This window comes from Megalobrama amblycephala, linkage group LG18 (assembly GCF_018812025.1).
Source record: "Megalobrama amblycephala isolate DHTTF-2021 linkage group LG18, ASM1881202v1, whole genome shotgun sequence".
Classification (NCBI taxonomy): domain Eukaryota; kingdom Metazoa; phylum Chordata; class Actinopteri; order Cypriniformes; family Xenocyprididae; genus Megalobrama; species Megalobrama amblycephala.
The window spans coordinates 38134850-38206938 of NC_063061.1; the positions used below are offsets into that span (position 1 = coordinate 38134850).

General features: G+C 36.7%; 6 protein-coding genes across 7 annotated transcripts in view; 5 read left to right on the forward strand and 1 right to left on the reverse strand.

The window, feature by feature from the left end:
- The window catches only part of LOC125252148 (E3 ubiquitin-protein ligase TRIM35-like), a 22748-nt gene extending 10213 nt beyond the window's left edge, over nt 1–12535 (forward strand). Inside the window, exons 1-6 of one of the 2 annotated variants that reach the window (XM_048165218.1) lie at nt 4895–5329; nt 8052–8147; nt 8231–8461; nt 8571–8593; nt 11596–11711; nt 11801–12535. In XM_048165218.1, coding sequence (XP_048021175.1) covers nt 4928–5329; nt 8052–8147; nt 8231–8461; nt 8571–8593; nt 11596–11711; nt 11801–12408 — 1476 coding nt within the window. In that variant the 5' untranslated portion in view covers nt 4895–4927 and the 3' untranslated portion in view covers nt 12409–12535. Of the gene's footprint in view, nt 1–4894; nt 5330–8051; nt 8148–8230; nt 8462–8570; nt 8594–11595; nt 11712–11800 lie in introns of those variants that run through there. The other variant, XM_048165219.1, reaches the window with a different exon arrangement.
- Nucleotides 12536–14606: 2071 nt separating this feature from the next.
- On the forward strand, nt 14607–23352 carry LOC125252150 (tripartite motif-containing protein 12A-like). Its single transcript, XM_048165221.1, has 6 exons — nt 14607–15763; nt 22015–22110; nt 22199–22429; nt 22537–22559; nt 22659–22777; nt 22853–23352. Exons 1-6 carry the CDS (start codon nt 15362–15364, stop codon nt 23221–23223), a joined length of 1242 nt encoding a protein of 413 aa, XP_048021178.1. The 5' UTR covers nt 14607–15361; the 3' UTR covers nt 23224–23352.
- Nucleotides 23353–27667: 4315 nt separating this feature from the next.
- LOC125252149 (tripartite motif-containing protein 12A-like) lies at nt 27668–37950 on the forward strand. Its single transcript, XM_048165220.1, has 6 exons — nt 27668–28137; nt 33462–33557; nt 33642–33872; nt 33976–33998; nt 37133–37251; nt 37339–37950. Exons 1-6 carry the CDS (start codon nt 27736–27738, stop codon nt 37818–37820), a joined length of 1353 nt encoding a protein of 450 aa, XP_048021177.1. The 5' UTR covers nt 27668–27735; the 3' UTR covers nt 37821–37950.
- A 4691-nt stretch (nt 37951–42641) lies between these two features.
- LOC125252324 (E3 ubiquitin-protein ligase TRIM17-like) lies at nt 42642–44980 on the forward strand. Its single transcript, XM_048165506.1, has 5 exons — nt 42642–43231; nt 44056–44151; nt 44236–44466; nt 44575–44597; nt 44677–44980. The coding sequence occupies exons 1-5, from the start codon at nt 42830–42832 to the stop codon at nt 44978–44980; spliced, it is 1056 nt and encodes a 351-aa protein (XP_048021463.1). The 5' UTR covers nt 42642–42829.
- Nucleotides 44981–49604: 4624 nt separating this feature from the next.
- Nucleotides 49605–53304, forward strand: LOC125252153 (E3 ubiquitin-protein ligase TRIM17-like). The gene is made up of 2 exons (XM_048165224.1): nt 49605–50192; nt 52429–53304. Exons 1-2 carry the CDS (start codon nt 49791–49793, stop codon nt 52528–52530), a joined length of 504 nt encoding a protein of 167 aa, XP_048021181.1. The 5' UTR covers nt 49605–49790; the 3' UTR covers nt 52531–53304.
- Nucleotides 53305–57364: 4060 nt separating this feature from the next.
- Nucleotides 57365–68376, reverse strand: wdr91 (WD repeat domain 91). The gene is made up of 16 exons (XM_048166534.1): nt 68293–68376; nt 67895–68036; nt 67487–67666; nt 66094–66301; nt 65822–65904; nt 64399–64505; nt 63744–63909; nt 62603–62758; nt 61646–61824; nt 61263–61413; nt 61018–61112; nt 59946–60105; nt 59751–59859; nt 59389–59501; nt 58795–58992; nt 57365–58048 (listed from the first exon to the last, which is right to left on the reverse strand). The coding sequence occupies exons 2-16, from the start codon at nt 68015–68017 to the stop codon at nt 57884–57886; spliced, it is 2193 nt and encodes a 730-aa protein (XP_048022491.1). The 5' UTR covers nt 68018–68036; nt 68293–68376; the 3' UTR covers nt 57365–57883.
- Nucleotides 68377–72089: the final 3713 nt, after the last annotated feature.

The following is a 72089-nucleotide window of genomic DNA, read 5'->3' on the forward strand; positions in this document are numbered from 1 at the left end:
CGCTGTGTGAAAGCTATAGTAACAAAATTATCCAAATTATCAAAAAATATGAGATAATAATAAAAATATCTATATGGCAGTTTTCCCCGTGGTACCAAAATGGTATCAAATATCGATATTTTTTTTAAGGTATTGTACCTACCTTGTCCAGTCCTTTGAGACAGCCTATAAGTGTGCATGGCTTACATGTTCCCGACCTCACGGTCATGGCAAGAAAATACTATTATTTTGGAAAAATACTTTGTATCAAAAATCTTTTTATTAACTGTCTTCTTTTAACTATGGTCTCTCAGTGTAAGTGTAATTTACACCATAACAGAAGATAACATGTATGCCTTCATCTCTTACGCAAAGGATACACTTGATGCATCCTTAAAAATGAGCTGAATGAAGGACATGAAACGGCTGCCTTTCAAGGATCCTTCAAGTCAGCCTTCGGCGGCGCGTGATGACGTAGCAGCCGTGATATGTAGCCTTACTCACAACCTTCCCTTTAAGCATCCTGTGGACTGAGTTGTTGCACTCCATTGCGATAACTGACAGTGATAACCGTGAAAAAAAAATCTAAATAGATCAGCTGAATATGTTTAGCAGCATTAAGAATTTACGCTTTGATACTAAAACTTTTTTCTGTTACTTGCAATGTGTTTCTTTGTTCTTCATTTTATTTGGGCTACTGAATTTTCTCTTAAATGTCTGTTGATGTGAAAAACAATAACTTGTTTTTTTTTATGATTTATTGTTTGTATAATACATGCAGCAATATATAAAACTGGAAATTTTGAATTGATTTGCCCTTTTAGTTATCTGTACATATAAGTTAATTCAATGTGAAGACCACATTAGGTGAACTATAAACAAATTTAGTTTGGCACCATAAGCAAGCCATAGAGATATTGGATTATAATACCTATACTTAGAATTTTAGAAATGTCTTTACAAAAACATATTCTATTCCATTCATGTAGTAGGAGGCTTTTTTGTCTTCACGAGGCTTCCCGCCTTTCTTATGATAGTCCAGCCGTTCTGTGAGCGCCGCCGCGGGAAGAAAACGCTATAGTGCGGTTTAAATGACTCAAACGTAGTTATACCTTGCAAATAACATTTGTATAAAACAAATATGGCGACTTCATGTGTTTTAAACAACCCGATCTCACGGCAATTCGTATGTATCTTACGAGTTGACAAATTCGTATACGAATTAGAGGTTTGCGCGGGACTGTTTTCTATTTTCTATGGGACAAATTTCTATTCCGCAAGCATCCGCTCCCGCCTTAAATTCACGTGTTCACCCGCTATCCGCATATAATGATTTTCTTCCCGACCCGACGGGTCCCGCTAAATTTAAATCGTTTCCAGAATCTCGCATTTAAACTTCCACTAAAGAAAGAGAGTGATTGGGAATAACAAATATAAAATGTTGCGGTCGTACGAATTCTACGAATTAGCCACCTCGTAAAATACGTACGAATTGGTCGTGAGATAGCGTTGGTTTTAATACCTACCAGTTTAACATAGTCCTCTCATCTTCATGACAATGCGGGAGGAAGGCCAGAAAATGAACGCTTGCTCAGATATTTTTACGGAAACGTATTAACTAAAACGTAGCTTTGTATCTTGCAAATAACATCAGAATAAAACATAATAAATAAATAAATAAATAAATTAAATAAATAAATAAATGTTAACCTACCATACTCTTGTGGGCTTTCATCTTCATGTTGAGTCGCGATCATTTTTTAGTACTGTATTTAGATTTACATAGGCTAATATTTTTTGCATTGAAAATCTACATTAACCAGACATGGGGACTTGTGACTTGGTGACTTGGACTCGAGTCGACTCGAGTCGCTATTTTTATGACTTGTGACTTGACTTGACAAAAAATAAAATACTTGAGACTTGACTCGGACTTGGAAGTTAAAGACTCGAGACTTGACTTGACTTGAGACACGATGACTTGAATGACTTGAGTGTTAAATCACATCATGTTTTCAGTTTGAATATAAAATATATAAATTATTTAAAAAAATAAAGTCTCAGCTGGAGCGCATCCATACACCGGCAGCGCTTTCTCTCTCTTCTCTCCAACAGCGAGTTCACGCACACCGCAGCTGAACACAGACACGCCTCCTGTCACTCACTCAGCGCAGCGGCAGGCCTCGAGACTCTCGTTCTGTCCGGTTGAAGGGTTTTTGTTATGATATGATATGTTAATATTATAACACGCAGTGACGCAATGACATCTCTGCATCGGGACCCCTCTCTCGTTACGCTGTTTATGCTTTTGCCGCCGCATTCAAACTGGCGCAGCGCTTACTTACATTAAAATGCCTAATTCCCCTACTTAGTGTCAGTGCGCCTCTGCAGCTGATGTTACAACTTTAGCACATTTGTCAGCTAAACATTCATTCAGTGTTTCCCAATGACCCTGTGCCACCACCACGGTTTCATCATAAACCGAAAATTTAAAACATAGGCCTACAAAGCTTAAATGGTCTCTAAGTTGTATTTTAACAACGAACTAAAATCGAAACCGCGATATGCCAAATACAGTGCCAAATAATGTACATTTTCTGAACAACTACAACAAAAGCTCCTTTCATGTCAGTAAAGCTGTTGTGAGAGAGAGAGAGGAGAAATGTGTTTAATGTTGTATGTAAACTGTGTTTGAGAGAGAGAGAGGGAGGTGTTCAGAGAGGAGTCTGTTGGATGTTAAGCTGTTATTTGTTTTATGGACTCAATGTTGAAAATTTAAAACATTTCAAACACTGTTGGCAGAAGTGAAAAATAAATAATTTTATGAAGTTACAATTTTGTTTGATTCCATGATGTATTTTACTGAACATGAGTATTTACAATGCAAATCCAAATTATTTTAATTTACTGACAGTTACTTATATCTTGTCTTTTCACTTTATTAAGATCAGATTCTGCAGGTAAAATTACAATAATAAGGTGACTTGACTTGGACTCGACTTGACCTACTACAGGACTTGACTTGACTTGACTTGACATAGCTTGTGACTTGACTTGACTTGCCCAAGAAAAAAATACTTGGGACTTACTTGAGACTTGAAGGTTAAGACTTGAGACTTACTTGAGACTTGCACATGTGTGACTTGGTCCCATCTCTGACATTAACATACTGTACTTAGATTCTACATTAGGGAATTCATAAGACAGTAGCTTATAATACTGTGAAAACAACAGAAATCATTTACAGTGCAGAGATATTGAATTTATGATCCATGTTGTTTTTTTTTGTTTTTTTGTTTTTTTTTAATTATTACTTAATGCGTAAACATACCCAGTCACCAAAAATATTTCAGACTTTATACCAATTTTCCTTTTAACACAAATGGCTCAGATGCTGTTCCTTTTGGCTAAACTTGGCCTTCATAAACATAATTGTTTTTACATAAATGTACAGACACACTGTAACTCTAAACTCATTTGTGTATTTCAGGTGCTGTCACATACCATAACCCCATCATCAGCAGAGAGAAACTGCCACTCAGAATACACACTTGGTCTTCATTACATCTATATGTTCAGTATCTTGCTATTTTCTTAATGTATTCAGCTAACAACTGTTGTTAGATCTCGGTGTAACCCAGTTTAGGAAACTGAGCCTTGTGATTAATATTCCAAAATAAACCCTAAAAGTCTGAATAATGAATAAATTACTAGAAATCAAGTACATATGTTTTTGCCAAAAGATTATATGCAGGCTTAACTGATTAAGAATATGGAAAATTGGTAAAATTGGTTTTGTTTCTCTCCTTAAAAAGATAAGGATAAAGATACATATATTGAAAACTGTATGGACATTATCATTATTTTTGTCAGTGGGTATTGAGTATATATGTTTATTAGTTCAATCTTTTCCCCACTAAATCATCTGTTCACTACGGAGCCCCAGACATGGCATGCAGGAAAAAATAGTAGGCTAAATCGATTGCACGATTTACTATTTCGTTCCCTCGATTTATAAACCATGCGCATGATTTATAAATCGAGGGAACGAATTAATAAATCTTGCGCACGATTTTTTTTTTTTTCTTTTCTTGCATGTCATGTCAAGTCTCGCAGTCTCTCTACTAATGAGGCTCGCTGAATCAGGTGTGCTAGATGAAGGTGATACCCTAACTTTAACTGAAAGTGAAAATTTAAAGATGGACTTTGAGATTCATTTCTAAGTTTAAAAAAAAAAAAAAAACGAAAACGAAAAGGCGTCTAGATCTTTTTCTGAGGAGGATTTCTCTTGTCCGGTGTGCTGGGACATTTTTACAATTCCTGTTCTCCTGTCAGTGTTTGCTCAGCCTGTATTCAGAGGTTTTGGAAAAATAAAACATTTAAATAATGTCCGGTTTGCCGAAGAACATCTTCAAATGATCGTCCTCCGTTAAATCTGGCATTGAAGTACCTTTGCGAGAGTTTTCAAAAGGAGAGAAGACGGAGACCTTCATCTGAAGATGAAATGTTTGATGTGTCGAGACTCCAGAAAACACTCCAACCACAGATTCTGTCCTGTAGATGAAGCTGCGATGGACAATGAGGTCCGATAAATGATGTTCAAAACATATTAAACAGGATTTCAGTAAGTTGGCTTTCTCAAGAGACTGAAAGAAGGATTCTAATACAAAATCTAGCAAACCAATTTAGACTAGGATATATTCTACAAAATAACGCAGGAAATTAATGTAATATAGTTTTCTTTTTCAGTAGACTATCTTAAAATAGGCCTAAATAATTTGTGGGAGAGGATATAAAAAGGGACGGGAAATATATCATTCTGATATACACTTCACCAGTCGGTGGCGGTAATACCAATTTATTGTTTGTCAACCACCATCTCAAAAGAAGGAGGAAACGATTATTATAACTGAAAGTGAAACTTTGGAGATGTAGACTACTCAGAAAAATGGCGTCTATATCTTTTGCTGAGGAGGATTTATCTTGTCCAGTGTGCTGTGATATTTATATAAATCCTGTTCTTCTGTCGTGTAGCCACAGTGTTTGTTCAGCCTGTATTCAGAAGGTTTGGGAAAATAAGATATTTAAAACATGTCCGGTTTGCCGAAGAACATCTTCAAATGATCATCCTCCGTTAAATTTGGCTTTGAGGAACCTGTGTGAGAGTTTTCAACAGGAGAAAAGTCAGAGATCTTCATCTGAAGATGAAACGGTCTGCAGTGATCACAAAGAGAAGCTCAAACTCTTCTGTCTGGATGATCAACAGCTCGTGTGTTTGGTGTGTCGAGACTCCAGAAAACACTCCAACCACAGATTCTGTCCTGTAGATGAAGCTGCGATGGACAATAAGGTCAGATAAATGTTCAAAACATATTAAATCATCAAATATATATAATTATTGACAGACATTTACACAAACCAATAAGCCCTACTGAAAAAAAATTTCATACATGTTTATTTACATGAACAATCCAGACGTGTGTTGTTGTTGTTTGTTAAATGATTTGAGATGATCAGATAAACCAAAGAGCAATTTAGAAACAACTGAATTTGCTTTATGTCTTTAATTAATCATTTTATTCTGACTTAAAGCCAGATTGTAAACGTTGTAGACCTGCTAATTTTATGCTAATAAATAAAATATTTAACATTTAAATTGTATCCGTGAAATATAATTCTTAGCATACTCAGAATAAATAAGATATTAAAAGTTTTTTGTTTTTTTTTCTAAAAATGTACATTTATTCACGGACAAGCCACGCAAAATCGCGTTCAGTATCGAAGATGAATCGACTTCGATAATGAACCCGATTTTGCGTGGCTTATCAGTGATCTACGGCTCTGTCTATTAAAAGGCGCTCCATTTGAAAGCAGGTGATGGCGATCAGGGAACCGGCTTTACTGACGAAATGCGCGTGAGAATCGCATGCGATATATCGCCCAGCCCTAGTGTTCAGTAAAGGAGCTAAGTGTAAAAATACATGTTGACAAATACTGACGGATTTGACAAACACTGTCTGACTGATTTGACAATTACTGACAGTCAGGGGCGTAGTTTGCGGGGGGGATGAGGGGGAGGTAACCCCCCCCAATATTCAAGTCCATCAGTTACAACCCCCCCAATATTTCAACATGAAAATCACAGTAGATCTATACTAACATATGTATAATTCATTTATTTTGTAACAATAATTTTGTTTCTAATCGAATATGAGTTTGTCATAATAAATTAGTCAAAAAAATACCCCCCCTTCCATTGAACCGATTGGTAACGCCCAACCAATGCGCGTCGCACCAAAACAAGCACGGGAAGCACCAAAAAAAGAAGAGAACCGCTGCCCAGCCGACTATATTAAACTTCTGTTCAAAGAGGGACGTTAAAAAGAATTAAGCATGTACTGAGAAGGAGGTATGAAAACATTGTAATAGCTAAGTAGGCTACACTCCACATATTTTAGCATTATTTTAGCTAGCTATTCCATTGCAATTTAGCCATAACTATCAGTGTAACTGTAACCAGTAACCAAAACAGCCGTCTGTTTTGTTACTTAATTTTTCAATAGTGTCTTATCAATGACAAAAGTATTCACATCGGTGTTTGTTTTCTTCCTTAATCTGACTTTTGAACGAATTGGCTTGAATGAACGATTTAAGTAGCTCACTCACTAAAACGTCGAATCGCTGCCACCTACTGGCAGTTTCAATATTTAACATAATTTCTTTCTTTTTAGAATAACTCCATTATGTTAGAATTTGATGAATGGTTATAGATAAATTCCATAAAGTTATGATAGATAGATAGATAGATAGATAGATAGATAGATAGATAGATAGATAGATAGATAGATAGGAAATAAATTATCCAATAACGCTACACATAAAAACAGATTTTTTTTTTAATTAAAAAAAAAAAAATAACAGGCAGCATACCAACGTTCAACCCCCCCAATGTTGAAACCAAATCTACGCCCTTGCTGACAGTGTTGACAAATACTGACTGTGTTGAAAAATACTGACAAATACTGACAGTGTTGACAAATATTGATGGTGTTGACAAATACTGACAAATACTGACCGAGTTGACAAATACTGATGGTGTTGACAAATACTGACAAATTCTGACGTGTTGACAAATATTGATGGTTTTGACAAATACTGACAAATACTGACCGTATTGACACATACTGACCGTGTTGACAAATGCAGACAAGTACTGACGGTTGACAAATACGGACTGTGTTGACAAATACTGACGGCTGACAAATAATGACCGTGTTGACAAATACTGACCGTTGACAAATACTGACAAATACTGATGGTTGAAAAATTTCAATGGTCGATTGTTCTCCCGTGGTTGAAATCACGTTCCGCGGGGGCACCGCGATGTGACCGCATACTTTCACTTTCGCGATCAAAGGGGCAGGGGCTCAAGCCCCCCCGACCTCAAGATGATGTTAGTGTGCACGGTGTTGAAAAGCTTTGAGTAATGAACCACTTTACAATACAGTTGATGGGAAAGCCACGGTGCTTCACAAAACTTATTTTCACCATCACTAAAATAAATGTGACTGGTTTAAGATAATGCCTTGATCCTGGCCTGTGTTCCCCTGGTCTTATGTTGATTTTATGTAATTTCCTGCTCTGCACCATGTTTTGTAGTCCTTTGCAGTTCTTGTTGTATTTCCAGGTGTGTCTTGTTTGCCTGTTACCGCTTCTGTATTTAAACCCCAGTGTTTCTTGTTACTTGTCAAGTCTTGTCATTCTTGGATGTAATGTTTGGTGAGCTCAATCTGTTCCTGGTTCTCTCTCTTTGTGTTTAATTTGTTTTTGTTTATTCTCTTAATAAAAATCACTGCTTTTGGATACAGCTCTCCAGCATTTTTGAGGTCCCCCTACATTACAGAAAATGAATGCATTTTTTCTGCATTACAGCAATAAGAATTTAGAGAGAAATCGACTGACATGAAAAAAACGTTATGTAAGAGTTATGTATGGTTTGCATTTAATATTTCAGTTTTAGTGCATCATCAGAAAATCATCAAAAAATGATTAATGTTTATGTTTTCTTTCAGGATATACTCAATACTTCACTGGAACATTTACGGGAGGAACTGAGAATATCTGTGAATCGTGGACAAAATCTGTGTAAAACTGCTGAAGATATAAAGGTTTGAAATAAACAATGTTGTTTAATGCAATTCTGGATCTAGTGTAGATCTAGTTTGGCCAATATTGTTGTCTTTGATTTCAGTTTCAAGCTCAACACACAGTGACGGTGATTAAACAGGAGTTTGAGGAACTTCACCAGTTTCTACGCAGTGAAGAAGCATCCAGAATAACAGCACTGAGAGAGGAAGAAGAGCAGAGGAATCAGATGATGGAGGAGAAGATGGAGGAGACGACCAAACAGATTTCATCTCTCACAAGCATAATCGAAGACATAGAGAAGCAGATGAAGACTGAAGATGTTTCATTCCTGCAGGTGTTCAATGTATCTTCATTATTCTCCAATTCTCTGAATTGTCAATTTCAGAGATTTAAGCCAAAATCAGATTTGCTGAATCTTTTTTTTTTCTTTTTTTTCTTTACAGAACTTTAAGGCCACATTGCAAAGGTTTGTGTTTGTGTCATGTCTGTTTCTCTGTCCTTCTGAACTCAAGTCATCATATTTTAAAAGAAAATGTTCTGTATAGAAGCTTAAAGGGTTCCATCAGACGCTTCATATATAGAACCTTTTAGAAGTTCCCATCATTTTATGGGTTCATTCATCCATTCATTCAAATTTTATTAATTTGCAAAGCTTGTAAACTTTTACACTAAAAATTGAAATAACCGATTCAACATGAAAGTAAAAATTTAAAGGGGTCCTTGATTATTTCACTTTTTTAGTGTGTAATGTTGCTGTTTGAGCATAAAAACATCTGCAAAGTTACGACACTCAAAGTTCAATGCAAAGGGAGATACTTTATTTCACAGACATCACTTTTTAAGGACTACAACAAATGGCTTGGTGACATCACAAACCCCGACATAAAGACATAAGCCCCGCCCTGAGAACACACAACAAAGGGGGCGGGGCCATGTTGGGCTGCTTTAGAGAAGTTGTTGTAGTAGAGTGTTGTTGACATGCCATCATTTAACACTGGACTGCTTCACAAACAAGGGTCAATTCAACACTGGATTTGCACAAAAGATTAACATGACAGCACATGCTAGTCGAACTGCACAGCAACTACATAAATGTATCCACTAGCCATTCAGAAATGTCTAAAAGTTGTAACTTCTTCCTGAGTCTCTCCATCAGTGTCGACACCGGTTTGAACAGTGTAAGGCTGAACACAGTTACTGACAATCCTCATTTTGGCTGCGTGAGATTCTCCAGCTTTGTTGTTGTTGTGAAACCGAAGCGCGAGCTGTTAAAGCTCCGCCCTCTTCTGGAAAGGGGGCTGGGAGCAGCAGCTCATTTGCATTTAAAGGGACACACACAAAAACAGCGTGTTTTTGCTCACACCCAAATAGGGGCAAATTTGACAAGCTATAATAAATGATCTGTGGGGTATTTTTAGTGGAAACTTCACAGACACATTCTGGAGACACCAGAGACTTATATTACATCTGGTAAAAGGGGCATTATAGGTGTCACCATCATGTTCTGTTTGTTTTGGTTTTCATTCATCACATGTGCTCCTTTTTCTAAGTTCCCACCACTCATCAGTCACCATAGACACTAACTTACCATCACAGCTGCGCACCCTTAGTTAATCAACTCTTGTATCAGTTCCTCTTCATCTTTTCCTGTCTGCCTACACACCACGTGTTACAGAAAACCAGACCCAGAATGGATTATGCAGTGAAGTTTACTGTGGTGGTTCAAATAAAACGAGATTTTTTTTTGTTTTTTCTAAACAGTTCTTTCATCTTGCCATCACCTGCCCCTCTGACAGCGAGACCTTCATTGAAAAGTCGTTGTTCTTGATCAGGGCAAACTTTCACCATCCCTTTGACCTTCCAGACACCACCGGATTAAACTGGAGAAAAGCCATCATCTGGTGTCTGGAAAGCGTCAATCACCAGTCCAGAACACAGCCAGACCCAGAGCTTATTTCACCACCTGTGACCATGGAGAAATTGCGTGAGACCCCCACAGACGGAGAGCTACCACCTGCCGCGACGCATCAGCCATAGCCCAAGGACATGTGGCCAGCACTGACCCTCGCCCTGAAAAAGGAGCCTCACAGTGAGTCTGACCAGGGATGTGAGCCCGCGACATCGGTGGCCGAGTGGATATTAGTGGAATTAGTGACTGAGGACTGGCTGATGGATTTCCATACGGAGGTGTCGTCGCTCACCCTATCCCACCCCATTTCTCTCTCTTCACCACAGTTTCTTAACAGCACAGAAACTTGTTCAGACCTTACATTCCAGTCCCGCCTCTGCTGGAGGTTCGCAGTCCTTCACCATCTACGGAATCACCATGCCGTGACGTCGAGCCTCAAGTGCAGCAACCTCCATCAGCGCCTGACCAAGTGGATCCTGTGACTCTGCTTCCGAACTCTGAGCACCTCGCTCCGTCTTGGCTCATCAACCTGGCGGCTCCTCCCTGGCTCCTTCCACCTTCTGTTCCATCAGACCCCCTCAGCCTTTCGACTCAACCGGGTTCCCTCGTCCCAGTGGCTCCCCCTTGGTCAGTCGTTAGACCACCATCGCCACAGACTTGCGGATCTTCCGCAATGCTCCATAACTCCACCCCTGCAGCTGCAGCGGGCTCCTCCTTCCCTGTGGATTCGCTTTGGTCCACTGTCACTCTGGCATCTTCTCAGTCCTCTGGAACTCTGGCTCCTCCTCTGACGGTCATAAACATGACGACGCCCAGGCCTCTGATGCCAGCAATGTCACTCTACTCAATTGGCTCTCCATCTAAGCCCAGAGATCCATCAGCTCCGCCTCCGTCAGTTGACCCCCAGATGTCGACAGTCCCGTCTACACCTTGGCATCTCCCTCCCTTGTCTCCACTGTGGACTGTCATCACTGCCAGGCTCTAGATCTGTGCCATCGGCTGTGCCGCCAGGGGATCGTCATCCTCCTTTCACCACTCCTCCAGCACTATCACCTCGTCCACCTCCAGAACCCCCTCCAGCCCTCCCTCTGATGTTCTGTTATGGCACGAGGATGTGCCTTGCCGGAGGGGGATGTACTGTCATCATCATGTTCTGTTTGTTTTGGTTTTCATTTATCACATGTGCTTCTTTGTTCTAAGTTCCCACCACTCATCAGTCACCGTGGACACTAACTCACCATCACAGCTGCACACCCTTAGTTAATCAACTCTGCACTCTGTTCAGTTCGGTGTCCGGTTTAGTTTGTTTGATGTGTGTGTGTGTGTGTGTGTGTGTGTGTATCCCTGCCTGTTGGAACTTTATTATTAAACCTTGTATTGGAAAGTTACTCTTCGTCGTCTTCGTCTGCCAGCCTACACATCACGCATTACAATAGGTCCCCTTTAAGACATTTCTCTTTAGAAACTCTTTTGGCATAAAGGTTTCTTAAAATTGAGTCAAGAACCCTCGAGTTCTATATAGAAACACAGTTTCAGAGTTGTTTTCAATGTTGTTTCAGAGCCCAGTATGTCCTTCCGGATCTAGACCTCAGTCCAAGTGTGATCACTTTCCCAAATCACCTGACCAACCTGAAGCTCAATGTCTTACAGAAGATGCAGGACAATTTTGGTAAAAGTGAGTATGACAGAATGCAACAATGATTTCAGTGTTGTTTGTCTTAATTGATATGTGTATGAGTGTGTATCTGTTCTCTCTCTCTTCAGCTTCAGACTTCAACACCAGTCATTCTCATGTCCTATTTGATGATTCAGTGAAATATAATGAAAACAAGCACTTTCAGAGTAGCAGAGGGAACAGTCCACATATGTTGTCCATAGAACCACTGCAAGTAAAAGAAAATGAAATGAGAACAGCAACTAATTCCTGGAGGGCAAAATCCGTAAATGATTCACAGCAAGTAAAAGAAAAAGAAACGAGAACAGCAATGAATTCCTGGAGGGCAAGATCCGTAAGTGATTCACAGCAAGTAAAAGAAAATGAATTGAGAACAGCAACTAATTCCTGGAGGGCAAGATCCGTAAATGATTCAAAGCAAGTAAAAGAAAATGAAATGAGAACAGTAACTAATTCCTGGAGGGCAAGATCCATAAATGATTCACAGCAAGTAAAAGAAAATGATCCAAGAACAGCAAGTAATTCCTGGAGGGCAAGATCTGTAAATGATTCACAGCAAGTAAAAGAAAATGATCCAAGAACAGCAAGTAATTCCTGGAGGGCAAGATCTGAAAATGATTCACAGCAAGTAAAAGAAAATGAACCAAGAACAGCAAGTAATTCCTGGAGGGCAAGATCCTTAAATGATTCACAGTAAGTAAAAGAAAATGAAATGAGAACAGGAACTCATTTCTGGGGGGCAAGGCCCGTAAATGCCCCCCTTGGTGCCATCTCGCAATGTGAAAAATTATTAGATCCAGTTCCGAATTGTCAGAAAATAAATGTGAAGAAAAGTGCAAGATCTGTTGGTATGTCATCAAATCAATGTTACACTGTAATGTTGATTCAACATGACATTTCTCTTCTTTTATTTCAAAACAATAAATGGAAATTACTACTTTCCAAAAAAAAAGATAATTCTTACAAAAGTAAAAGGTGTGGTTTTGTCATAAATTGTTCCTTCAATTTAGCTTTGAATTTTTAAATTTTATAAATTATTATCTAAATTAAACTACATGTATCATCTAAATTACCATCAGAATTTGGGTGTTTTGTACAATGTACAACATTGTTCTCTGTAATTTATGAAACAATAAAATATTTTATTATTCTTAATTATGAATTTGGGGTTAGGGTTCTGTAATAAATTGAAATTTGTAATTTGGCTTTTATCCATCATATTATATGTTAACAATAAAGAAACAACAAACAAGCACATTTTTGTTAGTTTTTTGGGGGGGTATTTGATGAACAAAAGGCAGATAAGTTGAGTACAAATTACACAGTTTTTATTTTAGGAAAGCTGGCAAAGCTGAGGGAGTGAAACGTGAAATGAAGGTGAGATCTTGTATTGTGCTGGAAGGTTTAGGGGATAGGTGACTTTCTTGAGCTGCCTCTGTACGGTGAAATGACCTATATAGCGGAGACTCTGCTTAGGCAGGGTAGGCGAAGAAATATGTCCTGGTGGATAACCACACCTTTTGTCAGGGCTGGTAACATGGAGTGTCTGCTCAATGGGCATTAGCTTGGGTCTTGTCTTTGCACTACCCGATTGTAGATTTGCATGAGCTGAGTCCTATACCCTCTCGCTCTGCTGGAACCAGTGGTTAACAGCTGGAACCTCCGATGGCTCGCCGGACCATGGGAATAAGGGTGGTTGGAATCTAAGCACACACTGAAATGGAGTAAGCCCAGTGGGGGATTCGAGGAGAGAATTCTGGCTTCTTTTAACTGTGGTCTCTCAGTGTAAGTGCACGGACTGACTGTTGCACTCTATTACGCTAACTGACAGAGATAACCGTAAAAAAATCTAAATCAGCTGAATACCTTTAGCAGCTTTAAGAATTTACACTTCAATACTAAAAATGTTTCTGTTACTTGCAATGAGTTTCTTTGTTCTTCATTTTATTTGGGCTACTGAATTTTCTCTTCAATGTCTGTTGATGGGAAAAACAATAACTTGTTTTTTTTTTTTAATGATTTATTGTTTGTATAATACATGCAACAATACATAAAACTGGAAATTTTGAATTGATTTGCCCTTTTAGTTATCTACTTATTTAAGTTAATTCAATGGGAAGACCACATTAGGTGAACTTGATAAAAAAAAAAAAAAAATTAGTTTGGCACCATAAGCAAGCCATAGAGATATTGGATTATAATACCTATACTTAGAATTTCAGAAATGTATTTACAAAAACAAATTCTATTCCATTCATGTAGTAGTAGTAGGCTTTTTTGTCTTCACGAGTCTTCCCGCCTTTCTCATGATGGTTCAGCCGTCTGTGAGCGAGAAGAAAATGCTAGTTAGTGCGGCTTAAATGGGAAATGAGCACCCACTTCTGATATTTATTCCTTGCGAACAACATTTGTATAAAACAAATACGGCGACTTCATGCGTTTTAAACAACCCGATCTCACGGCAATTCATACGTATTAAAGTTAATACGAATGACCTACCCCAAACCCCACCCCTAAACCTACCGTCACTGGGGCAAATTTTAGACAAATCGCACGAATTCGTACGAATTAGCCACCTAGTAAAATAAGTTCTAATTGGTCGTGAGATAGCGTTGGTTTTAAAGTACCTACCAGTTTAAAGTACATATATTTTTGCCCAAACTATTAAAAGATCATATGTATTAAAATAATCGATACTTAACTGATTCAGAATATGGAAAATTGGTAAAACTGGTTTTGTTTCTCTCCTAAAATATATATATATATATATATATATATATATATATATATATATATATATATATATATATATATTTGATTTTTTTTGTTGTTGTTTTTGTGTTTGGTTGGATACAAGGTTTATGTAATTTTGTTTATCTGATTATAAGAAAAGGGTATACTTCCTGATTGGGAGGGAGGAAAATACATAAATGTATTTCTGAATTAAAAAAAAAAAAAAAAAGTAGTTTATTATCAGTTCAATTACAAATTAAACACACCCAAACTGAACAGGAACGTTATAATACTCTAAGATAAACCAAAACTAGGTTGAGTAAACAGTCAAAGTAAAAGAAGCTTAAGAACTCAAACTATATATATAAAATAAAAATAAAAAATCCTCTTTGTTTCATTTGGGAATTTTATTTATTTGGTTACTAGTAAGGATTTTTTCTTGTCATACTTGAATACATCATTGTTTATGTTGAGTATTGTTTATTAAATATCAGTTCAATCTTTTTCCCACTAAATCATCTGTTCACTACGGAGCCCCAGACATGACATGCAGGGAAAAAAATAGTAGGCTAAATGGATTGCACGATTTACTATTTCGTTCCCTCGATTTATCGGAACGAATAAATAAATCGTACGCACAATTAATTTTTTTTATTGCATGTCATGTGTGGGGCTCCGTAGTACTCCTTCCAAATCTAGGAAATCTAAATAATTTATAATTTATCATTATTTATTTTATTATCATTATTTATTTATCATTTTGTTATTTGCCACACCCACTTCAGGTCTTGCAGTCTCTCTCTACTAATGAGCTGATGAGTTGAATCAGGTGTTTTAGATGAAACTGATACCCTAACTTTAACTGAAAGCAAAACTTTAAAGATGGACTTTGAGATTCATTCCTAAGTCAAATATAAATGGCATCTGGATCTTTTTCTGAGGAGGATTTCTCTTGTCCGGTGTGTTGTGACATTTTTATAAATCCTGTTCTTCTGCCATGTAGCCACAGTGTTTGTTCAGCCTGTATTCAGAAGGTTTGGGAAAATAAGACATTAAAAGAGTGTCCGGTTTGCCGAACAACATCTTCAAATGATCGTCCTCCATTAAATCTGGCTTTGAGGAACCTGTGCGAGAGTTTCCTACAGGAGAGAAGTCAGAGATCTTCATCTGAAGATGAAATGGTCTGTAGTGATCACAAAGAGAAGCTCAAACTCTTCTGTCTGGATGATAAACAGCTCGTGTGTTTGGTGTGTCGAGACTCCAGAAAACACTCCAACCACAGATTCTGTCCTCTAGATGAAGCTGCGATGGACAATAAGGTCAGATAAATGTTCAAAACATGATGGTTAAATGGTTAAACATGACATAATTCGTCTTGTGTATATCTAACGGGCGATCTTGGGTCTCGTCAATCTATAATTTGTTTACTGGCGAATCGTTTTGGCTGATGGCAAAGTGACGTTTTATAACTTTTAGCCTATTTAAATGTATTGTTGTAAGTAACCTATAAAGCACTGACTTGTGCGTTTGACTGAATCGTTTGCTTTATTTGCTTCTTATACCTTTTACTTATACTTTTATAATGGCTATTAACATTTAAAATTGACATTTAACAAAAGAGACAGGGTTATGTTTTGTTAATTTTGTTACAGTAAAGATAGGCTAATCAGAGTATGCATATATTGCCTGAACCACATATTAATGTTTAATATTTTGTAAACAGGCAGGGTTGCAGTGTTTTATATTTCGTTTTGTTAAAAATAATATACATGCAGTAAAGATAATCATGAACGTGTTGCCTAAACCACATTTGTGAGGCTATTAATATTTAAGATTTTTAGCCTAAATGGCTAGTCTTTTAAAAGCCTTATTCACGATACAGCACTAGCCTCGAGTACGTCATTACTTTTATAAAACGGTTACCACACAATACAAATATTAAAGCCAAAAATATGTATCAATGCAACTTTTATTAATTAAACCTTTCACCAAAAGCCTTCCTTCCGCCCGAAAAAATAGTCCCTGACCGTGAACAGCAACAAAAGTTACATTATTACTCCATTAGATGGCGGCAAAGACTGTTTATGAGTGTGTCAGTCAGTTTTACATTGAAAAGACTGCATTGTTGTAAACACGGAACAAGACGCAACTGAAAAAATGCTTTCCCTGCATCCCAATGTGCATACTACCCATCCTATCCACCCTAAATAGTATTGAATATTACGTATTAGGCTACAGTTTACGTTGCTAAGAGTGGTTGCTAAGGGTGTTGCGTAGTGATGCACAGAAAACATTGGGTGAAGCGGTCATAGCCGTGTTTTATCGTGAATAAAACGGTTATTGACCAATCAGAATCAAAGAAAGGAACTAACCGTTTTATGACATAATGTATTCAAACTGCAAAAATATACAACCTACCCAACTTTACTGCAAAAATATCTTCCTTTTTATTCTGCCAAGTGTTCATGCTGTGACAAATCGATCTTCTACTGGTCTCATGTCTTCACGTGATTCGAAGGGCAAAGTTCACCAAGCTTGAACTTTAGAACGCAGCAAAATGCGAAACTTTTCGCACGAGCTTGCATGTCCGGTCTGAAGCATTCGGATGCATATGAATCAGGGATGGGCAACTGGCCGCATACGGCCCTCTGGATCACTCGGATGATCAATTTTAAATTGAAAAGCAAGCAATGTAAAGATTGCGCTCAGATTATAGTGTTAAAGGGAACCCCTGGTGTTAAGACTTGTAACGTAAATGATGTCTCTTACTGAAATAAGTAGTAGAAAACCCATGAATGTCGATGACGTCAAATGGTTCCACTCGCTGATCTAATGACACTGTCCTATTGTTATTTTTACCGCAACACAACTCGGAATATATGTATGATGCAACATTGTGCAGCTTTTCTGTCAATTATATTCTGAGTTGTCTTGTGGTAAAAGGGTCATTCTACAGAAACGTCCACTTTTGGTATGACAAAATGTCTTAAAATGTATTTCTTTTTTTAACATTTAAACTTAGAACACATTATTATATTACACTTGGACTTTATGAATACACATAAATGACAGCTTAATGATTTTTTTATTTTTTTTTGTACATTTATTTAAAGACTGCATGTCCCCTCTTTTTGTCACTGGTGTTACCTTACTTCTCTGGCATTTTTAAACATTTTTATGAAATATTATTTCTCATTTTTTTCAGCACATGCAGTCAGAGTTACAGAATAATAATGATAATGCAAAAAATAAGGAGATTATGTGTTATTTATTTTAATCAGGTTAGTTAAAAGTGTGATTGAATGATGTTAATTCAATTGCGCAACCATGTATTTGCTATAACAATAAAAATATTTGAAAAACCTATATAAACAAGTAATGATACAATCCTTTACATCTTAATTCTTGAGTGTAGCAGAATTCAATGAATGTAAAATTATCATGTCACATATGACATTTTATTTAATGTAACAGACAAAAAACAGTAACACCAGTGACACAATGAATCACCAGTGACGTATACATGGGACCAAAGATCCTTAATTTTTCAACTATAATTAAGTAGTTTGGACTAAATTTTACATTTGGTGTACAATAAAAGACTATCATTGACACTTAGTGAAAGCAGTCAGTAAAAGATCATAAACAACATTTTAAAACTGTCTGTAAAGTCGCTGCACTGAATTTAGCCAAATCCCCTTAATTTAGCCATATCTGCCCAAAGGAGGATTAACAATGAGAAAGTAAAGTTAGAATCATGTAATCTTAGTGCTTTTTTATGCAAAATAACTAAATGAATAGCTTTAAATAAAGTTTATCTATAAACAGGTAACACCAGTGACGGTAACACCAGTGACGGTAACACCAGTGACGGTAACACCAGTGACGGTAACACCAGTGACGGTAACACCAGTGACGGTAACACCAGTGACGGTAACACCAGTGACGGTAACACCAGTGATATTTTCATAAAAAGGTAACACCAGTGACAGTAACACCAGTGACATTTTTCATGAAAAATGCATTTTACAAAATGGCTGCTGCAAGGAATCAATCCACATGTTGTACATTATGATATATTCACTAAATCAAGTAATTTAATCCATTTGTATTCTAGTTTTTTAAAATTCCCTAGCGATAAAGTAGGTCACACCAGTGACTTCAACTAAAAGCTTCATATGAAAATATGATTTTATAATTAAAATTTCTGATAACTGAAAAGAGATAGAGGACTTTCCATTGGCCTTTCTTCATTGATCTTCAGGAAATAGGAAGAAGGAAGTCAAGTGATGCCATCAGTGTGATTTTTTTTTTTTTTTTTTTTTTTTTTTTTTTTTTTTTTTCTTTCAAAATAAGATATTTTTGTTAAAGGTAACACCAGTGACACAACACCAGGGGACAACTACATTCATTAAAAATTTTATAATATTTATTTAGCATTTGTTTTTTTTGTCATTTATATTATATATTTGATAGTTATGCATATATTATTGTATTTGAAATGGTAGAAAAACCTGTTTGTGAGCTCAAAATAAAGCACGTTCCCTCTGTACATGACTGTGGGGACGAGCACTTCTGTGGCGCTTAGAATTTTTATAATTAATTAAAAAACAAATATTGCCACATTGATGGCTCAACAAGGTTTCATTGTTCAAATAACATATTGTTTCATATTAAAATATAAAAAAAATTGTAATCCTAAAGTGTTTTTTAAGTGTAATATTTCTGTAAAGTCTAGGGACAGAAAAGTGGACGTTTCTGTAGAATGACCCAAAAATAGCAATAGACCATGTCAGTAACTCAGTGAGCGCAACCATTTGACGTCATCGTCATAGAAGGCACTGTGTACCTAAACAAAATGGCGCTGCCACCCATTGTCCAAATCTGTCATGGATTTATTTATTTTTTTTAAATAATATAAATCTTTCATGGGTTGTCTATTACATATTTCAGTAGGAGACATAATACAAGTATTAACACCAGGGGTTCCCTTTAATACTAAATCAATGCAGGAGAGGTCGCTATTTCCAGCTGATCCCCGTATTAAAGGATTAGTTCACTTTCAAATAAAATTTTCCTGATAATTTACTCATCCTCATGTCATCCAAGATGTTCATGTCTTTCTTTCTTCAGTCAAAAAGAAATGAAGGTTTTTGATAAACATTCCAGGATTTTTCTCCATATAGTGGACTTCAATGGAGCCCAAGGGTGCTTCTCAATTCTTATTTGTGCATCCTCGTTTCCTTTCCTCGCTTCTTTTCCTTGCGTCTTAGCTTCACCCTTTCAGGATGCGAGGGAAGGACACAAGGAAAAGATGTGAGGATGGAGGAATTGAATCAAGTGAAATGATATATCGCACCCTTTAGCGTCACTTCAAAGCGTCATTAGCTGCACTCAAGGGATCTACCCATATGTTGTTAAAGTTGATTATTTAAAAAAATATTAATAAAGCAAAATGCTTCGTTGAAATATGTAAGATGTAAACTTTATTTAAACTGCATACATTAAAGCATACATTTAACAGATATGAAGGGGGAGGAGAATTTATGCATGCGTCAGGTTTCTCGATGAGAAAGACTTCCGCAAAGGATGCACCTGTGTATCCTCGCTCATGACTCCTCAGGAAGCTTCCTCACTCCTCGATCCTCGACTCCTCGCGGTGCAGTTAGAGAATTGAGATGTCCTTCAAGATGGCTGAGCTCGATCGGTATCCGGGTCATAGAATGGAGGACGGAGGAGCGAGGAAACGAGGAGGGATATTGAGAAGCACCCCAAATGGTTGAAGGTCAAAATTAGTTTACAGCGATCCCAGACGAGAAATAAGGGTCTTATCTAGAGAAACCATCGCTCATTTTCTAAAAATGCATTTAAATTTTTATACATTTTAACCATAAATGCTCATCTTGCACTAGCTCTCTTCTTCTCTATTTGAATTCTAGCAGTGTAGACACTGCTAAGTGTATTACTGCCCTCCACAGGTCAAAGTTTGAACTAATTGTTATATACAATATGCTTGTGCAAGTATATAACAATTAGTTCAAACTTTGACCTGAGGAGGGCAGTAATACACTTAGCAGCGTCTACACTGCTGGAATTCAAATAGAGAAGAGAGCTAGTTCAAGATGAGTATTTGTTATATATTGCAATGAAACTTTGTAATTGAGTCATTTTGACCTTCAGCTGTTTGGGCTCCATTGAAGTCCACTATATGGAGAAAAATCCTGGAATGTTTTCATCAAAAACCTTCATTTCTTTTTGACTGAAGAAAGAAAGACATGAACATCTTGGATGACATGGAGGTGAGTAAATTATCAGGAAATTTTAATTTGAAAGTGAACTAGTCCTTTAATAAGGATGTAGGATGTGCACGCTAATATGAAAGTTTACTAAAATTAGCAAAAATAAATGAAAAATTGGCAATAAGAATCATGTTTTCACCATCCGATCAGGATGGTTAACTGATTATCTTTTTACCAAGTTCAAGGGGTCACCCATATGTTTGGTTTGTTTAGAAAGAAATCTGAAATGAAAGATTTTATTGTAAATTGCCATTTTTACCACTGCGCTGCTTACTAAATCTGCTGCAGAGCTTTAGTGTTTACGATCAAACGCGGGCTCAGTATTGGCTAATATTGAGCCCACGTTTGGTCGTAAACACTAAAGCTCGGGATACACTGCACGATTTTTGGCTGTCCCAGACAAAAGATTGCCATTGTGAAACAATCTTGGCAATTTCTGTGTTCGTGGCTCTTTATCGGTGGTCCTATGTCGTACAGTGAGAGAGGTTCAAAGATGGCCGTTTTCCCGGTCTTGCGACCAAAGATGGCTCAAGATCATTTTCTGACAGTGTCAGAAAATCAGCATGATCAATGCACCGTGTGTTTGCTGCAACGACCTACATACTGTCCAGCCAATGAAAATACGACATAAAATCAATGTGACATGGCGTTAAAACTTCTTAACTTGAAACTGCTTATGTCAAGCTTTTTTCCCTTCTTCTTTCGCTGCTTCCTTTTTATTTTCAGCACACATAAAAACTACAACTGCCAAAGTGTGATTCAACATGGTGTTTTGTTTACCACTAGCGCATGCTGATGACATTTTATTCTTCTAATGAAACTTGCATCGTAGCCTACGAGTCAATGTGTCATTATCGTATAGTCTACATGCGTGTCGTACGAAGTTTTGTAGATCCATGACGGGACAGATGAATTTGTTGAATAAAGTTATTTTTGTTTTGGTTTTGGCGCACAAAAAGTATTCTCGTCGCCTCATAACATTAAGGTTGAACCACTGCAGTCATCATGTGATCTACTCATACTGTGAGAGTTGGTAACCTGGCTGAAAGCACACAGAAATCGCACGGTGCATGCACAGTTTAACACTAAATTTTCAAATGTTTTCTTTTAATATTTCAGTTTAGTGCATCAGATTAAGTTGTAAAAAGTGTTTGGAGTTGTGGTGCGTCCGTCAGCACAAATCCATTCCCTCCACTGTCTGCACTATATCAAATAAGAGGCAAAAACCCAAAAATAAAAACAAATTCAACACTCTTTTTGTTCTCTTTCAGGAGATACTCAAAGCTTCATTGGAACGCTTACAGGAAGAACTGGGAATATCTGTGAATCGTGAACAAAATCTGTGTAAAACTGCTGAAGATATTAAGGTTTGAAATAAACAATGTGACTAATGCAATTCTGGAAGAGACTGATGAAGATCTAGATTGGCCAATAGTGTTGTATCTTTTATTTCAGTTTCAAGCTCAACTCACAGTGACGCAGATTAAAGAGGAGTTTGAGAAACTTCACCAGTTTCTACACAATGAAGAAGTGTTGAGAATAACAGCACTGAGAGAGGAAGAAGAGCAGAGGAGTCAGATGATGGAGGAGAAGATGGAGGAGACGACCAAACAGATTTCATCTCTCACAAGCATAATTGAAGATATAGAGAAGCAGATGAAGGCTGAAGATGTTTCATTCCTGCAGGTGTCAATGAATCTTCATTCTCCAATTACATGAATGTCGATTTCATAGATTTAAGCCAAACTCAGTTTTGCTGAATAATTAACATCTTGTTGTTTTTTTCTTTACAGAACATTAAGGCCACATTGCAAAGGTTTGTGTTTGTGTGTCATGTCTGTTTCTCTCTGTCCTTCTGAACTCAATCCATCATCATCATCATCATCATCTCTGACTCTTGAATGTTGTTTTTTAGAGCCCAGTACAGCCTTCCAGATCCAGACCTCAGTCCAAGTGTTATGATCACTTTCACAGATCACCTGACCAACCTGAAGCTCAATATCTTACAGAAGATGCAGGACAATTTTGGTAAAAGTGAGTATGACCGAATGCAACAATGTCTTCAGTGTTATTTGTCTTAATGTATTTGTATCTGTTCTCTCTCTTCAGCTTCAGCCTTCAGCATCAATCATTCTCATTTCCTAATTGAAATCAAATATAATGAAGACAAGCATGTTCAGAGTGCTGGAGGAAATATGATTGGAGGCCAACAGTCCAAAAAAGGACCACTGCAAGAAGTAAAACTAATGAAACACCGGTCTGAGTTCTCCTTTAAAGATTCACAGCATGAAGAAGGAAAAGAAGGGAGAACCCGGTCCAAACTGAGGAAAGGGAGAACCCGGTTTAAGTTGAGAAAAGACGGGACAACCCAGTCCAAGTACTCCTTAAAACACTCACCACCTCTCATAAGGAAGACAAGCAAGCAGAACTTGAAAATCATGAGATCCAGTTGTCAGAAAATAAAAGAACGAAGAACATGAAAAGTGAAAAATCTGTTGGAATGTCATCAAATCAATACACTAATGTTGGTTCAATAGGAAAAATAGGAAAGAGAAACAGGTAGCCGATATAGACATAAAAATATGCTAAAATAAATATTTTGACAGAAAGTTCAGTCTTGTGTCTTTTTTTTTTTTTTTTTTTTTTTTTTTTTTTTTTTTGCGTTTTGAAGCTCTAAAACATTTTTACAAATTCGCATAGTAATATATTTAAGGTGGGCTTTTTTTCTTTTTTTTCATTTACAAGTATGGATATGATATTTAATTTAATAAAACAAAATTTATAACAGAAGGGTGAATTTAAATGACACTTGGGGTTATAGGAGGAATTGTCTCCATTTTTACTGGCAACCAGCTGTATGTATATCACACCAAGATTTAGAAATAACCTCACAGTAAAAGAACAGGTGATAAAGTGTTTCAGGAAAAAAACAACAAAAGCCACAAGAATTCACCTAGAAATTAGTGTTTTTTTTTTTTTTTTTTTTTTTTTTTTTTTTTTTTTAACAGACGCTAGGACACATTTCTCAATACTTAGGTCACTTTTGCAAAACTCTTCACACAGTTCTCCTAACCAACTTTCAGCTTGGCAGAGCGGTTCATTTCACATTCAAAATGCACTACAACTACCAAAACACTTTATTCAGGTCTCAAATCAATTCATTCTTCCAGAACACTAGCAAAGGTTGACAGCCGACAAACACACTTTGTCACCCACAAAACAATGACCTAAAAAACACTAACAACATGTAGCATTATACAATGTTTTCTTGTGTAAAACAAGGACATATCTCTGTTTATAATTCACTGCAATATATGTTACTGGAATGAATCAGACATGATGCAGAATTCGTCAATATTTTATGTTGTCTCCTTTTGTAATGAAATTGAAAGCGTAACACCTGTGTAGATGTTCATCTACAATGAGAATCAGCTGTGGCTGGTCCAACTGTCCAATTGTTTTTATAGCATTTAATTTTAAGATTTAAATATATATTTCATTTAAATATTACTGTAGGAATGTAGCAAATTTCTGTCTTATTCAGTTTTGTATTATGTTATTGTTTTGAACATAAGTTTAACAGTTTTGAAAACAGTATGTAAGCATGTGCAAACTGGCCTGTACGTACAGAGAGTTTTGGGAGTTGTTGTGTCTGAGTGAGAAAAGAATTCATGAAATTTGAGAGATGTAGTCATTGAATGCATTTTGTGCCAAAGCAATGATAATTGATCCTCAGTTTAGCCCACATAGACTTCTGTTGTGCTCACTGTGTGAAGAGTTTTGCAAAAGTGACCTAAGAATTGAGAAATGTGTCCTAGCGTCTGTAAAAAAACTGTAAATCACTTCTGTATAAAGTCACTAACTGGGTAAATCTTAAACATAGTTTCCCAGAAAATAACACTGATAATCACCAGTGATAATGTGTTTAAGTTCTTTGTAAATAAGTTTATCATACTTACTGTCTAAGAGGTGTAAATTACTTATTTTTAAAGAGGGAAGAGAAACTACAGGTCTAGATTGGATCAGAAAAACTGCTTTTGATTATTCTTAACAATCCAGTTAAAAAAAGATGGTTCTTTAAAGGTTATATGTATTAATATGAATTTGATGTTTCCCCATTCAAAGAGATAGGAGCTGCACTTGGAGAGGCGTTTCAAAGATGGCCACCGAGTGAAATGACTTGTCTTAAAGGGACTTTGTTTATATGCTGAAATGGTTCTTTGTGTTAGAGTTTAGGGTTCTTTTTTCCCGCCTTTTTGTTTTTAAAATCTGTAACTCTCAAAGCCGCCTCATTACTGGTTTTCTGGAGCTCAGCTATACAACTGCATGGACTATCAACACATTCTCAACAGGTAAATCATTTCTTTATTAAAATGTCTATACATTTTAACTTTAAATATTGTAACTGGTTTCCTACCAATCATGTCTTTTTCGCTTTTTAGTTTAAGAGAACATGTGAGCAGTAGGGCTGGGCGATATATCGCATGAGATTGTCACGCGCATTTCGTCAGTAAAGCCGGTTCCCCGATTGCCGCTAAATCGCCATCACCTGCTTTCAAATGGAGCGGCATTTAATAGACAGAGCCGTAGATCACTGACAAGCGACACAATATCGCGTTCATTATCGAAGGCGATTCATCTGCGATAATGAACGCGATATTGCGTAGCTTATCAGTGAACTATGGCTCTGTTTATTAAATGCCGCTCCATTTGAAAGCAGGTGATGGCGATTTAGCGGCAATCGGGGAACCGGCTTTACTGAAGAAATGCGCGTGACAATCTCATGCGATATATCGCCCAGCCCTAGCAGCTGTTCAGTTAAGGCGAGCATACACTGTGCGATATCTGTGCGATTTCAGCAAGGTTACCAACTCACACTGTACGAGTAGATCGCGTGCGATGGAAAACCAAAACGCACGATTTATGTGCTCACACTATGCGGTCCGATGGTCGAGACGTGACTCGACTGCTCACACTATGCGTTTGAAATATGCACGATAAACCCACGTAATGGGATGCGCCGATTGACAATATGTTTCCAGAGATATCAAAAGCATCAGCTATATGGATATCAAGAGGATTTAGCATTTCCAATTCATATATTAAATAAAAATAATAATAATTAGCCTATTATTATTATTATTAGTAGTAGTAGTAGTATAGGGTAGGCCTATTTAATATTAAATTGATATTACAATTCATTTGGCCCGCAATATTTCATAGCGCATCACGCATAACTGACGCACTGCGAGGATAATAAAAGATTTGATTAGCTTATAATTACTCCTCACTGAAAATTATTTAAAGACATTTATACAATGAATTAAAGGCATATAATTAAAATTATTAACAGTGTGTTCGAAGACTGCAATAATCAGTCAATGAAAAGCAGCTTCACTTCAAAAACAACCTGTTTAATACGAAATACTTCTCTTCTCATTTTTTCACCCACTACATACAGTTTATGGGCCACAAGAGAAATATTAAGAAAATAAATTAAGATATATAGCCTACCGTTATCAGGTTGAAGTAGGATTTATCTCTCGTTGTCTCTGAGAGAATATGCACCGAAAGCTCGTCGGTTTTACTTTTTTTTTTTTTTTTAAAGGCTGGTGAATAATTGACAGGGGATTGAGACGTCTTCATCGGCATAACTCTCGCGCAAAGTTTGCACATTGCTTGTGTGATATAAAGTAGACATTGACTCGCCTTCCTGGTTTAAAATGGAAAAAAATTCCTATATTGCGACGTGACATTTTTCTTTATCACCAATTGCCAAATGATGGACAACAGTTCACATTTCCGCATTTAATAAAATTAAGTAGGCCTAAATATTAAATAGCCTGCATGAGTAAATAGAAAGTGAAAAGCGAAACATGTAAATTAATGATCAAGTAAATTAATACAAGAGGCACCGGTTATGTACACCCAGGTGGCTTGAAAGACGTGGGTTTATCATGCAACACGAACTGGAGGTAAGCAACAGTTTGCTAAATTGCAGCTAGTTTGATAGCTACAGAACTTAAAGATCTCCCTCTTTTCGTTTTCTTTCTTGCTGCATTGAAGATTGGTTTAATTTCTTTTTTCGCGCAGGCGCAGTGAGGGGAAAAAACACAGAGTTTAGGCAAGTCGGTTCATAGCTCTGCTTCAACTGTGCGATATCCTCACGAGGGCCGACCAAAATTTCTGACATGCCAGAAATTCATCCGACCATGCGATTGCCAGTCGGGAGAGGTTTATCGCCACTCGTTTCCCCGTGTATACTGCACGATCACTGCATGATCACTGCACGGCAAACGACACACGACAAAGCTGAAAATCGGCCCGACTCAAAAAAGAGTCGCACGAGTCAGAATTTGGCTCAAAATCGGACGAAAATCGCACAGTGTATGTCTGCCTTTAAGGATACTCATCTTCTCTTCTCCACATAGCCTAACAGAGATATTTTTGAGAATTTATGATCCATATGTTTGATTTATTTTCTTTTAATTATTACTTTGTGTAAACATACCCAGTCACAAAAAAACCCATTAAAACTATCCCATGAGTTTATATCACTTTTTATATTTATGATTATAAGTCGGAACAGTCTGAAGGTCTGAGCCGAGTTTGGTGGTTGTATAGAGTTAAAGTAGGAGAAGTTAGAGTCAAAAAATGTATTCTTGGAAGATTCATAATTTTAAACAGTATTTCAGTAAGTTCCTCAAAAAAATCCTGAAAGAAGGATTCTAATACAAAATCTAGCCAATATAAATCAGTTTAGACTAGGAGATATTCTACAAAATAACGCAGGAAATGAATGTAATAGTTTTCTTTTTCAGTAACTTAAAATAACTAATTTGTGAGAGAGGGTATAAAAAGGGAGTAAAATAAACACTTCACCAGTCGGTGGCGGTAATACCAATTTGTTGTTTGTCAACCACCAATAAAATCTCAAAAGAAGGAGGAAACGATTATTACTGAACTGAAAGTGAAACTTATGTTCTTGAAAAATGGCGTCACAATCTTTTGCTGAAGAGGATTTATCTTGTCCAGTGTGCTGTGATATTTATATAAATCCTGTTCTTCTGCCATGTAGCCACAGTGTTTGTTCAAGCTGTATTCAGAAGGTTTGGGAAAATAAAACATTAAAAGAATGTCCGGTTTGCCGAACAACATCTTCAAATGATCGTCCTCCGTTAAATCTGGCATTGAAGAACCTGTGTGAGAGTTTTCAAAAGGAGAGAAGACAGAGATCTTCATCTGAAGATGAAACGGTCTGCAGCTTTCACAAAGAGAAGCTCAAACTCTTCTGTCTGGATGATCAACAGCTCGTGTGTTTGGTGTGTCGAGACTCCAGAAAACACTCCAACCACAGATTCTGTCCCATCGATGAAGCTGCGATGGACAATAAGGTCAGATAAATGATGTTCAAAACATTTTATTAAATCATCAAATATATAATTATTGACAGACATTTTCACAAACCAGTAAGCCCTACTGATAAAAAATACTTGTGTGGGTTTCACATGAACAATGCAGACATGTTTTTTGTTTTGTTTTGTTTTTGTTTTTGTTTTGTTTTGTTTTTTTGTTAAATGATTGAGAGCAATTTAGAAACAAAACCGAATTTGCTTAATTTGTCTTTACGTCTTTAATTAATAATTTTATTCTGACTTCAAGCCAAAATCAGATTATAAAAGTTGTAATGCTGTTAATATGCTAATAAATGAAATGTTTAAAATTTTAATTGTATCGGTGAAATATAATTCTAAGAATATTCCGAATAAATCAAATTTACAGTACAACACTACCATACAATACTACAGTACACTGATTCTTGAGATAAGGGACAAAACATGTTTTAGAAGTTAGTTTTTATTATTTAATATTACAATATTTTAAAATTGATATATTTGTAGACAAAGGTCTTGGCTGATGAACCATGTAAGGGAACAGGTTTTTCTGAATTTTTTTTTTTTTTTTCTTCTTCTTTTTCATTTCTTTCAAAATTAACAAAAAACCTTCACCTGACAATACTGATGGTGTTGACGAAGGTCCAGCTAGGACCAAATATGTAAAGAGAATCATGGAACAACATTAGAAGAATTCCCCATATGCAAAAAAACATATTAAATCATATATATAGACTTTTTGAGAGCACTTGTCAATCATCAGACATAAAACCTGACGAAGTTGACGTCTGACGGAGTTGACAAAACAGAATATTTTCCACCTTAACCACATGTTGTACAGTGGAGCATTTTTTTCTCTCTCAGTTGTAGCTGCCTTAATAAACATATCAAAAATGCCAAGATTTATTCTACAAATATTTACAGAAACTAATACACCGGGATGATGGAGTTGACATGTTAAGGCTCTGACTGCAGAGACTTAAACATTGTTTGTATAAAATATATATTTTTAAAAAGTTTCCTACTGTGAGATCCACAATGAGCAGGAAATAGAAAAGGGGTCCTCAGAGTTGAAGATTACCATGACATTGCCTGATTTATTATTCAGAATTATAAAAAATTGATGCAAAGTGAGGACACAACTTTGATAGGCTTTTTTTAAAGGAAAATATAATTCAAGGCTTACTTTTAATGTTTAATATATTACAGGTCTCTGCCTTTTAATTTAAATGTATATTTTTTAATTTGTTGCATGCTGAGGACAGGCTAAATTACATGTTGCCTATTTTATTTAAGTATAGAGCATGTATTTAAATAATACTAACAAAATTATTTAAAAATAAAAGCAATGAATGTCCTGAGTATCCAGTGGAGTATCCATTTCCTTTAGATGTAACTTTTTAAGTATTTTTATTTTGGTGAATTTATTTGTTTATTTTTTACATAAAGGCAAAGATGTAACATTAAGGAAGATGACACAGCAGAATAAATTCAAACATAATATTTATTAACCAAAATAACAATCAAAAAGTCAGTAACAGTAGAGTCAATCAGTATCAATTGCGTGTGAATGGATGCACCAAATGAAATGTTGTCAGTGCAAGTGAATGGATGTAAAACAAAACACAAATAGCACAACATTAGAGCGCGGTCCTGGCAAGCTGCCCCCAAGCAAGACCTCCATGTTTAAATCAGATCTGTGACTAGCAACAGATAGCTCAATTCACGTCCCAATCACAAGACCTGCAACAAAGGGGGGAAAAAAAACAAACACCCAAACCAACACAACTCAACCTTAATGGTGTGTAGAACATGTTTTGTCCTTATCTCAAGAATCTGTGAGTACCTTTCATAAATTCATTCACAGTCTCATTTAATGATACATTGAGTAAGTACAATGGCACTTGAAAGAGTATTTATATAGGTTAATTATTTTTATTGCCTTTGTTTTTTAAGGCATTAACTGAATTAGCCTATTATATATGAAACAATCAAAAAATGGATGGGTCGTGTGGGACACAAATGCATCTTTTCCACCTTTTGACCACAAGATGTTAGTGTGCATGGTGTTGAAAAGCTTTGAGTAATGAACCATTTTACAATACAGCTGATGGGAAAGCCTTCATGATGCTGATGCTTCACAAAACTTATTTTTACCATCACTAAAATAAATGTGTCTGGTTTTAAGATAATGCCTTGATCCCAGCCTGTGTTCCCCTGATCTTTAGGGCTGGTCCAAATACCATTTTTTTTTTTTTTTTTTTTTTTGAGCTTCGAAGCTTCGGTAGTAATCAACTGAATATTCAAAGCCTCGGAGGGAGGGGGCTGAACATATTCTTCTCTCTAATAAAGGCAGTGTAATGAGTAGAAATATGGTGTGGCCCCTTTAAGAGCTGTGCAACTCGAGCACTGCATGTATGTGGGTTATTTCTGTTTTTCTGTTGCTCATTTAAAGTTATTTTCTTTATTAAGTAATGCTGTAGATGGCTTAACATTTGTGACGGACAGTTACACGAGTTTCATGGGGAATAATGTGCCAGTTGTGAAATGTCAATCGCCCTTGTGAAGTCTGTCTGGTATCAGTAACTTCATCCAATCGACTTCACACATGGCGGGTGTGTTGCTGCGGACCCAAGGGAGTGCAGTGTCGCATTTGGTGCAATATGGACACGCGACATGTTCAGAATTAATAAACTACAGAACAGCAAAATAAACTAGCTGAAAGCAAGGCAATTTTATTTGTATAGCACATTTCATACACAATGGTAATTCAAAGTGCTTTACATAAAGAAGAAGAATAAAAATAGAACATAAGGAATAGAAATAACAGTAAAAACAGAGAATTTTGCTATCTGGATGGAAGAGCTAGGAAGTCTTAGGGAGTTTTTTGTTGTTGTCGTCCGTCAGAGTGGATCTAAACGGATCTTCCTCACACGACAGGACTGCTACCTGTTAAGGCACTTCAAACTGATAAACACAGTTTCAATCTCCCCTTTTGCCAAGACACCTCAAACTGCACCACACAGCCCTAATCCCCCCTTCCGGAGATATCTTATCTATGCAACGCAGTTCAAATTTCCCCTTTGGAAATTTCCCCCTTTGGAAAGTGTCCTGACTGTAATCCAGAGATATCTTAACCATGCACTACAGCTCAAATTTCCCCATGGTTTGTCCCCTTATCCAAATTTACCAAATTTATCCTAATCACAAATGCTTTCTTCCTAATTTCAACCAGACAGCAATATTTAAAATGCATTAAAAGTCAGAATAACAAGATGATGCATAAAAGATATAAAATACACTAAAAATTAAATAAAAACAGGAAAAGGAATTAAAAGAATAAAAAGATAATATGTATAAAATAGAGTGCAAACAGTTCGGACATAGCACAGTGCTCAATCAGCAAATGCATAGATAAAAAGATGTGTTTTGAGTCTGGATTTGAATGTGGCTACTGTTGGAGCACACCTGATCTCTTCTGGAAGCTGGTTCCAGCTGCGGCTGGCGTAACAGCTAAAAGCAGACTCTCCTTGCTTTGAGTGAACCCTTGGTATTTCTAAATGATTTGATCCTGATGATCTGAGTGATCTGTTAGGTTTATATTGTATGAGCATGAGTCAAAGTTTGAACTAAGTTTGAACTAAATTGTTATATATAATATGCTAGTGCAAGTATATAACAATTAGTTCAAACTTTGACCTGTGGAGGGCAGTAATACAGTTAGCAGTGTCTACACTGCTGGAATTCTACTAGAGAAGAAGAAGAGAGCTAGTTCAAGACAAGTGTTTATGGTTAAAACGTATGTATAAGTCTTGTTTCTCTAGATAAGACTTTGAAGCTTTGCAGCTCTTGCTGCAGCTCAACCGTTTGGGGCTGTGGTAGATTTTCCAAGACGCACCTGACTTAAGTTGCCTTCCTGGGGCGTCTCCTAATCGACACCCGAGCATCTCCTAATCGACACTCAATAAATTTCCTGATCTTTCGGAGCGTTTACTAATCGACAATCATTAAATACATGGGAGCGTCTCCAAATCGACACTCAATAATATTTCGGGTCAACGTCTTGACCCCCTTAAACCTTGTTCCCTTATCTGACTTGCTGCAGCAATAACCAGAGACTCCAGATGTTGTCCTTTTAAAGCTTTAATCACGGCCGGGGGAGTTCTCATCAATTCCAGAGAATCTCTCTCCGAACAAAAGAATACAGCAGGTTTTATAGGATTTCAGGTACACTTCGCAGTCAGTATGGCATGATCTATCACTCATTATCATCAGTCTCAATACGATTGGTTTAGACTTAAGAAAAACATCTCAGTTCCTCTGTCCCGCTTACTGGTGAAGTAAATTTAGATTAGAACAACTGAATCACAAGATCATCAAAAAATATCACCGGGTTAATAGTTAAGATTACTCAATAGGTTAAAACAATTTCTCAAAAACTATTTTTTATCCTTAGAAGGATGCTGTCTAGCCAGCACAGCAGAGTTTTTCCACTTGTTACAACACTCAGTCCTAGTGACTATTTCTCTCTTTTCAAAGTTAGCTTATTAGGCCTGTAGAAGAAAAGAAATGTTAGTTCATTATTAATTAGTTCAAAAATTCCATCACAGGGCCAATTTAAGTCCACTATAAGGAGAATAATCCTGGAATGTTTTCATCAAAAACCTTAATTTATTTTCGACTGAAGAAAGAAGGACATGGACATCTTGGATGACATGGGAGTGAGTAAATTATCAGATAATTTTTATTTGAAAGTGAACTAATCCTTTAAGTATAACAAGGTTGGGGTCCTTTTAACTGTCCATCTTATTAAAAATTGCTAGGCTATATAAGATAATTGTAAAAAAAGAGTATTGTATTTCACCAGTGTAAACATATTCAAGTATGAATGAGAACCGTTTTGCGAGGGGGATGCCAGGTGTGCGGGAAAAAACGCATGAATATTCGAATCCCAAAATTGAAAATCGAATACCAACCCACCTATTCGAATAATCGAATTTCCGGGTCCAGATAATGAGTAAAATATTTTTTCTGCATTACAGCAATAAGAATTTGAGAGAGAAATAAGATTAACTGACATGGAAAAAAAGAGGGCCGTTGTCCTGCAGAGTTTAGCTTCAACCCTAATTAAATATTTCTGAAGCTAATCAAGGTCTACAGGTTTACTAAAGTTACAGCCAGGTGAGTGTTTCTTTCAGGGTTGGAGCTAAACTTTGCAGGACAGTTGCCCTGCTGGATCAACGTTCCCCACCCCTGGTTTAGTGCATCATCAGAAAATCATCAAAAAATAAAAAAAAATACACTATGTTTATGTTCTCTTTCAGGAGATACTCAGTACTTCATTGGAACGCTTACAGGAGGAACTGAGAATATCTGTGAATCATGAACAAAATCTGTGTAAATCTGCTGAAGATATTAAGGTTTGAAATAATGTGATTAATGCAATTCTGGAAGATACTAACGTAGATGTAGTTTGGCTAATATTGTTGCATCTTTAATTTCAGTTTCAAGCTCACCTCACAGTGACGCAGATTAAACAGGAGTTTGAGGAGCTTCACCAGTTTCTACGCAATGAAGAAGTGTTGAGAATAACAGCACTGAGAAAGGAAGAAGAGCAGAGGAATCAGATGATGGAGGAGAAGATGCAGGAGATGACCAAACAGATTTCATCTCTCACAAACATAATCAGAGACATAGAGCAGCAGATGAAGGCTGAAGATGTTTCATTCCTGCAGGTGTTCAATGAATCTTTATTATTCTCCATATGAATGTCAATTTCAGAGATTTAAGCCAAAATCAATTTTGCTGAATAATTCACATCTTGTTGTTTCTTTACAGAACTTTAAGGCCACATTGCAAAGGTTTGTGTTTATGTCATGTCTGTTTATTTTAGGTCATCACATTCTTAAAAGAAAATGTTCTGTATAGAAGCTTAAAGGATTCCATCAGATGCCTCATACATAGAACCTTTTAGAAGTTACCAACATTTTATGGATTCATTCTTTCAAATTTTATGAATTAAACAGCTTGTAAACTTTATCATTAAAAATTGAAATAACCATTTCAAACATGAAAGTAAAAATTTAAAGGGGTCCTTGATTATGAATTCACTTTTTTAACTTTAGTTAGTGTGTAATGTTGCTGTTTGAGCATAAAAACATCTGCAAAGTTACGACGCTCAAAGTTCAATGCAAAGGAAGATATGTTCTTTCTCAGAAATCACTTTTTAAGGACTACAACAAATGGCTTGGTGACATCACAAACCCCAAAATTTACATAAACCCCGCTCCCGAAAACACTCAACAAAGGGGGCGGGGCCATTTTGAGCTGCTTTAGAGAAGAGGAAGAGTTGTTGTAGTAGAGTGCTGTTGTCATGCCGTCATTTTACGCTGGACTGCTTCACAAACGAGGGTCAATTCAACACAAAAGATGAACATGACCAGTGGCGTACGGGACACCCCCGCAGACCCCGCAATGTGTGGGGGCCCCCACCCTATGATGGGCCCATCGCAGATTCACCTATTTAGGCTAGACTACTTTATAGCCTTTTTTTTTAGAACTGAACTCAATTGACTAAAGATGAAAATAAAGCATCCAACTGAAGCCCAAAAATGCAAGCAGAAGATCATAGAAAATAGTGCCAAATTACCACAAAAGGGGGGAAAATTCATCACTGTTGTTTCCATCGCCGTTTGTAAGGTAGCCAAGACAACAGCAAGCTTTGATGCGCTGTGTTACTGTTAGCGGATGTGTGCCGAGACAAATAAATAGGCCTATGTTCGGTCTTTGCTGAGACATTATTATTGTTATTTATATTATTATATATTGCCCAAACGTATTTACCCCATCGCCAGCTCTGCTAATGGTCAGCTACCGGAATGTCTGAAGTTCTTTTGATGCACCGATCGAAATTACTGAAGATTTGCGGCCGAAACAGCATTTTACGCGCTTGTCTAGAAGGGAACCTTATATACGCCTATACGCAAATTTGTGTCTAACTTAGAATTTAGACCAGCTAAAATGTATTGTTAGACCAAAAATATCTTATCAATTAATTAAGTAATAAAGACATGTAATAAAGTAATAAAGAAATTTAATAAAAACAGAAAGACATCTATTGCGTCAGCCTTATTCAAATGCCGACGTTCTTGGTTTTCTTCCTGTTTATTAAATATAGGCAAGTGGTTGATGAAACATTGATTGAAATTAAGATACAATTTCTACAAAACGACATTCATTTTAAAGAAAGACTTACTATAAAACAAAACTTAATGAAGTGGTCTAACTCATGTCTGACCCGCTGCCTATGTCCCGACATTGCGCATACGTCATGCTATTCACTTTTCATAATCAACATAGGTGACATTTAAAAAAAAAAATTAAAAATAGGCTATAGCCCAATATTTAAATATAAATATGAAACTAAATTGGCTAAATTTTTATCCCTCTGGCCGACGAATGCGCCGGCGCGTTCTGATGGATTTTCTCCTCATGACAGCTGAAACAACTTAAAACAGGCCTTCCGTCATTTTTGGCGATATTAGTGCAAGACTACAAATGGTCTACTTTTTTCTCTCTGCGAGAATTTTTCTGAAACGTCTCAAAAATGCTTTTAAACTCGCTGAATAACTACCTAAAAGAAAGAAACATCTCCATTTGATAAAAAATTTGTAGGTCTGTGTTAAATAAGAGGCGATCTCTCCGCTGGAATGTGTTGTTTCTGAAATCATGGCCAGTGCTCGTTGCGGCTCGTTGCGGCTGTTATCTGTTCTCTTGGCGCTCCTTTGGTTTTAATGAATAAATTAGCCTAAATATTTATTCCTGCCGGTATTTTAGTCTGCAATATCAAAATCACTAAACATTTTATAGGCCTATCATATAGGCTAGGCTATAATATTATTCGATAATAACATCAAATGGATCAATGCAATGATAATTCACCACATGATTCACTGTTAAATCAGTTTTTGTAAACTGTGGGGGAGATGGACTCAGGTGTACAACAAATTTTAACACATGACATCACTGCTTGTGGGAGGGGCCCCATCTCATTCTTTGCGGGGGGGCCTCACAGACTTGCAGTACGCCACTGAACATGACGGCACATGCTAGTGGATGAGTTGAATCAACTCCACAGCAACTACATAAATTTATCCACTAACCATTCAGAAACGTCCAGTTTCATTCTAAAAGTTGTAACTTCTTCCTGAGTCTCTCCATCAGTGTCGACTCCGGTTTGAACAATGTAAGGCTGAACACCGTTACTGACAATCCTCATTTTGGCTGCGTGAGATTCTCCAGCTTTGTTGTTGTTGAGCTGTTAAAGCTCCGCCCTCTTCTGGAAAGGGGGCAGGAGCAGCAGCTCATTTGCATTTAAAGGGACACACACATAAACGGCGTGTTTTTGCTCACACCCAAATAGGGGCAAATTTGACAAGCTATAATAAATGATCTGTGGGGGATTTTGAGCTGAAACTTCACACACACATTCTGGAGACACCAGAGACTGATATTACATCTTGTATAAGGGGCATTATAGGTCCTCTCTAATACATTTCTCCTTAGAATCTCTTTTGGCATAAAAGGTTCTTAAAATTGAGTCAAAACCCCTCAAGTTCTATATCCTTTTTTTCAGTGAGCATCGCATAATCTGATTTTGCTGAGTTCAACATGTTCCTGGGTTTGTTGATCCTGGGACAACATTCAAATCAACCAATCAGAATTGAGGGACAAGTTTACAGATTATGTCAAGTTTAGGCTTAAAATCATGAATTGGTGCTTCTACATCAGTGTTATTCATCTATCATTTCCCGCTGATTTTTGGGATAAGTTATGGGTAGGGTTAGGTTTAGGGGTAGGAATAGGGTTAAGACTAAATTTTCAGACTGGAATATTGTTCCAGGATCAACAAAATATGTTGACCCAGGAACACATCTAACTCAGCAATATCAGGACGTGCGTGAGCATCATCTCTGACTCTTGAATGTTGTTTCAGAGCCCAGTACAGCCTTCCAGATCCAGACCCCAGTCCAAGTGTGACGATCACTTTCACAGATCACCTGACCAACCTGAAGCTCAATGTCTTACAGAAGATGCAGGACAATGTTGGTGAAAGTGAGTTAAAACAGAACGCAACAATGATTTCAGTGTTTTTTTGTCTTAATGCATTTGTATGAGTGTGTATCTGTTCTCTCTCTTCAGCTTCAGACTTAACTAATGACTGGGGGGCATGGCCCGAAAAAGATTCACAGCAAGTAAAAGAAAAGAAAACGAGAACATTAACTAATGACTGGGGGGCATGGCCCGGAAATGATTGGCAGAAAGTAAAAGAAAAGAAAACAAAAACATTAACTAATGACTGGGGGGCATGGCCCGGAAATTATTGTCAGAAAGTAAAAGAAAACAAAACAAAAACATTAACTAATGACTGGGGGGCATGGCCCGGAAATTATTGGCAGAAAGTAAAAGAAAACAAAACAAAAACATTAACTAATGACTGGGGGGCATGGCCCGGAAATGATTGGCAGAAAGTAAAAGAAAAGAAAACGAGAAAAGTAACTAATGACTGGGGGGCATGGCCCGCAAAAGATTCACAACAAGTAAAAGAAAATGAAATGAAAACAGTAACTAATGACTGGGAGTCATGGTCCTATAAACGGTTCCCCACAAGTAAAAGAAAATGAAACGAGAAAACTAAACTGTTAAAATAATCAGTGTTGCAATCTGATGTACTTATGCTGAAACACCATTAACATTCCAGTTACACTTCAATTGCACATCATCAAATTCCTGACCATTACAAAGCTTCTAATACTACAGTAAAACACAGTGTAAAAAAATCAAAGAGAAGTTTGATGAAAACCATGTACACTTTGAACATTTGAGCTTTTCTTTTCTTTTATTTCAAAACAATCAATAGATATTACTACTTTTCAAAAAAGATCATTCTTACAAAAGTAAAAGGCGTGGTTTTGTCATTAATTGATCTTTTTCAGTTTAGCTGTAAGTTTTCATTTTATAAATTATCATTAACAATAATCAAGTTCAGATGTAATTTGGGTGTTTTGTACAATTTACAACATTGTTCTCTGTAACTTATGAAACAATAATCAATTTTATTGTTAATTATGAATTTGGGGTTAATCTGTAATGATTCTATAATGCCATATTTGTTCATGCAATTTTCTATGTATTATTTTTTTTAATTCATTAATTTGCAAAGATATTCTTAATATAGATAAACATCTCAATAGCAAATGTATAGACTAGATGTGTATTCTGATGTAAATATATTAGAATATTTACTGTAGTATGATGAACATCATATCAGGTATGTCAGTGAAAATGTGTTGTTTATCTAGTAGAGACACAGTCATTTCATTGTTTCTCACATTGTTTCTCACAATGAAGTCGTCATCTCTCTATTACCATATATTGTACTGATCAACACTGAGTTTTCATGCACATTAAAATCATTTCTGCTCTGTCAAACTTGCATTGTCTTTCGCTCCCGACAAGAACCGCCCACTGAGGCTAGTAGAAACTGGCCAACCATCGATAAGAAGTTATATTCGATTCAGCCAATGAGATTAGATCTTTTGAATTTAATTATCTTGATTTCCTGACTTTGTTGGTACTTGACTAGATCAATTCATTTGAAAATTGAAATGGACTTTTCTAAATTCTTCAAGAAAAAAAAAAAAAAGTAAGATGCAGCTACTATACAGTTATATATAACTTGCTGTATAACTTATGGGTTGCTCTATAATTTACAACCAGCCATGTTGTAACTTTCCAGGATTGAAGGTCCCAATGAACACAGGACTCTTCCTAGAGTGGGCAGCCTAGAGAGAGCATCAATTGTTCTCATTCCTTATCTGATCTCTTTTCTGATGGTTCATGTGATTTTTATGATGCTCCAGAAGGAAACAGGATGCATTAAGAGTCGGGGGGTAAAAACTTTTGAACAGAATGAAGAAGTCCAAATGTTTTTTTATTTTATTGAAATATCATTGTGTTTCATTTAGTACTGCCCTTCAGAAGCAACAGAAGATACTTGATTGTTTCCCGGAAGAAAAAATAAGTACAATTTACCTTGATATTCAAATTCAAAAGTTTTCACCCCCCGACTCTTAATGCATCGTGTTTCCTTCTGGAGCATCAGTGAATGTTTGAACCTTTTTTAATAGTTGAGTTTGAGTCCCTCAGTCGTCCTCAGTGTGAAAAGATGAATCTCAAAATCATTCAGTCACTGCTGGAAAGGGTTCAAATATGCAAAAAATGCTTAAAAACTGATGAATCTGCAGCAGCTGGAGGATTTTTCTGAAGAACAGAGCTCAGTTTAACTGCTCAGGACAAACAAGAGACTCATGAACAACCATCACAAAACACAAAAACAGTCGTGGATCATCAGGTGACCACACACAGTATTGAGAATCAAGGGTTCACAAACTTTTGAATGGGGTTATTTTAATAAATTCAGCTTTTTTTTCTTGTGGACTATATGTAAACATCTTTTATGTAAAATATCTTACTCAGGACAGTACTAAATAAAAAATAACATGCATTTTGTATGATCTCTCTTATTTTGTTAATTTCTCATATTTTCACAGATTCTGCAAGTGGTTCACATACTTTTTCTTACAACTGTATAGTGGCATGGTACCATGATAGGTTAACACCTCTGCAATAAGTCCATTCGTGAAATTTCCTCACTACTAAATATTCCACGGTCAACTGTTAGTGGTATCATAACAAAGTGGAAGCAATTGGGAACAACAGCAACTCAGCCATGAAGTGGTAGGTCACGTGAAATCACAGAGCGGGGTCAGCACATGCTGAGGCTCACAGTGCGCAGAAGTCACCAACTTTCTGCAGAGTCAATAGCTACAGACCTCCAATCTTCATGTGGCCTTCAGATTAGCTTAAGAACAGTGTGTAGAGAGCTTCATGGAATGGGTTTCCATGGCCGAACAGCTGCATCCAAGCCTTACATCACCAAATGCAATGCAAAGCGTCGGATGCAATAGTGTAAAGCACGCCGTCACTGGACTCTAGAGCAGTGGAGACGTGTTCTCTGGAGTGACCAATCACGGATTGCCAGGAGAACGGTACTTGCCTGACTGCATTGTGCCAAATGTAAAGTTTGGTGGAGGGGGATTATAGTGTGGGGTTGTTTTTCAGGAGTTGGGCTTGGCCCCTTAGTTCCAGTGAAAGGAACTCATAATGCTTCAGCAAACCAAGACATTTTGGACAATTTCAAGCTTCCAACATTGTGGGAGCAGTTTGGGGATGGCCCCTTCCTGTTCCAGCATGACTGCGCACCAGTGCACAAAGCAGGGTCCATAAAGACATGGATGATCGAGTTTGGTGTGAAGGAACTTGACTGGCCTGACCTCAACCCGATAGGACACCTTTGGGATGAATTAGAGCGGAGACTGTGAGCCAGGCCTTCTCACCAACATCACTGCCTGACCTCACAAATGGTCAAATTCCCATAAACACACTCCTTCCCAGAAGAGTTGAGGCTGTTATAGCTGCAAAGGGTGGGCCAACGCCATATTAAACCCTACAGATTAACAATGGGATGTCATTAAAGTTCATGCGTGCATAAAGGCAGGCGTCCCGTGTGTTAGGAATAGTTAGGACTAGAAGTGAGGAGATGGGGTGGGGGAGGGATGCTGATAAACTGTCAACAAAGAGAGGTAGGTCTGCTGTATATGTTCCTCTTATCTTGTTAATTGAGATGATTAAGTGAATGTGCTCCTCTCGTGTTAATTTAGGTTAATTATCTGAACATTCTCCTGCAAACATGTTATTACCCGTGTTTGCATTCTTCTGTTCCGTGACAGTCATAGAGCATTGAGATTTTTTTTTTTTGGAAATTGGCTTTGTTGCATCAGTTTCATTTTCAAGGACATTAAGAAATGTTGCTTTCATTTTCAGAGTGAAAGAAAACTGGTTAAAAGAATGCTTACATGTGTAATATATTCTGATTCATTTGCATATGTATTTATTAGTGATCAGCAAGCTGAGAATGAAGGATAAGCAATTGCATTGAACATGGTTCTAATAGCACATAATAATAAATATGACTAACATTTTTTATTTTCATTCTAGAAGCTAACATCCAACTTAGAGGTCATAACAGGAACTTATGAATAAATCAATTTCAAGAAACACATACACATTTAGGCACATTTGCAAAGGGCAAATGAGGATTGATCAATGTAAAGTTCAAGTCCGGTCATAGCAGCTGATGTGTAAACTATTTCTATTCATCCCACACCTAGATCATCTACCTGTCACATCAAGAATGAGGAGAAACCAGCTCTGAACAACTTTAATAAGATCATGCAGACAATATTTTCTCTGAATGATGAGCACTGTAAGAAAATGTGTTGTTGTTGTTCTTGGTAAAGTTATGTTGAAAATGCAAATGTCTTCATTCAGGCATTCTGGATTGCTTCCAAAGTTTTCTCATGATGCAGCTTTACTCATTGACATTGATTGCAGATTTACTGTAAATTATCAGTGGATAACTTAAATGCTGGTCTGTTCCTCATACACAAAGCATTATATGACTTCTGGGGGTCTGCTGTTATGTCTTACAGTTGTGATGCTTTTAGAGATCAGCAGCCTCCATCCTTAATCATTGTCTTTGTGCGGAAAGACATGCATGAACATCTAACAGATGTGAGTGATGCAACGCGACAAAAGCAAATATAATCCATTATAATCAGTGATGCTGTCTACACTGGATGCAGCGTGGGATCCAGACAGATTGATGCCGTGTTCTACTTCTGACGTACTTCAAGAGCTTGCGCTACTTCTGATATGAAGAGCAAATGGATTTGCAATAGCCGCTTTGTCGTGTTTAGCATAGACAGCCCCATTCCGTGTCTACACCAGATGCGAGCGGCGCGATGCAAAGCAAGAAAAGCAAATAATAAAAAAGCAAATTATAATTAGTGATGCTGTCTACAATGGATGTGACGCAGCACGACAAACCCCTGACAGTAAACTCTCGCTTGTGTCAAAGTGTCCAATTGTAGATGTGAATCTTGTATTGAACTAAAAATTTTAAAATACATCTTGAAACTTAGGGTACATTTACATGACAACAATGTAGTAAAATGGAAAAGTTTTTCCTTTGCGTTTTTTGCATACTACAGAAGACAGCATTGTCAAAACGATCCCTGTTCACACAAATCCACGAAAACGCTAAAAATGCTGTTCTGCTGCCAGGCCAGTAGTTGGCGATGTCACTTTGTAAAGAAACACTATGCGTCTATGGACTGAACATGTAATATGCATGCACATGATGTCAACATTCTCACAAATTCATGTTTTTGTAATTTATACGGAGATGATAACGGTATCGTTTTCAAAAAAATTGCACTTTGAAACCCATTTTTTTAAAAATTACGTTTTCACGCAGCCAAAACACAATTGCCATGTAAATGAATGGCAAAAACGCAAAAAGGTTTCAGTTTTTAGTTCATGTAAATGTATCCAGTTTATCTGCATTCTACAGATACAAAACAGCAGGTGTGTCAAGAGATAGACACACCTGCTAATCTGCTGTTAGTTCATATATTACCTGAAGCTCAGATTTGTATGCTCATTTTCCCAACTGTGGATGTGAAGCTTAAAACCTGGTAACTTAAGTCAAACTTGGCAAAAGTGCAAAATGGCATCTGAAGTTATTTCTGAGGAGGACTTCACTTGTCCTGTGTGCTTGGACTTTTTTGTAAATCCTGTTGTTCTACCCTGTAGTCACAGCATCTGTTCAGACTGCATTCAGACTTTTTGGGAAAGTAAAGGATCTAATGAATGTCCCATTTGCAGAAAAATATCCATGATACGTGATCCTCCAGTAAATCTGGCATTGAGGAACCTGTGTGAGAGTTTTCAACAGGAGAGAAAGCAGAGATCTTCATCTGAAGATGAAACGGTCTGCAGCGTTCACAAAGAGAAGCTCAAACTCTTCTGTCTGGATGATCAACAGCCCGTGTGTTTGGTGTGTCGAGACTCCAAAATACACACCGACCACAAATTCTGTCCCATAGAGGAAGCCGTGAACAACAATAAGGTCAGATAAATGATGTTCAAAACATTTGATGAAATCAATAAACATCAATAAAGTTCACAATTATATATGTATAATTGCACGGCACTTGCATTCTGTTGCATTCATGTTGATTTGATTGCTCATTTGTAAGTCGCTTTGGAGAAAAGCATCTGCTAAATGAGTAATATTTATATATATATATATATATATATATATATATATATAAGCTTCTAATTTGGAAGCACACAAATACATTGCTCATTTCTTTGTCTTTAAATATTTCACTGCTTTTTTCAAGTTTACATCAGGTCTATGAATAAGATCAAAACATTCTTTTACTGAATTGTGAAAGTGATATTTTTATTGTATCTCTGGTATTATCAGATTGCATTATAATTGACAGGGAGTGGTTGAATGTAACGTTCAGCTTCATTTTTATGGACTATTAGTTTGTATCTCATTGTGTTTCCTTTCTGTTCTCAAGGTTTCTTAGCATGTTTTCATTTGTTGCTGTAGTGATTACACCTGCTCTTTGTTTAGCTCTCCAGTTACTCTGTGCTCTTGGTTCGTTTTCGTTGATGTTTATTTGTTATACTCCTGTTCTCCTGCGCTCCTGCGTGTTTGTCATTTCGGCTTAAGTTGGGAATAAAAGTGACTGTTGTGATTAGATCATTGCTGCAACCGGTTTAAAGTTGCATCAGTCAATTAGGCATTGAACAGGTGTCACAGGTTTTAGTTCATTTTGACCCCTCCCTCCAAACATGTTTCCTCACTGGTGCTCGAATACAAGAGGAAAAATAAAATCACTCAATAATACAGACACTATTTTTGTTGTGCTCTTCCAGGAGGAACTCAGAGATTCACTGAAACACTTACAGGAGAAACTGGGATCATTTGAGAATTTTAAACTGACTTTGGATCAAACTGCTGATCATATTAAGGTTTGAAATAAACAGTGTGATTTAGGCGATTCTAGAATTAATATAGATCTAGTTCGGCCCTCATATCTTTCTGTTAATTTTCAGAATGAAACTCAAGATACAGAGGAGAAGATCAACAAGGAGTTTGAGGAACTTCAAGAGATTCTAGTAAATGAAAAAGAAGCCAGAATAACAGCGCTGAGAGAAGAAGAGAAGCTGAAGAGTCAGAAGATAATGGAGAAGACTGAGAAGACGAGCAAACAGATTGTATCTCTCATATGGACAATCAGAGACATAGAGGAGCAGATGAAGGCTGAAGATGATGCATTCCTCAAGGTGTCAATTATTCTTAAATGGAAACATATGAATGTCATTTTCACTGAGATTAAAATTAGATTTGGTTTTGCTGAATGTTTTTTTTTTTCTACTGTTTTGTATTTACAGAACTTCAAGAACACATTGCAAAGGTCTGTTGTGTTTCTCTTCTGAATTTTGGGCTTCTGAACCATCAGCATCTCTTAACTCCTCAGTGTCTTTTTTTTCCAGAGCCAAGAGTAGCCCACCAGATCCAGGGAATGTCTCAGAATTGCTGATCGACGGCCCAAAATACCTGAGCGACATGAAGCGCACTGTGTTACAGAAGATTGAGGGTTCCAGTGGGGACCACAGTGTCAGGGGGGGGCCCATCTTAAGAGGGAACAAGAGTAGCAGGAGGGGCCAAAATTTTAGGGGGAGCACTAATCACAGGGGGGGCCAGAATCCCAGAGGGGGGCCACAGCTCCAGGGGGTCCCAGAGTTCCAGGGGATAGCCACTGTTCTGGGGGATCATATAGACCAAGGGGGGCTATAATCACAGGGGGGCCAGAGTTCCAGAGAGGGGCAACAATTCCAGGGGGGCCCAGAGTTCCAAGGGGGGGCAGAGTTCCAAGGGGACGGCCACAATTTTGGGGGGTCATATAGGACCAGGGGGGGCCATAATCACAGGGGGCCCAGAGTTCCAGAGGGGGACCACAATTCCAGGGGGCCCAGAGTTCCAGGGGGGGACAGAGTTCCAGGGGGATGGCCAAAATTTTGGGGGATCATATAGGACCAGGGGGGGCACAATCACAGGGGCACCCAGAGTTACAGAGGGGGACCACAATTCCAGGGGGGCTCAGAGTTCCAGGGGGGCCCAGAGTTCCAGGGGGACAACCAAAATTTTGGGGGATCATATAGGACCAGGGGGGGGCACAATCACAGGGGCACCCAGAGTTACAGAGGGGGACCACAATTCCAGGGGGGCCCAGAGTTCCAGGGGGGGACAGAGTTCCAGGGGGACAACCAAAATTTTGGGGGATCATATAGGACCATGGGGGGCCATAATCACAGGGGGGCCCAGAGTTCCACAGGGGGGCCACAATTCCAAGGGAGGCCAGAGTTTCAGAAGGATTTCTAGGGGAGACTTGTATTGGGGTGGGGGACACAGCCTAGGCATCGGTGCAAATATCTACCATTAAAGTATGCTATAAAAATTATAAATAGCCTACACTAAAAAAAGGTGTAGAAACAATTTTAACTCAGAAATTGCTTGAAAATTTCACAAACAAGAATCGACAAGTAATACATTGACAAGTATTTTTGTGTAAAACATACTCTAATCATCTAAATAGACTTTTAAAAAGCATTTTTTTTAATTTTGCACCTTATATTCTGCATTTATTTTTTATTTTCCGAAAACTACAAATTTAAGAAATCATTTATTCTAGTCACAGAGTAAGCTGTGCACAGATGTTAAAGGCACAATATGTAATATTTTTGGTGTAACAGCCCTTGTCATTGCGTCGCCTGTCAATGACGTCCTCCATGTTACCCTCGATTTCAATTTTTATTTTTGTAGAAACCATGGAAACACCAAAGATGCTTTAAGATATTGTGTTTTATTAGACAGGTGAGCAACTGTTTGGATACCTTTATCGATATTCTAATACATATTATTGTTATATACAGTATATTATGTAATGTTATAACAACTTTCAATACACTCAAACGTATTTAGCAAGATTGTTTTGACCAAGTAAAACTTGTGGCTGATTTAATAGAATGAAATAAAATAATGTGAATTTAAGTGACCGAACATAACCGTAACCAAGTTCCTGAAAACGTTAAACGTAACTTTGATCGTAAAATAAACATAAACAACAAAACGAAAGGAGCTGCAGTGGCTGACTACAGCATATAAGCATAAAAACAGCAATGCAAATTATCCCAGACTCTCAGCCACACCCTGTTTCATACCACAGCTATGTTAATAAAACTTTAATACATCAGTTCATCCATGAACAATCCCGTCAGATTGCTTTTCATTAGTTGTGGAGGTGAAGATGACAACTCCCATGATTCCGCGCTCAATCACGGTGTCATCAAGCTACGCTTTTGTTATTATTTTAAATAAGCGACCTCTAGAGGCAAAACTTACGTACTGTGCCTTTAAGCATAGAGGTTAGACATAAGTTCGCATTTTAAGTTTCTTTTTACATTATCAGCTCTTTGAATCAGTGATGGTTTGTTAAAAACAGCCAAAAACAATTTTTATGTGCTAGCAGTTTATACTACTTACTGAATAAAACATATCAAATAAGAAAAAGCATGTTAAAATATGTTATAAAAATGTATAAATGGCCTACACTGAAAAACAAATTGGTGTAGAAACTATTTTCACTCAGACATTGCTAGTAAATTTCACAAACAACTAAAGTAACATACTGAAATAAACAGTTTTGAAGTAGAAAAACTGAAATAGTATATCTTTGAAAAAGCATTTTAGTGTGTACCTTATATTCTGCATTCATTTAAGTTTATTTTTTATTTTCCCAAAAAATACAAATTTTAGAAATTAAATTTATTCAAGGTCACAGAAAAAAAACTGCACAGATATACTGTAGATAGAGATAAGTTTACATTTTTTTCTAGCTCTTTGAATCATTGACAGTTTGTTGAAAATGACAGAGAACATTTTTTTTTTTTAAATGCAATGTTTTCAAGAAGAAAAACAGTTCCTAGCAAGCAGTTTTGAGCCTAGTGGAACGAACAAGTTCAAACAAGATCGACATATTAAGTAGGCATGAAATGAAAGTTGCACTAGTATTTTCTTTACTATTGTCCCATATATCCAAGTGAAACTGTTTCACGAACAAAAACAAATGTAGGGCAAGAAGAGATGTCACTGCAAGAGGGAGGGGAAGTTATTTTGATTAAACATTACAAGGCACAATGATTTTTTTTTTACATTACAGATAATTAATTTATAAACTGCGATATTCCATAAAAAAATAAGAATTGTCTATTTTGATTTCATGGTGACTTTAAGTAATGTACATTTCTGTCACTTATTACACAGACTTTCACCACAAAAATAATGATGTGGGCATGAAATATTGATTTGAGAAGAAACTATTTAAAAATCGTACCTGTTTATTATCTTATAAACTATTACAGTGTACAAAACAATTGTTCTAGCAACAAGATGAACAGTTAAGGCGTAAGGCCTATACGGTAATATTGTTTAAGTGCTACGGCTTCATTTTAAAGTAAATACAGCCGATAACTGAGGCACACATAATTTATGTGGTTATGTCATGAATTATTCTTTTTTTAATTTAGCTTTTATTCTTCATCTTATAAGTTATGATAATCTAATAATAAAGCTCTGATATAATTTGGGTGTTTTGTAGAATTTACAACATTGTTCTCTTTTATGAAATGTATAATCATCATATGAAATATAATTGTTATTTAGCCTATTAATTAAGCGTGGTTCTGTCATAAATTGTTCTTTTTTAATTTAGTTTTTTTTTCTTCATTTTAAATGATCATCTGTAACAATAATGAAGCTCATGTGTAATTTGGGTGTTTTGTTTTATTTACAACATTGTTCTCTGTAACTTATGAAACAAGGAATCAAATAGGCTATTTTTTAATGTTAATTATGAATTTAGGGTTAGGGTTCTGTCATAAATTTTTATTTTTTAAGCTTTTATCCTTTTATCCAATAAAGAAACAACAAACAAGTACTTTTTTTTTTGCTCTTTTATATGTAGATCTTTTCACCTTAATTTGCAATTTAACCTGTAATGATTCTAATGCAGTTTTCTGTTTATTCCTTTATTCTATAAATAATATATACCGTGCTCACAATATAATAACATAAAATGGCCACGTTTTAATAATAATCGTTCCCTTGCTTTAGTTAAATCAAAACGTGAGAATTAATTCTGAATTGGTTTCATGGCATATTTTTTTTTTTTTTGTCCACGTCATGTGCGGCTCCGTAAGTTTCATTCAAAACACGTCAAGACATAGCAGTCAAGTAACTTTGACATTAATTATTGCATTAATTATTAATTGTCTCCATTTTTACTGACAACCAGCTATATGTATATCACACCAAAATTTAGAAGTAAATAATATCATACCAAGTGTTTCACGAAAAGAACAAAAGCTACAAGCACCTAGAAATGAAATCGTTCTTGTATAAAGTCACTAACTAGATCTTAAACATAATTTTGTAATGAGTCTCATTGATCTTTGGAGCAACTGCAACAAGCTTTATCCCTTATACTGAAGTTTTAACATCTCCCAGAAAATCTGATAATCACCAGTACAGTGATATGTTTAAGTTCGTTGTAAGTACGTTTATTATACTTACTGTCTAAGAGGTCTAAATTACATATTTTTAAATAGGGAAGAGAAACTAGATAAAGGATCAGAAAAAAAATGCTTTGGATTATTCTTAATCCAGCAAAAAAGATGCTTCTTTAAATGTTCTTTACATGTATTTAGAATGCTGAAATTGTTCTTTTTTCCCGCCTTTTTGTCTTTCAAATCTGTAACTGTCAAAGCCACATCATTACTGGTTTTCTGGAGCTCAGCTATACAACTGCACAGACTGTCAACACACTCTCAACAGTTAAATTATTTCTTTATTAAAATGTCTATAAATTTTAACTATAAATATTGTATCTGGTTTCCTACCAATCATGTTTTTTTCTATTTTTAGTTTAACGGAACATGTATGTGTGAGGAGCTGTTCATCTTCTCTTCTCCACAAAGCCTAACAGAGAGATTGAATTTATGATCCATATTGTTTGATTTATTTTCTTTTAATTATTGACTTATGCGTAAACGTACCCAGTCACAAAACAAAACAAACAAACAAACAAAACATTAAAGCTATGAGTTTATATCACTTTTAATATTTATGATTATAAGTCAGAACAGTCTGAAGGTCTGAGCCGAGTTTGGTGGTTGTAGAGTTAAAGTTCTAGGAGGAGTTTAGAGTCAAAAAACGTAGTCTCGGAAGATTAATAAGTTTAAACAGGATTTCAGTAAGTTGGCTTTCTCAAGAGACCGAAGTACAACATCTAATACAACATCTAGCAAAGACAGACTAGGTGATATTTTACAAAATAACGCAGGAAATTATTATAGTTTTCTTTTTCAGTATCTTAAAATAACTAATTTGTGAGATAGGATATAAAAAGGCACGGGAAATATGTCATTCTGATATACACGTCACCAGTCGGTGGTAATACCAATTTGTGGTTTGTCAAGCACCAATAAAATCTCAAAAGGAGGAACGATTATGAACTGAAAGTGAAACTTTGGATATGTAGACTTAGAAAATGGCATCTAGATATTTTGCTGAGGAGGATTTCTCTTGTCCAGTGTGCTGTGATATTTATATAAATCCTGTTCTTCTGTCATGTAGCCACAGTGTTTGTTCAGCCTGTATTCAGAGGTTTTGGGAAAATAAAACATTAAAAGAATGTCCAGTTTGCCGAACAACATCTTCAAATGATCGTCCTCCGTTAAATCTGGCTTTGAGAAACCTGTGTGAGAGTTTTCAACAGGAGGAAAGACAAAGATCTTCATCTGAAGATGAAATGGTCTGCAGCGACCACAAAGAGAAGCTCAAACTCTTCTGTCTGGATGATCAACAGCTCGTGTGTTTGGTGTGTCGAGACTCCAGAAAACACTCCAACCACAGATTCTGTCCTGTAGATGAAGCTGCGATGGACAATAAGGTCAGATAAATGATGTTCAAAACATATTATTAAATCATCAAATATAATCATTGACAGACATTTTCACAAACCAATACTGGGGGGAAAAAATACTCGTGTGGGTTTATTCACAGGAACAATGCAGACGTTTTTTGTTAAATGATCTGAAACCAAAGATCATCTAAGATCACACAAAAAAAGCAATTTAGAAATATAAAACTGAATTTCCTAAATTTGTCTTTAATTAATAATTATTCTTATTTCAAGCCATAAACTGATTGTAAAAGTTGTAAAATGCAAATTTTGTGCTAATTAATAAAACGTTTAAATTTTATCGGTCAAGTATTATAAGTATACTCAGAATAAATTAATAAATAAATTTGTCTGGTTTTAAGGCATGTGTTCCTCTTGTATTGTGAGCGCTTGAAGATTTAAAGGTACAATATGTAATATTTTTGCAGTAAAATATCCAAGAACCACTAGGCCAGTGTTATAAATTTTGTTCACTTGAGTACTTACAATATCCTAAATGTTTGCAACTATTTGTAAATCGTGAGAAATTTGCAATTTTAACCAAGGCTCCGGGATGTGTGAGGAGTACTTGGGTAAAGTTGGTTTTATATTCACACATTCGGACATCCGTATTCAATAGCCTTGTTAATCACACTACATTGGACATTCACAAGTAAATATGCCATTAAAACAATACTTGCCTATTTTGATCGACTGTGAAAAATGTTGTAAGTTGACAATCGTTGGTTGTCAATATCATGTCGCTGCTTAAAATTCGCAAACATTAATTTATTGCACATTTATTGGAAAGTCTGAATTTATCAGAAGTCCGAATGTGCGAATATAAAACCAACTTTACCGAAGTGTGAGGAGTCACCTGTCATACCCGCGTTACGGTTTTATTTTGTAGAAACCATGGAAACACCAAAGATGCTTTAATATATTACACGTTTTAATTGGCAACTCTTTTGATATATTTTATAGACAGAAAACGAATTGTTGTTATATAGCTCAACACGTTTAGTCTTATTGTTTAAATCTCATTTTCTTGATTTTTTGCGAGTACCATGCTTTACCATGCCTCAGAGAAAAACACTGTTTTGTGAAGTAGCTAACATAGCATAATCAGATGCAGCTTTATTTTTAGTAACAGTAACACAGCATTTTCTCCATCATACAATAGCCTACGTTTTAAAATGAATTGCATGCCATTTATCAACACAATCATCCAGCATTTAATATGATATTGTAAAATCGATCTATCTTACTGCAGTGTGTAACAGTGTGTCACAGCAGCCGCCGAGCGAACGCACAGAGTAACGTTATAACATCATTTTCAACACTCAAATGTATCTAATAATAAACAGAGCTGCGTTACCTCATACTCATGACCGGAAAAGCGGCAGCGGCGCCGGCGACTGTGTCATAATAAAAGTCCCGCTGCTCGTGAGGCGTGTGTTGATCAATCGCTCCAGCTCCTCGTTCAGCTCCACAACACTCGCTGCTTCATACTACAGTAACGTTAATAATCACATCCATAAACATGATTTCTTCCCGAGTCCTATCCCTATTCTTTTCCACCGTCCGTTGAGGTGAAGACCACATGTCCCAAGATTCCGCTCTCAAACTTGCCGTCATCAAGCTACGCCTTTGTTTTGAATAGACCTCTAGCAGACAGAAATATTACATAGCTAGTGCACCTTCAATTTCCTGTTCTGCGCCATGTTTGTAGTTCTTGTTGATTAGTTCTGTGAATATTCCCATGTTTATCTTGTTTGTCTTTTACCACACGCTATTTAAACCCCTTACTTGTCGAGTCTTATCCTTCTGGGATGTAATGTTTCGTGAGCTCATTCTCTTCCCAGTTCTCTCTTCTCTTTAGATTTGTTTGTATCTGCTCTGTTAATACAACTCTCATATTTTTGAGTTCCCCCAACATTACAGATAATGAGTAAAATATGTTTTTTTCTGCTATTACAGTTGAGAGACAAATAGGCTGACATGAAAAAAAATCCTTGAAAAAAAGTCTTATTTCTTCAGACACTTACACTATGTAATGTTTGGTTTTAATATTTCAGTTTAGTTCATCATCAGATTAAGTTTAAAATAATTAAGTAAAAATGTTTTGAGTTCTGGTGCATCTGACAGTGCAAATCCACTCCCTCCACTGTCTGCACTATATTAAATAAAAGAAGCAAAAATCCCAAAATAAATTCAAGACATTTAATTTGTTGTGCTCTTTCAGGAGATACTCAAAGCTTCATTGGAACGCTTACAGGAGGAACTGAGAAAATATGTGAAACGTGGGCAGAATCTGTGTAAATCTGCTGAAAATATTAAGGTTTGAAATAAACAATGTTTTTAATTCAGTTCTGGAAGTGTAGATATTGATGTAGATCTAGTTTGTCCAATATTGTTGTCTTTTATTTCAGTTTCAAGCTCAACACACAGAGACGCAAATTACAGAGGAGTTTGAGGAACTTCACCAGTTTCTACACAAAGAAGAAGCAGCCAGAATAACAGCACTGAGAGAGGAAGAAGAGCAGAGGAATCAGATGATGGAGGAGAAGATGCAGGAGACGACCAAACAGATTTCATCTCTCACAAGCATAATCAGAGACGTAGAGGAGCAGATGAAGACTGAAGACGTTTCATTCCTGCAGGTGTCAATGAATCTTCATTATTCTCCATATGAATGTCAATTTCAGAGATTTCAGCCAAAATTAGTTTTGCTGATATATTTCACATCTTGTTGTTTCTTTACAGAACTTTAAAGCCACATTGCAAATGTTTGTGTTTGTGTCATGTCTGTTTCTCTCTGTCCTTCTGAACTCAATCCATCATCATCATCTCTGACTCTTGAATGTTGTTTCAGAGCCCAGTACAGCCTTCCAGATACAGACCTCAGTCCAAATGTGACAATCACTTTCACAGATCACCTGACCAACCTGAAGCTCAATGTCTTACAGAAGATGCAGGAAAACTTTGGTGAAAGTGAGTATGACAGAACGCAACAATGATTTCAGTGTTGTTTGTCTTAATGTATGTGTATCTATTCTCTCTCCAGATGATGAATATAAACAAAGTGGTGGAGGGAACAGCAGAAAAACCTTCCCAAAACAATGTTGCCCATCCCTCCTCCCAGTGAACTTGATTTCAGCCAAACAATCTCGCCCCCCCTCCCTCAACCCCCCACCCTCCATCAGACCACCAAACTCCCTCAACCCCCCACCCTCCATCGGACCCCCACCCTCCCTCAACCCCCCACCCTCCATCAGACCACCAAACTCCCTCAACCCCCCACCCTCCATCGGACCCCCACCCTCCCTCAACCCCCCACCCTCCATCAGACCACCAAACTCCCTCAACCCCCACCCTCCATCGGACCCCCACCCTCCCTCAACCCCCACCCTCCATCAGACCACCAAACTCCCTCAACCCCCACCCTCCATCGGACCCCCACCCTCCCTCAGCCCCCCACCCTCCATCGGACCCCCACCCTCCCTCAACCCCCCACCCTCCATCAGACCACCAAACTCCCTCAACCCCCCACCCTCCATCGGACCCCCACCCTCCCTCAGCCCCCACCCTCCATCGGACCCCCACCCTCCATCGGACCACCACCCTCGATCAACCCCCCACCCTCCAACAGACCAACAACCTCCCTCAACCCCCCACCCTTCATTGGACCCCCACCCTCCCACAGCCCCCCACACTCCATCGGACCACCACCCTCCATCGGACCCCCACCCTCCCTCAGCCCCCCACCCTCCATCGGACCACCACCCTCCATCGGACCACCACCCTCCATCGGACCACCACCCTCCATCAGACTCCCACCCTCCATCGGACCACCACCCTCCCTCAACCCCCCACCCTCCATCAGACCACCAAACTCCCTCAACCCCCACCCTCCATTGGACCCCACCCTCCCTCAACCCCCCACCCTCCATCGGACCACCACCCTCCATCGGACCACCACCCTCCATCGGACCCCCACCCTCCCTCAACCCCCTCACCCTCCATCAGACCAACAACCTTTCTGGTCATCTAAAACTGTCAATGATCTTTCTGTCAATTAACACTGAACCATCGGATTTCATCAAAAAATATCTTAATTTGTGTTCTGAAGATGAACGAAGGTCTTACAGGTGTGGAACGACATGAGGATGAGTAATTAATGACAGAATTTTCATTTTTGGGTGAACTAACCCTTTAAATTAAAGTGCCCATATTATGCATTTTTTAAGGTTCCTATTATTGTTTTGGGAGTCTCCTACAACAGGTTTACATGATGCAAGGTCAAAAAACACTTTCGTTTTCACGTAATATACATTTAATTTCACCTCAGTTCTCAATGATTTGTAAGCAATTCGTTAGAAGCAGTTTGAAGAATCAGTCTCTCTAAACCCCTCCTTTCCTTGAGCCTACACTGCTCTGATTGGTCAGATGGCCCAGTCCTTTGTGATTGGTCTACTGCACGCACCGTGCACCCACTGCCATAACTGAAGGGCAGCTATAAGTTCGCAAGACATTGTATACAATACATTTTACCATATCAATTTGAACTTGAGTGCGACGCAGGCGATCAACCAGAAACTAATTCACAATCACGAGCGGAGTGCGATGTTTTTCTATGGTACATGTCACTTTAGTTTGCGTTATTTATAAGATGTGATAGCAGCGTCACTGTTATACTTTATGTAGGTGCACCTGTGGGAACTGTATCAGAATGACAATAGAAGCTAAAAAAATCTAACATAAGATAAACATTTAGGCCAGATGTGTACAGACTTTTTTGTCATAACTATTAAGAAAGAAAAATGTCTATATCATTGTTTGCTATATCAAGCGTTTTGTGAATCCTGTGTTAAACTCCCAGAGGTTTGAGAAGCAGTCATAAGTAAAATGACGGGAACACAAGAAAAGATGTGGTGTTGTTGAAAAAATGAATTTCCCCTTAGCGTCTGCACGTGCAATAAGTGGGCGGACAATATGCTAATGTTTCGTTGTGACGTCACAACGAAGTGGCTTGGGATTCGTTTCACAAACGACTCGTTTAATTGACTCAGTCGACTCTTACTTTTGAGAGACAATAACTTTATATACGGTGCACTTTCAGTTTTAAAACTTTGCAGGATGTTTTTAATCACTGTTGCACACTACATGAAACGTCATTTTCAGAAATCCATAATAGGGGCACTTTAAATTAAATTAATAACTAATGATTTTTTACAGTGGAAATTAATCAACGCCGAACTTACTTTAACTGGACTTTCTTCTAGAGCTGCTGTACAGCTAAAACAATGTCTCTTTTCCTATTATCACTGTGAAGCTACTTTGACACAAGCTGTATTGTAAAAAGCGCTATATAAATAAAGGTGACTTAATTTGACATGCAGATCTTTTCTCCTTAATTTGCATTCTAGTCTGAAATGATATATGCTATATTTGTTCATACAATTTTCTATGTATTTTTTTTTTAAATCAATTGCAAAGATATTCTTATTATAGATAGACATACCAATAGCACTAGATGTGTATTCTGATTTAAATATATCTGAATATTATTTACTAATATATATATGATGAACATCAGATCAGGTATGTCAGTGAATGACACAATCATTTAATTGTTTCTAACTGTCATTTACTTCGGAACCGCCCACTGAGGCTAGTAGAACTGACTGACATGTAAACTGGCCAACCATTGATGATAAGTTATATTCAATTCAGCCAATGAGATTAGATCTTTTGGATTCAATTATCTCTCTTTCCTGAGTTTGTTAGTGTTTCACTAGAGTACTTGGCTTGATCAATTCATCTGAAAACTTAAATGGACATTTAGAAATCCTTCAAGAAAAAAGAAATAAAACACCCTCGGCGATCAATTCAACAGCAAGATGCAGCTGCTTCAGGTAGGCTATCTGTAACTTAGGCTATTACCATTGTAATTAGGCTATTTGTTACTGAACTGCCCTGCCAATGTTTAGCAACAATTACTGATTTTTTTTTTAGTACATCTATTATTCATAAAGTTTAATTTATGTGTCTAACTTTGGGCAAGAGCATCTAACGGCTAGCGTCCGTGACAGACTTATTTTTTGCTCTACTTGTCCAATGAAACTTACTTGAGTTCCTGAATGAATCAGCCGTTTTGAACGAATCGATTGAATAAATGACTGATTAATATAGTTTATTTTGTCGACAGTGTTAGATACTGATTCCAAATTACATGACAAAAATTAGTAACGTAATCCAATACATTACACATTTAAGGAGGCTAATATAATCAGAATACTATATACAATTTTTTTATTATTATCTATTATCTATTTTTATTACTTTTAGATTACTATTCAGATTACATGTAATCAGTAACCGAGCACTGTTTGCCGACACAGAATAGAAGAATTCTATTTTCTGTTGTTTCATTTTATATTCCAAATTGTATATTTAAAATGTTAATCTCATAACGTTATTTATCCAATTGTAATTGCAGTGTATGCACATAAGCATAGACAGAAAGGTGTGAGAGTCACAACAGAATAGAATACGAAAGAGAAATTGGCTGATTTTCAGTAGATATAGCGGTGCATATGTTAAACTTTACCTGTGCTGATACTTTTGGAATTGTAAATCTAATATCTTGGAATTAGGGATGCCTGATATATCGGCCACCGTATCGGTATCAGCCAATATATGCTTATTTTTAATGTTATTGTTATCGGCCAAAATGATAATATTGGTGCATCCCTACATCCCTACTCACTTTGTGGTCATGCCTTTTTTGTTGATGAATATGATAATCTATAGACAGCTTGGTGTCATGACTCGATTGTAGATTTTAATGAGTTTCATTACAATATAATATCAGTGAGCAGCATGAAGGATGATTGTGGATGAATGTTTTCAGTTTTATTCAGTGTGACATTACTGTGACCTTTCATTTTATTAAGCACCAGTAAAAAATGTACCTCTTTTAAAAAACAAAGACACACTTTTTTAAAACATATTTTAAGGTGTATCCCATGCATTTTGACACATACATGTATGTCTCTGGGATACCCACCAACCTGTAAAAATATTTCAGATTTATTTATACAAATACTACTTTGTTTTTCCATGTATGTGTAATTCAACCGAGCTCCTTAAAATCACACTTAAAATGACGTACAGGATTTTGTCAATTGATCATATTTATTTGAATGTACAACAGGATACAGATGCAAAAAAATTGTATGAACATCATATATTTTATTACTTGGTTAAGCTGCATTTTAAGGTTCCAACAGTAAGAAATAAACAGCATCTTAGAAGAACAGAAACATTAATGTGAAGCTAATGCCCTTCCTCACTGACCTGACTGAATCATATTTGTTCATCATTTGTTTGTTTCTCAAGTAACATTTCTCCACATGTCCAGACATCACTAACTCGCACATAAACATAAACGCTTTGTGAAAAACACATTCTCTGGATCTATGGGGTCTGTTTTACGTTCAGTCTGTGGAAGAGTAAACTCATCGTCTTTGAATCAGTAACATTGATTGTTGTGATATTCTAGTGATCTTCTGTGAGATGACCGTTTTATAAGACATCATGTGAGTGAAACTTTAGCAGAGATTCTGCTTCAGTCATCATCATCATCATCATCTTCCTCACTGGCATTTCAGGTCCGTTGAGCTTGATTTCTGCGGTCAGGGTTTCTGAGCGAGCAGCGTGCTGAGTTTGATCTTGCCGTCCATAGACGCGGTGAGGCACGTGCCGCAGTCCATCGCTGAGCACCAATCAACCGTCACGACGGGCGCTTTATGACCGCCGAGAGACAAGACGCTTTCAAGACCAGTGTATGCCTTGCTTAACTAGACAAGAGGAGAGAAGATATTAGGTTAGACTCATAACAGGGTTATTATTGTTAACTAAAGGGTAATGTAAACTTTTTCCATGTTTAAATGCTATAATTGGGTCCTGGTGCATCTACCAACCCAGAAAACGTGAAGCTCTATTGCTAAAAAAAGGAGCTTTTCTGTCCGATCGATATTTTGGAAAAAATATTACCCCATTCACAGCATCTTTGAACAATGTAAGGCTGAACACCGTTACTGACAATCCTCATTTTGGCTGCGTGAGATTCTCCAGCTTTGTTGTTGTTGAGCTGTTAAAGCTCCGCCCTCTTCTGGAAAGGGGGCGGGAGCAGCAGCTCATTTGCATTTAAAGGGACACACACAAAAATGGCGTGTTTTTGCTCACACCCAAATAGGGACAAATTTGACAAGCTATAATAAATGATCTGTGGGGGATTTTGAGCTGAAACTTCACACACACATTCTGGAGACACCAGAGACTGATATTACATCTTGTGAAAGGAGCTTTATAGGTCTTTAACTAAAACCAAAACCATAACTAAACATTTTTGATACTTGAACTAAAATAAATGTTTACTGAAATAACATATAAAAAAGACATGGTTGCCAAGGCAGCATTTGTTTAAGTTGAAATGGTAAAATAACTACAACAAAAACTTAAAAATTAATAAAAAAAGAAGATATAGACAGAACTGAACCAATTCCTCAATGAACTGAACTCGTCTGTAAGAATGTGTGTTTACCCGGTAGATATTTCCTCCATTACTGGAGCAGGTGAGAACATGTTGGCCCTCAGAGTCGAAAGCAAAGAGACGACCGCGTGGAACCTGAACCTGTTTATATCCGCTGTAGCCCGACAGAACAAACGGCCCCACGGCATCCTGGGATAGCGAGTACTCCGACTGTTTCACGCCACAGCGGTGGATGTTCCACTGAACAAACTGAAAACAAACACAACATGATGTTTAAATACGATATCAGATGAACGTGCAATTTTTAATTAGTGTCTATACAGAAATGAATGAATTGTTGAATCTGAACTTTGAACTGATTCACTGAAATGAATCAAACTCTAAAAGGTGCCGTCACATTTATCATTGTTTGTTTAATTTTTTCCTTTTTTCTGCTTCCCTGAAAATAACTGCACACCTTAGAATGTCTGTCAACCAATCAGATTCAAGCATTCAACAGCCCCAGAGCATAATAGCTTTTTATCAACTCACAAACCCTGCATTAAAACATCAGCGCTTGTGCCTCAAAGTCATTATTAGTGCTAATGACAATAATCAGAGATTACAGAACAGATGAGAATAAACACGTAAAGAGATTCCCATCACCTTCCCGTCCTCTCCGATACTGAAGACCGTGTTCTCATCGTAGCTGAACTCCACGCTGTACACTTCACCATCATGAGCCTTCCAGCTCAATGCGCTCTCATAGCGCTGCATGTCTGCAGAAAGAAACATTTCAGCATGCAAATTAAATGAGCCACTTGCTGTCAGGATGCAGGCTAGGAAAGAAGATGTTTAGGGCAAAAACGTAACAGTTTCACACAAAAAAGACAATACCGGACAGTGAGTGGAACAAAACTGAGGACTTAAATACAGAGGAGATAACCAACTGAACAACAAACAGGTGCACAAAGCAATCAGAACTATGACAATAAACTAGGGCATATTTACTATCGTAACCTTCTTACCGAACAGCCGTATCATCCCGTCCGCCGCTCCGGTCACCAGCAGGTTTCCGTTGTGGTTAAACGCCGTGCAGTTTATGGCGACCGGGCCCGGCTCCAGCGAAAACTGCAGCTGAGCGCAATAACAACACGATAAACATCATTAAAACCAGTGTGCAGTCGTTGCATTTCTGTGTCGGTGATGTTTGGCTTCAGTACCTGCTGTTTGACCGTTTTGGTGTCCCACAGCAGCAGATGTCCGGATGCGGGAGCGGATCCTCGTGCGTCGCTCTCCGCCACAACACCAGACTGAGCAGCCTGAGCCGCGGCGGAGCAAACGAACGACGTTCCGCTGGGACTGCAGGCCAGCGACAGGATCCTGAACACACACAAACATACTGCGTAAATACCGTGTAATACTTATTATAGTATGTGAAAGAGTATGCAACAATAGCTTGCATGTAGAAACTGAGATTTAAATCCTGGTGCATTATGGGTAATCTGTAGAAATATTGATTTCTCAATTTTAATTGATTCTCATTCTGATATCGATTCTTAAATCCCAAGATTCAGTCTTTTAGTCATGATGCATGAAGAAAACGACACTAAACATTATTTGTAGCTCCTCCTATCAAATAAAGCACAATAATCTTTGTGCTTTGATACTTTTGATATGCAACAAAGTCTCAGCTTTCAAATTCTGTCAATAAAAATCAAAGCATAAATTTAGTTTCGACGCTGTCTCAGTTCAAACGGCATGTGAATTGATCATCTCTTCTGCTTTACTACTAGTTACAGCACCAAATAAACATGAATGAACATCAGAAGGAATGTTGAAAGAAACAGAACAACTTACTGAAATGAATCGTGTCTCATGATCAATCAGTGTTTCAATCCCGGAAAGACGTCAATAAAACAACATGTCACGTAACATCATATTTACCACAGAAAAGCCATTCAGTGACCGTTAGTTAGCCAGAAAAATAACTCTCGAGAACAGCATTTTGATAAATATATGCACTGTATAACATATTCATTATATTTTTACTTCAATATTTAATGTATGTTTGAATAAATCTGTCAGGTTTTAAAAAAATTTCAAAACACGATCTGGAGTAGAAACATAAGTTATTATTATAATGTTATTTTTTTTATTGTGCAATTTGCAATGAATGTTTGTATACAAATCAGTTGTTAATTTTAACTTTTAGTAAACCCAAAACAGTTTACAGCATTAGTTGAGAGAGATTTTTTTTTATTTTATGCCAGTCCTAGTGATCTGAAGACTCACCGCGGGTGGACGGTGTCTATCGTCATCTCGTACAGGCTCTTCTTGGCGTCCGTGTCGTAAAGTCTCACCGTGCCGACCCCGCTACCGAGCAACAGCTGCAAGGGTAAAAACACCACATAAACCAATAAAACCAACCAAATACCGTTTTTAGCAACATTTACAGCCTAAAAATGCAAGCAATGTTAATGTATATGCCATCTGAATCTATTTATCTGGGTATATTCATGAACAGTGCTGTGATTTACCAGTCTGTCAGGTTTGGCCGCCCATTCCAGAGAGAGCAGCGGAGACTTGGACATGATAGTGGCTTTGGTTTGCATGATGGGATTGAAGGCCCAAACCTTCACCACCCCGTCCACATCCAGACTGGCCACTTTTCTGCCCGAGCAGTCCACCCTAAAAACAATAAACAATCATATGACGAAACTAAAACACTCATTAACATGTGACCACCCATATTTGCATATCAACACCAATTTAGTGTTCAGCATCCGATTAGCCAATCACAATAGAGCACATTAACATACAGAAATCCTATTTATTTATGCTCAAACAGCAACATTAAACACACTATAGAAAGATGAACATGTATAAAAGCGTCACCGGTTCTCTCTCTGTCCACACTCACCTGCAGTGCATGATGGATGAGTGATGTTCTCCATACTCTTCCTGACTCAGCTTAATAAAGGGCTGCTCCACTCCTGCTCCGCCCACTTCACAGACTCGCGTCTGATTGGTGGAGTCCATTTGCTCAGGAAGAGCTTCAGTTTGAGAATCTGGATCCGAATCTGTTTTTTTCTCTGAACTCTGTGGAAATCAAAAATGCACACGGAGAAATATGATTATGCATAGGAACATTCTAGACATATATTAAAATAATATCACTCCCAACATTAGTTAACATGAACTATGAAAAATTCTTCCAAAGCATTTATTAATCTCAGTTAATGTTAAACTAATGGATTGTAAAGTGTTACCAGAAATCTGAACATTGGATAAAGTCAGGTTCAAAATTCTTGTTTCATATAGAGTTAAAGGTTTTTACAGAGGGGATTTTGCATTATCACTCTATAAATCAGGAAAAAAATACATTTTCACCAAGTACTTATAACTAAAATGTTATAAAACTAAAGTCTGGTTTATGCAAAGCTGTTGAAGTCTCATGACCTTTAAAAATATGGATTGTAATTGAAATCTACAGATACAAATAGATAAAGTGCAATAAAATAAAAAAAAACTTAAATGTGTATTTTGGATGTTTTCTTTCCACTAGTCTGAAAGAAGACAAGTTATGGAAGCAAAATCTCATGAAAAAACAATAGTTTTGCCTTAAAACACAAAGTATGTCAAATAAACAGTCTTGAATCTGTCTTTTTTCTGAGTTTCAAATAGTTATAAAGTTAAAGTAGTGCTTCTTTTGGTTGGTTTGATATATCCTGAACCAAATCCACTGAACAAGTGTTTGGCTACGGTTGCATCAGTGTCACGTGAGAAGCAAAATGCAGAAAAGCACTGAACATGAAGAGAGAGAGAGACAGAAAGACAGAGAGGTCTTTGTTCGGCGCTGTGGGATATTTTCTCGGACCTGCGCTGGGAGTTTGGAGAGCAGCTCTTTTCTCTCTTTCTCGTGGTCATGCACTCTTCTGTGTCGGGAATGACCCGTGGCCGAATCCACCATCACCGTGGAAACAGTGGGCGTCTTCACGTCTTTCGCGACAGGCGGATCTTTTGCTTTCGCGTACTGAAAATCACAGACAGAAAAACCTTCAGATTAGCAGAAAAATGTTTAGAGAGAAACTAAACAAAAATGTAAAAATAAAGAAAAAAGTGAATAAATAAACACTAGATTATTAATAGAAAAAGGTTTTCCTTCATCTAAACGTGGATGTACCAGGGTTATCATCGTTAACTAAAACTAAAACATAAGAAAACATTTTCATTAATTGAAATAAAATGTTTATATGAATAAAATTCTTATTTTAGCTAGTTGCCAAAGCAACATTTGTAACACTTATACAAGGTCCAAATAGTTAATGCATGTTACAGTATTTATTAATATTTAAGATTTAATAAAAATACAGCTGTTTATAGCTGTATATAGCGGTCTTATAATTTTAATTATGTATTAGTAAACTAAGATTATCAATTCTTTATAAGTATTTTTCATCTTAACAAATGGAAACTTATTTTAAAGTGTCACCAGCTTACTAAAATACCTAAAACTGAAATAAAAGACATAACAATAACGACAAAAGCACACAACAAAATCACTAAAACTTTCAGTGAAATTACAATAAAAACAAAATATTTACAAACACCTCAAAGGTAACCTATTATGCCCTTTTTACAAAGTCTTGATGTTGTTTTTGTGCTCTACTAGATTGAATGTGGATTATTTTCCTCATTGTTGCAGCTCCTCTCTTCCCAGTCTGTCAGTAACGCTCTGTTTACTTCCTGTCTCTATGAAGCCCCTCCTTCTGAAAAGCACAATGCGCTCTGATTGGTCGGCTGGAGCAGTGTGTTGTGATTGGTGTTTGGGAAATGTCCCGCCCCTTACCATAACCGCCAGTTTCAACACACTACTAACTAACTCAACCAGGCCCCGCCCCTTTATTCTGCGCATTAATTATTTAAATGAGGAATATTGTGAAGAAAACTCAAGATGGAGTTCAGAAACTCTGACACTGATATAGACTTTGTGACTTTTTAAATAACACTGGATGTACCTGTGTGCCAGCGGCGTCCTTCCGGCCCAGCGAGGCCTGTGTGGGTGAGGACTGCGGCGCCGGGGCCGTTTTCCCAGGAGCCCGTCTGCCCTGAGGGAGTAAGGTGTAGAAGAAGTTTCTGGGCGGTGTGCTCATGTTCACGTTCCTCTGACTGTACACCAGGTCTCTGAGAAAACAGATGAAACATCGCTCACGTTTCTGAAAACACACGCTCCACACACTACCTGATGTTCCCGCTCACTTCCCTTCCTCCGGTTTTCCTTTTTCCAGTTTGAACGTCTTTATTCTCCAGCCAACTAAGTTTTACTTCAAAACTAAGAGGTCAAGAATCGTTGACTTGATCTTCACAAAGTGCTTCCAGAAACAGGAACAGAAACCTGATTTGTGTGCAGACAGACTCTATTTATGCTGGAATATCAATATCAGTTTTGATTTCATATTCTTTTCCTAAATCAAACCCTGATTCCAGTGATGTACAGAAATGATCACAGACACAAATCAAGACTATAGTGAGGAAGTTACGTTTCAAGTGAATGTTTATTCACTGATCAAACGCTCGTCAGTCTCATTTTCAGTTCATACTGGTGAACATCTATATAATGTGAAATGGTTGGATAAAAACAAATGGATGATTGCAGTCCTACAGTCTCCTCACAGCTCAGTGTCGCCGAGTCGGTCCATGTGCTGGACGTACGGCGGGAGTTTGTGATGCACCATCGCCTCGTCTTTCTTTGGTCGTGATTCTCCTTGAAGGGCAAATAACTGGAACGAACGGAGATATTTGATTAAACACAGATGCATTTGAATAAAATCACCACCCTTCTATGGGGTTCATTTTCCGCCAAAAGTAACGCGATAATATAGCGTATTATCGTGCGTATAACGTGATAACGTATAATTTTTATTTTTTTTAGAAAATGTCCAATGGTTTCTCTAGATCAGACTCTTATTCCTCGTCTGGGATCATGTAGAGCTCTTTGAAGCTGCACTGAAACTGACATTTGGACCTTCAACCCGTTGAACCCCAGTGAAGTCCACTATATGGAGAAAAATCCTGGAATGTTTTCCTCAAAAACCTTCATTTCTTTTCACTGAAGAAAGAAAGACATGAACATCTTGGATGACATGAGGTGAGTAAATTATCAGGAAATTTCAATTCTGAAGTGAACTAATCTTTTTTGGGATTTCTAGGCATTGTATCTCATGTTGCATATTTGATTTCTGACAACTTGTGTGTTTTTCAGGGTGAGTCGGAATTAACTGTGGCGCTAATAGTCTCATGAACACACAGAAGATCAACAGCCAAGGTCAGGATTTTCATTAAATAATACATTAAATTTTGTTGTTTTTCACAGAACCCTATCATAAACCCACAGAACACTTGAAATATATGGCACGTCACATAGGATCATTCTGTGATACTTTAGTATCCTTTTTTAAAAGCTTGATGCTGGTCGCTATTCACTGCCATTATATGGACAAGCGCGAGAGGGACACTTTTTAAAAAATCTTCTTTTCTGGTCCATAAAAGAATGAAACGGCATTAGAACAACTCCAGGATGATAAAAAGAGGACTTTATTTTAATTTTAGGGTGAACTATCCCTTTAAATTGTCCTCTTCAAATGATTGGATAGAGGAGCTGTCAATCTAGAACTAGTGGACCAATGGTAATGCCTAAGACTGCGCTCATTTACATAAAATTCAAATGAAGACAACATTTAAAGAAGCTAGTGCAGAACGTGAGCAAAAGGTAAAACATCATAAGTGTTGACAAAATGAAAAAGAAAGAGCAATAAAAGCAAGGAAGACATTATTTTGAATTTGTGTTCCAGTTTTGTGCAAATGTAATTTTTGATTCATGCTTTTTTTTTAAAAATAAGTTTTTACATTTTTGCAAATCTGCTGATACTTTTGGCGGAAAGCGAATCCCATACCCTTTCATTTTAAGTGCATCACTGCACATGTTTGAGTTGAACGATGTATTTTGTGTTGTATATTGTATGTAGAGCAATGTTTAGCACTGAATTTGCATCAGGCATTACTGACAACCTCAAGTAGAAATCAGTGAAGATCTCACCATCTGTCTGAACTGCTCGTTCTCCTCCTGAAGAGATGTGATTTTCTGTACTTCACTGTCAAAGTTCAAGAGCGCAGGCAGAGGTGAAGCTGTTAAGGAGCACTATCAGTTTAATCAGGAATTAATATACATTCAAAATCTGAACATACTGAATGTCATTTCTAAGCATCAAAGCATCATTAAGGCTATTTAAACAGCTGAAGGACTATGATAATTCCCCCCATCCCATAATATGCTGCATTGGTTGCCGGGCAACAGCAGTGTTTGGATATGCATGCACTGGAAGAGAACGCTGAGGAAGTTGTGCAGAGACACCAGGAAGGTGTCGGCCCACTGGCGGGAGAAGTACGGAGAGAAGGTGGGATTCTGTTCCGGTGCGGGAATGAACGGCAGAGCGAACCAATCCCGCCACTCCGGCTGACCCTGCAGCTCCAGCGCCTGCTTCAGGAAAAACTCCTGCGTCTTCTCCGGTTTGTTCGTCTGAGGATAAAAGAGACACAATGAGTGTCCCACCATAAACTACAGTCAGACTGACACCGGACCAGACACTTTTTATTATTTATTTATATTAAGTATATATTATTATATTAGTTCATTTTTAAATTATTGATCAGTACAATTTCATCAAATTTTGTACTACCTTAAATAATATAGCTATTTATTTAATTTACTATTATTTATATTAAGTACATATTTATTTAATTAATAGTATTTTATTTTATTATTTAACATTATTTTAGAATTCTTATTTATATTAAGTATATATTAATGAATATTATATTCATTAATATATTCATTTTTTAATTATTGACTAGTACAAATTCATAATCAGCATACATTAAATTTTTAAATTTTAACTTGAAATAATATAGCTTTAATTATTTTTTATTATTTTATTATTAATGCATTTTATTGTTATTTAACTATATTGTCTTTATAATTCTTTATATTAAGTATATATTTATATACTAATGATATTTTTAATGATTAGCATAAATTAAATTCAGTATTCCCTTGAAAAAATATAGATCATTTTATAATGTAATTATTTGTATTATTATTGATTATATATTTAATTAACATTTTTACTGTTGTTATTTAACATCATTATTTACTATTATTTATATTAAGTATATATTAATTAATATATACATTAATATCAATATTTTGAATTAATGATTAGTACAAATTCACAATCAGCATAAATTAAATTTTGCACTACATTGAAATAATATAGCTTTTTTAAATTATTTTTATTAATGCATTTTTATTGTTATTTAATATTATTGTCTTTATTATTATTTTTATTAAGTATATATTTATATATTTTTAATGATTAGCATAAATTAAATTCAGTATTACCTTGAAATAATATAACTCATTTTAGTTGGTAATTATTTGTATTATTATTATTATTATTATTAATTTACTATTAGTTAAGTACATATTTAATAACATTTTTATTGATATCATTTAACATTATTACTATTTACTTTATATTAAGTATATATTTATTGTTATATCAATGATAATTTTAATTACAATTTTTTGAAATTGAAAAAAAAAAAAATGCAATGCTCCAAAATAGGCTTAATTTTCTTCCATGAAAAATACATATAATAATTTAGCTCTACTGTTTTGGGGCTGAAGTTTGTTGTGGTGCACCTGAACGCTGTGTATGACGTAGAAGCGGTAGAGGCTGGTCCTCAGCTTGCAGACGGTGGGTCTGTAGACGTCCTCCAGCCTGGAGAAGAGCCTGCGGTCCAGATACGCCCAGTACTCCTTCAGACCCGTCAGGTCATAGTTCTGAATCAGCTGCTGAAGCTGATCGATTATTTTATCAACCTGTAATACACATCAACAAAGAACATTTACAGTATCTGGAACTGAGAACATATATCTTAACAGATCAAAAATGCACATTTGATTCATGCATTCTCATATTTGAATGCACTTGACCTTATATAACTAAATATAATGCTGTTAGAGATATATACTGTCCTACAGACAACACTTCTTCATATCAGGTTAATGCATAAGCACGAGGAGGTGAATAAACACACATATACTGACTCTAAAGCCTTTCTCCTTGTCTGCTTTGATCTCTGAGTCCAGATGTTTCAGAGAGCTGGTGAAACCTCGATACAGCAGATACTCTCGCACCAGATCATCTGTTCTCTCCACCGCTGCGGCCATCTCACATAGCAGCCTATTCCTAATGCATGCAAACACAGATAATGCATATAATACATAAACATAAAGACGCCATTTTACATGCATGCTTATTTTGCATCGAAATAATGTTTCAAAGTAACGTTGATTCATACTAAATGAGTGCACATCAAAGTTGATGGTGTTATAGTTTGAGATCAAATATGACACGATCTGTTTCATTAATCTGTAGATATGACATAAATGGCACCATAAATGAATAAAGTAGAAACAGCGATGAAGACAAACGAAGCTTTTACCTGATTAATCTACGAGCTTCTTCCTGTTTTCAGCTTCTGCTCGTCATGTGATTGCAAGTGTCACGTGATAGACCCCAACGTCATCGGATGACGTCAGCTGACAGGCGTCAGCCTCACCGCCAGAGGGCGCGCTCACACTGCCATCACGTGCAGTAGATAACAAAACTCTCATGATTCAATCTACACTCTTGTAAGGCTGTAAAATCATTAATAAACTCATAAAACAGAGTGAATCTCAAGCCTTTTATTAGTACTTCTCATTGCCATTTTCTGAAAGAAAAATAATCTTAACTGTTTCTCCTATAGACAGCAATGAGCTCAATTATATCTCCTGAAATATTAAAGACTCAACAAAACATAACTTCACCACTGTCCACACACCTGGAGGTGTTTAACCAAACACAGATGAGCTGATTTTATGAGGTTGATTTTCATGGTGCTCATTATACTGTCATGCTTGAATAATCAAACACAACTCCAGTGTAAGTGATGGGAAGAGGAGGTTCAGTGACACAGACTATATATTAACTTGTCCTGAATTCAATTTGGAGAATCTGGTTTCTTGTTGGCTGTGCAATAAGATTATTCTGATGAAAATGCTCATGGACAGATATCACTGGTAATAATTGACAGTAGTTAATGCATTAACTAACATTTACACTCTTAATAATAAAGGTTCTTTATTGGCTCCATGAGGAACATTTAACATCCATGGAACCCTTCCATTGCACAAAAGACTCTTTATAGTAGAAGAAGATTCTTTAGATCATTAACCATTTCATGCATGAATTATGAAAATAATGTGACAGTGAATTCTGACAACCTCAGTCTGGATGTTTTTTTCCCACTATGTGTTTTTATTGCTCCTAGGGCATGAAAAACAAGATCTGAACTTTTTTTTTAAATATATATTTTTCAAAGAGATTTTCAGATGTCCATTTGACTGGACAGTATGTGTTTTTAGTTTTAATTGAAGAGATGTATTAAACATAATACAGTAATAACACAGTAATACTGTGTATTTAACAAACCAATCAATAAAATGCTATAAAAGTTTGTGAAAAATATGTATAAAAAATATAAATTAGCTTAAATTATTGCAAATGCAATTGAGTTTGTTCCTGTTCGAATTTCAAGAAGTTGAACGTTGCATGTCTTTGATATCAGAAAATGAGGATGTGATTTCAAGATCTGGTGATGGTGGCAACTCTGTGGAAACCCAAGTGAACATTTCTACCATAGCTCTCCTTTCTGAGAAATCTTCACACTGAAATCTACATTGATCTATTGACGTTTGAAATGAGCAATGTTGGGAGTAACGCATTACAAGTAATGTGCATTACGTAATCAGATTACTTTTTTGATGTAACGAGTAAAGTAATGCATTACAAGTAACGTGCATTAAGTAATTACATAATCTGATTACTTTTTGATGTAACGAGTAAAGTAATGTACAATAACATACATGTAATCAGAACTGTTTTTGATGTAACAAGCATTACAAGTACGTCATCGTAACTGGATTACTGTTTTTGATGTAACAAGTAAAGTAATGCATTACAAGTAACGTGCATTACGTAATCAGATTACCTTTTGATGTAACAAGTAAAGTAACACATTACAAGTAACGTGCATCATGTAATCGGATTACTGTTTTTGATGTAACAAGTAACACATTACAAGTAACATGCATTACGTAACTGGATTACTGTTTTTGATGTAACAAGTAAAGTAATGCATTACAAGTAACGTGCATTAAGTAATCAAATTACTTTTTGATGTAACAAGTAAAGTAATGCATTACAAGTAACATGCATTATGTAATTGGATTACTGATTTTGATGTAACAAGTAAAGTAACACATTACAAGTAACGTGCATTACGTAACTGGATTACTGTTTTTGATGTAACAAGTAAAGTAATGCATTACAAGTAACGTGCATTAAGTAATCAAGATTACTTTTTGATGTAACAAGTAAAGTAATGCATTACAAGTAACGTGCATTAACCTAATCAAGATTACTGTTTTTGATGTAACAAGTAAAGTAACACATTACAAGTAACGTGCATTACTGTCATTCGGATTACTGATTTTGATGTAACGAGTAAAGTAACACATTACAAGTAACGTGCATTACGTAATCAGATTACCTTTTTGATGTAAACAAGTAAAGTAACACATTACAAGTAACGTGCATCATGTAATCGAGATTACTGTTTTTTGATGTAACAAGTAACACATTACAAGTAACATGCATTACGTAACTGGATTACTCTTTTTGATGTAACAAGTAAAGTAATGCATTACAAGTAACGTGCATTAACGTAATCAAATAATCTGATTACTTTTTGATGTAACAAGTAAAGTAATGCATTACAAGTAACATGCATTCATGTAATTCGGATTACTGATTTTGATGTAACAAGTAAAGTAACACATTACAAGTAACGTGCATTACGTAACTGGATTACTGTTTTTGATGTTAACAAGTAAAGTAATGCATTACAAGTAACGTGCATTAACGTAATCAAGATTACTTTTTGATGTAACAAGTAAAGTAATGCATTACAAGTAACGTGCATTAAGTAATCAAATTACTTTTTGATGTAACAAGTAAAGTAATGCATTACAAGTAACATGCATTATGTAATTGGATTACTGATTTTGATGTAACAAGTAAAGTAACACATTACAAGTAACGTGCATTACGTAACTGGATTACTGTTTTTGATGTAACAAGTAAAGTAATGCATTACAAGTAACGTGCATTAAGTAATCAAATTACTTTTTGATGTAACAAGTAAAGTAATGCATTACAAGTAACGTGCATTATGTAATTGGATTACTGATTTTGATGTAACAAGTAAAGTAACACATTACAAGTAACGTGCATTACGTAACTGGATTACTGTTTTTGATGTTAACAAGTAAAGTAATGCATTACAAGTAACGTGCATTATGTAATCAGATTACTTTTTGATGTAACGAGTAAAGTAACGCATTACAAATAATGCGCATTATGTCATCAGATTACTGTTTTTGATGTAACAAGTAAAGTAACACATTTACAAGTAATGTGCACTATGTAATCAGATTACTTTTTAAACCACAAATTACATTCTAATAACAAAAATACATTTATTTACAAACAAAAAAGTTACTGCAAATGAAGTATTTTCAAACAAAAAAACAACAGTCACAGTAAGAGTATGAATTGTAGATTAAATATAGCTAGTGATCCAAGATGTCCAATTTAGTGGACCGAAGATTAATCAGAATTTCCTCCCAATCTAAAATCAATACTTGGGAAAACTTAACAATGATATGACTCCTTAGATGTTACTTGATGCTACAACATTTTTTTTGGATTGATATTCTGGAGCAACTTGGCATTTCTTACTGGCTGTTGGCCGTCTTGGTTTGGAGACAAAAAATTCCACATACAGCGGCTTGCCAACAGCACGCAGTTTTGACAATTTAAACCTGAAACCTGTTCATTTATGATGATTAACAGAAAGTATTAAATTACAACAATGCAGAATAGATGAATCTGCACTAGTGGCCTCAGACTTTATGTTACTCTTTTGGTCACAAATATTCAAGCCAAGTTCAACACAAACCCACCAACCTTTCCCTTCTACTTTTATTACTTCCATATCGAGTCTAATTGGCATTTGATAAACAATTAAATGCTGTTGCCTCTCCACATTAGTGGTTCCCATGGAGACAGGAGTACTGATGCCATGTGAACACGTTTTAGATGTGCGGCTCTTCACTATGTCTAGATAAGATCGTC

Coding starts and splice junctions, on each gene's coding strand:
- LOC125252149 (XM_048165220.1), top strand. CDS start 27,736: ATGGCGTCACAATCTTTTGCTGAAGAGGATTTATCTTGTCCAGTGTGC. Junction 33,873..33,975: donor AAGATGTTTCATTCCTGCAG/GTGTTCAATGAA, acceptor GTTTCTTTACAG/AACTTTAAGGCCACATTGCA. Junction 33,999..37,132: donor TTTAAGGCCACATTGCAAAG/GTTTGTGTTTAT, acceptor ATGTTGTTTCAG/AGCCCAGTACAGCCTTCCAG.
- LOC125252150 (XM_048165221.1), top strand. CDS start 15,362: ATGGCATCTGGATCTTTTTCTGAGGAGGATTTCTCTTGTCCGGTGTGT. Junction 22,111..22,198: donor AAACTGCTGAAGATATTAAG/GTTTGAAATAAA, acceptor CTTTTATTTCAG/TTTCAAGCTCAACTCACAGT. Junction 22,778..22,852: donor GCAGGACAATTTTGGTAAAA/GTGAGTATGACC, acceptor CTCTCTCTTCAG/CTTCAGCCTTCAGCATCAAT.
- wdr91 (XM_048166534.1), bottom strand. CDS start 68,017: ATGGCCGCAGCGGTGGAGAGAACAGATGATCTGGTGCGAGAGTATCTG. Junction 67,667..67,894: donor ACAAGGAGAAAGGCTTTAGA/GTCAGTATATGT, acceptor TGTGTATTACAG/GTTGATAAAATAATCGATCA. Junction 58,993..59,388: donor GTATCGGAGAGGACGGGAAG/GTGATGGGAATC, acceptor GTTTGTTTTCAG/TTTGTTCAGTGGAACATCCA.
- LOC125252153 (XM_048165224.1), top strand. CDS start 49,791: ATGGCATCTAGATATTTTGCTGAGGAGGATTTCTCTTGTCCAGTGTGC. Junction 50,193..52,428: donor AAGCTGCGATGGACAATAAG/GTCAGATAAATG, acceptor GTGCTCTTTCAG/GAGATACTCAAAGCTTCATT.
- LOC125252324 (XM_048165506.1), top strand. CDS start 42,830: ATGGCATCTGAAGTTATTTCTGAGGAGGACTTCACTTGTCCTGTGTGC. Junction 43,232..44,055: donor AAGCCGTGAACAACAATAAG/GTCAGATAAATG, acceptor GTGCTCTTCCAG/GAGGAACTCAGAGATTCACT. Junction 44,598..44,676: donor TTCAAGAACACATTGCAAAG/GTCTGTTGTGTT, acceptor TTTTTTTTCCAG/AGCCAAGAGTAGCCCACCAG.